The sequence below is a fragment of the Coregonus lavaretus genome, assembly GCF_964263955.1.
Source record: "Coregonus lavaretus genome assembly, chromosome: 7".
Classification (NCBI taxonomy): Eukaryota; Metazoa; Chordata; class Actinopteri; order Salmoniformes; family Salmonidae; genus Coregonus; species Coregonus lavaretus.
Genome location: NC_139994.1, coordinates 45,428,905 through 45,486,517, shown reverse-complemented (window position 1 = coordinate 45,486,517; position 57,613 = coordinate 45,428,905). Strand labels below are relative to the sequence as shown.

The window sequence follows — 57,613 nt, the reverse complement described above, 5'->3', positions numbered from 1 at the left end:
ACAAAGTCTCCATTTTGATCTGAGGCTTGCTGTTGGAAAAACACATTAGTGTCCGACTTTCGCCTCAGCCTGTCACAGATGCACCTACGCCGACTCCACTTGACTTGATTTTTGATTACAGTCGGTTGCTTTAGCCTTACCACTCAAGCGCACCCACTCTCTTTTCACACCGTTTCGGCCGGTGGGAGGTGCTAACGTCACGTTGGGCGTGGTTTTCAAAGTGCAAGGAGGACTGTATGATGCGCATCCATGTTCAACCGAGAATCCTCTTCTTCAATGACGTTAAATGGCGGTTGGCATCCAATAAATGTTGCATTACTGCCACCTACTAGACTGGAGTATAACTCCCTTATACTTTGCTTTAAAAATATGAATAATAATTAAAATATATATATAATACTAATAATACTAATGCTGAGCACTTGTTGGCTGCTTTTCCTTCACTCTGCGGTCCGACTCATCCCAAACCATCTCAATTTGGTTGAGGTCGGGGGATTGTGGAGGCCAGATCATCTGATGCAGCACTCCATCACTCTCCTTCTTGGTCAAATAGCCCGTACACAGCCTGGAGGTGTGTTCTGGGTCATTGTCCTGTTGAAAAACAAATGATAGTCCCACTAAGCGCAAACCAGATGGGATGGTGTATCGTTGCAGAATGCGGTGGTAGCCATCCTGGTTAAGTGGGCCTTGAATTCTAAATAAATCACAGACAGTGTCACCAGCAAAGCACAATCACACCTCCTCCTCCATGCTTCACGGTGGGCACCACACATGCAGAGATCATCCGTTCACCTACCCTGCGTCTCACAAAGACACGGCAGTTGGAACCAAAAATCTCAAATTTGGACTCATCATACCAAAGGACAGACTTCCACCATTGCTTGTGTTTCTTGGCCCAAGCAAGTCTCTTCTTATTATTGGTGTCCTTTAGTAGTGGTTTCTTTGCAGCAATTTGACCATGAAGACCTGATTCACGCAGTCTCCTCTGAACAGTTGATGTTGAGATGTGTCTGTTACTTGAACTCAGTGAAGCATTTCTTTGGGCTGCAATCTGAGGTGGAGTTAACTTTAATGAACTTATCCTCTGCAGCAGAGGTAACTCTGGGTCTTCCTTTCCTGTGGTGGTCCTCATGAGAGCCAGTTTCATCATAGCGCTTGATGGTTTTTGCGACTGCACTTGAAGAAACTTTCAAAGTTCTTCACATTCAGAACTTTACCAAATAGGGCTATCTTCTGTATACCACCCCTACATTGTCACAACACAACTGATTGGCTGAAACGCATTAAGAAGGAAAGACATTCCACAAATGAACTTTTAACAAGGCACACCAGTTAAGTGAAATGCATTCCAGGTGACTACATCATGAAGCTGGTTGAGAGAATGCCAAGAGTGTGCAAAGCTGTCATCAAGGCAAAGGGTGGCTACTTAGAAGAATCTCAAATATAAAATATATTTTGATTTGTTTAACAGTTTTTTGGTTACTAAATGGATTCCATATGTGTTATTTCATAGTTTTGATGTCTTCACTATTATTCTACAATGTAAAGTGAAAACTTGAGCGTACATAACTATCCCCCCGGCCCCCCGACTAGGCCATTCCAATACTTTTAAATGTTTCCCCTTAAACCACTCGAGTGTTGCTTTAGCAGTATGCTTAGGGTCATTGTCCTGCTGTTAGGTGAACCCTGCCGATGAAAAACATCTCGGGGTTTTCTCGGGGTGATGAGAGGTGTTGGGTTTGCGCCAGACATACCGTTTTCCTTGATGGCTAAAAAGCTCAATTTTAGTCTCATCTGACCAGAGTACCTTCTTCCATATGTTTGGGGAGTCTCCCACATGCCTTTCGGCGAACACCAAACATATTTGCTTATTTTTTTCTTTAAGCAATGGCTTTTTTCTGGCCACTCTTCCATAAAGCCCATCTCTGTGGAGTGTACGGTTGAAAGTGGTCCTATGGACAGATACTCCAATCTCTGCTGTGGAGCTTTGCAGCTCCTTCAGGGTTATCTTTGGTCTCTTTGTTGCCTCTCTGATTAATGCCCTCCTTGCCTGGTCTGTGAGTTTTGGTGGGCGGCACTCTCTTGGCAGGTTTGTTGTGGTGCCATATTCTTTCCATTTTTTTTTATAATGGATTTAATTATGCTCCGTTCAAAGTTTCTGATATATTTTTATAACCCAACCCTGATCTGTACTTCTCCACAACTTTGTCCCTGACCTGTTTGGAGAGCTCCTTGGTCTTCATGGTGCTGCTTGTTTGGTGGTGCCCCTTGCTTAGTGGTGTTGCAGACTCTGGGGCCTTCCAGAACAGGTGTATATACACTGAGATCATGTGACAGATCATGTGACACTTAGATTGCACACAGGTGGATTTTATTTAACTAATTATGTGACTTCTGAAGGTAATTGGTTGCACCAGATCTTATTTTTTGAAACAAGTAATTTTTTTCATTTTACTTCACCAATTTGGACTATTTTGTGTATGTCCATTACATGAAATCCAAATAAAAATCCATTTAAATTACAGGTTGTAATGCAACAAAATAGGAAAAACGCCAAAGGGGATGAATACGTTTGCAAGGCACTGTATGTGCTGTGTGTGCAATAGCCTGGGGACAATGTTACACCAAGAAACAGTTACCTTGATGAAAGCCCCCAACCTAAAGAAATTGAAAGTGTCTTTCTTCTGGAACCAAGTTACATGTTCCTCAGTACACAAACATGCACACAACAAAAACTAGCCATACCGCGCGGTGCTGGGCCCAGTCAGGTCTTTGACACATTCACCCACTCCCCTGCTGAAAGATCAGCCACAAAAGTTTGGCACCATTGTAACAGGTTGTAATCCAGCCCTGGTCTCCAGCATGGGAACAGAAGAGGAATACCTGGTGTGGTAGTCTCAGGATGGACTACTCAATATCATCTTGGTTCTGACACACACACCAAATGCAAGCTTTACAGTTCCATCAACCCACTTAAATACCTCTCACACCCTACAGTAACCTGTGGATCATGAGAGAACCTTCATAAAATCAGCAGAACGTTAATAACCTATGTATTGACACTATGTAGTGTCCTGTAATTCTTAGTTTAAAGTGAAACACCTTCGGTCATTCATAACACATCCATAAAGACTATATCGCATGACGTTGTACTTAAAGTCAGATCCCTTTGGTCATTTATAACACATACATAAATGCCTTATATCATATGACGCTGTACTTACTATAAAGTCAGACACCTTTGGTCATTCATAACACATACATAAAGGCTAGATGTAAACACAAATGTATTAACACTTAGGTCATTATCACTTACAGCTTAAACAAATAAACATTAAAAGACGTGTTTAAACCATACATTTCCTTTTATTTGTAATTTTTTACAATACAAATACATGCAGTTTCAAAAAGTACAGCAATGCAATTACATTGAACATTACACATGGCTGTGAATAGTGTAGCTTGTCCCTGAGCTGGCTGACGAATGGTTCTTGCCTCTCTTCCTGCTGGAGTTACTGCATGTTAGTTCCAACCTTAAAGTAACAACACAGAAAGTAAAATGGTCTGTTGGAAACTGCCTTTGTCATACCATCTAGATAAGGGCATTTCTGTGCTGCGTCAGAAACTCTTAATGGGAAGCTGCCAAACGCCATTCAATTTGTATTATTATATTCCTCTTCATTTACAAATCTCATGATGTCACAGTGGGTAATGTAATCACTCGTGTGTGGTAGGCCTCCAGTAGCTCAGTTGGAAGAGCATGGCGCTTGCAACGTCAGGGTTGTGGGTTCTATTCCCACGGGGGCCAGTATGAAAATGTATGCACTCACCTAACTGTAAGTCGCTCTGGATAAGAGCGTCTGCTAAATGACTAAAATGTAAATGTAATGTGACTATGAGCCATGGCTGTATCTAGGGGTATTTCTATTTAGCTGAGCCTGCTAGCTAGCTACATTTCGGCTAGCTAGCAATTGCTGTGAAGTCACCAGAATTATTTGAAATAACGATTGACGTAGCTACAGTACAGTGGGGAAAAAAAGTATTTAGTCAGGCACCAATTGTGCAAGTTCTCCCACTTAAAAAGATGAGAGAGGCCTGTAATTTTCATCATAGGTACACGTCAACTATGACAGACAAAATGAGGGAAAAAAAATCCAGAAAATTACATTGTAGGATTTGTTATGAATTTATTTGCAAATTATGGTGGAAAATAAGTATTTGGTCAATAACAAAAGTTTCTCAATACTTTGTTTTATACCCTTTGTTGGCAATGACACAGGTCAAACGTTTTCTGTAAGTCTTCACAAGGTTTTCACACACTGTTGCTGGTATTTTGGCCCATTCCTCCATGCAGATCTCCTCTAGAGCAGTGATGTTTTGGGGCTGTCTCTGGGCAACACAGACTTTCAACTCCCTCCAAAGATTTTCTATGGGGTTGAGATCTGGAGACTGGCTAGGCCACTCCAGGACCTTGAAATGCTTCTTACGAAGCCACTCCTTCGTTGCCCGGGCGGTGTGTTTGGGATCATTGTCATGCTGAAAGACCCAGCCACGTTTCATCTTCAATGCCCTTGCTGATGGAAGGAGGTTTTCACTCAAAATCTCACGATACATGGCCCCATTCATTCTTTCCTTTACACGGATCAGTCGTCCTGGTCCCTTTGCAGAAAAACAGCCCCAAAGCATGATGTTTCCACCCCCATGCTTCACAGTAGGTATGGTGTTCTTTGGATGCAACTCAGCATTCTTTGTCCTCCAAACACGACGAGTTGAGTTTTTACCAAAAAGTTCTATTTTGGTTTCATCTGACATTCTCCCAATCCTCTTCTGGATCATCCAAATGCACTCTAGCAAACTTCAGACGGGCCTGGACATGTACTGGCTTAAGCAGGGGGACACGTCTGGCACTGCAGGATTTGAGTTCTGGGATTTTTGCTCACCGTTCTTGTGATCATTTTGACCCCACGGGGTGAGATCTTGCGTGGAGCCCCAGATCGAGGGAGATTATCAGTGGTCTTGTATGTCTTCCATTTCCTAATAATTGCTCCCACAGTTGATTTCTTCAAACCAAGCTGCTTACCTATTGCAGATTCAGTCTTCCCAGCCTGGTGCAGGTCTACAATTTTGTTTCTGGTGTCCTTTGACAGCTCTTTGGTCTTGGCCATAGTGGAGTTTGGAGTGTGACTGTTTGAGGTTGTGGACAGGTGTCTTTTATACTGATAACAAGTTCAAACAGGTGCCATTAATACAGGTAACGAGTGGAAGACAGAGGAGCCTCTTAAAGAAGAAGTTACAGGTCTGTGAGAGCCAGAAATCTTGCTTGTTTGTAGGTGACCAAATACTTTGGTGGCTGACTAAATACTTTTTTCCCCCACTGTATGTAATCTAACTCAACACTTAACTACTACAGACTAATTTAAATTACAATAAATAAAAGGTTAACGTGCTTGTTTTTCGCTGTCCAGTGCCAGCACAAGTGGGGCATTTGATTTGCGAACGTCACATGATCAGGTCTTGTTAGCGACACTAAAAAAGTACTTCCGGATCAAGGAATTTCAGAAATTTTCTAAATAAAAATCCCTCACGTAATAGAAAAGTGTCAATAATCATTAATGATATGAAAAATAATTGTCTAAACATTAACAATGATTCATATTTGTTAATATTTAATGACATTTGCATACATTGGGTTTTAAAACATGTTCCAAGGTCAAATAAAATGCCCCCAATGCGGATCACTGTATATAATAATAATATAATAATAATAATAATAATAATAATAATGTCATTTAGCAGACGCTTTTATCCAAAGCGACTAACAGTCATGTGTGCATAAATTTTTACGTATGGGTGGTCCCGGGGATCGAACCCACTACCCTGACGTTACAAGCGGCATGCTCTACCATTTGAGCTACAGAGGACCCTGGAATACATATAGGCTTAGAGCAAGAACTATTCTGGGTGCAGCAGTAAAAGTATTGTAGGAAATACTCAGTAGGGTCTGTAGAATGTATATGATGCCATTTCCTGGGGCTCTGAATAATACGGAGTGTTGCTGGCATTTTAGTCCACCCATTCTATGTGCGCTTACTGCACTACAAAAAACCCGCTAACCAAACAACAGTGCAAGGCATGCTCACTGAATTAAAGGGCAACTACACTAAAAAATCAGTTTCTTCTATTTTTCCCAGACGTCAAAAGTCATCCCCTGATGTGGTTTAAGCATGGTTGTGAACACAGGAAATCACATTTTGTTGTTTTTCTATTAAAAAAGTGTGGGCAAAAAATTAAAAATAAACTATTTAAAAAAGGCCCTACCAACATTTTTTGCTGTGCATGACTGCACTTTAGAGTGTGTCATCCTGCAGCACAGAATATAATAACCTGCCCAGGGACTGCGGTTGAAAATTAGCCGGCTGGCTAAAACCGGCACTTTTACTGAAACGTTGATTAATGTGCACTGTCCCTGTAAAAATAAACTCAAACTCAAACTCAAACTCAATTATGGGGAAAGTTAAGATCAGGTCCAATTTTGACTATGCAGCCAAGAGGGAAAGAGGTTGGGCCATCCTAGAAATGTTTTAGTTAAATAATTTAGCTGACACTTTTATCCAAAGTAACTTAAAGTCATGCATGAATACATTTTTACATATTGGGTGGTCCCGGGAATCAAACCCAATATCCTGCCGTTGCAATGCTCTACCAAGATGCATGACAGGGTTATAAATGCTTTGTGAAGCCTAAATTTAATATGATTTATAAGTCCTTTATTTAAAATCGGTACTTATGCCACCCTTTATAAAGCACAGTTAGTTTTGTCATATTTGACTGAACCAGGGTTTCCTCTAGGATTTTGCCTTTGCTTAGCTCCATTCTGTTTATTTTTTATCCTGAAAAAATCCCCAGTCCTTAACGATTACAAGCATATCCATAACATGATGCAGCCACCACTATGCTTGAAAATATGGAGAGTGGTACTCCGTAATGTATTGTATTGGCCCTAAACATAACACTTTGTAATTAGGACAAAACGTGAATTGCTTTGCCACATTTTTTGCAGTATTACTTTAGTGCCTTGTTGCAAACAGGATGCATGTTTTGGAATATTTTTCTTCTGTACAGGCTTTCTTTTCACTCCGTCAATTACGTTAGTATTGTGAAGTAACTACAATGTTGTTGATCCATCCTCAGTTCTCCTATCACAGCCATGAAACTGTTTTAAAGTCACCATGGTGAAATCCCTGAGCGGTTTCCTTCATCTTTGGCAACTGAGTTAGGAAGGACGTCTGTATTTTTGTAGTGACTGGGTGTATTGATACACCATCCAAAGTGCAATTAATAACTTCACCATGCTCAAAGGATATTCAATGTCTGCTTTTTACATTTCTGCCCATCTACCAATAGGTGCCCTTATTTGCGAGGCATTGGAAAACCTCCCTAGTCTTTGTGGTTGAATCAGTGTTTGAAATTCACTGCTTGACTGAGGGACCTTAGAGATAATTGTATGTGTGGGGTACAGAGATTATTTCAGCTTTTAATTGTAAAAATCATTATAAAAACATTATTCCACTTTGACATAATGGGGTATTGTGTAAAGTCCAGTCACACAAAATCTCTATTTAATCCATTTTAAATTCAGGCTGTAACACAACTAAATGTGTAAAAAGTCAAGGGGTGTGAATAATATTTTACTTTCTGAAGGCACTGTATACAGTATGTGGCTATACATCTTCACTTCAAAATGCACATGTACAGTGTGTACTTATAGTATTTGAACCCAGGTCTGAAATACAGTATGCTATACTCACCATCATAACATAAACAAGTTTAACCGGAAAGATGTAGTGGAATACAGAAACGGTATAATTGATAAAGAATTCTAGTAGTACTATACCTTGAAGGTTGTCTCCCTTCGCTCTCTTTCCTACACTACATGACCAAAAGTATGTGGGCACCTGCTTGTCGAACATCTCATTCCAAAATCATGGGCATTAATATGGAGTTGGTCCCCCCCTTTGCTGCTATAACAGGTAGCTTAGTGGTTAAGAGCGTTGTGCCAGTAACCGAAAGGTCGCTGGTTCTAATCCCCGAGCCGACTAGGTGAAAAATCTGTCGATGTGCCCTTGAGCAAGGCACTTAACCCTAATTGCTCCTGTAAGTCGCTCTGGATAAGAGAGTTTGCTAAATGACAAAAAAAATAAAAATAAAAATAAAATTCTGGGAAGGCTTTCCACTAGATGTTGGAACACTGCTGTGGGGACTTGCTTCCATTCAGCCACAAGAGCATTAGTGAGGTCAGGCACTGATGTTGGGCGATTAGGCCTGGCTCACAGTCAGTGTTCCAATTCATCCCAAAGGTGTTCGAGGGGGTTATGGTCAGAGCAGTTCTTCCACACCGATCTCGACAAACCATTTCTGTATGGACCTCGCTTTGTGCACGGGGGCATTATCATGCTGAAACAGGAAAGGGCCTTCCCCAAACTGTTGCCACAAAGTTGGAAGCACAGAATAGTCTAGAATGCCATTGTATGCTGTAGCGTTAAGATTTCCCTTCACTGGAACTAAGGGTCCTAGGCCGAACTGTGAAAAACAGCCCCAGACCATTATTCCTCCTCCAAACTTTACAGTTGGCACTACGCATTGGGGCAGGTAGCGTTGTCCTGGTATCCGCCAAACCCAGATTCGTCCATCGGACTGCCAGATGGTGAAGCGTGATTCATCACTCCAGAGAACGCGTTTCCACTGCTCCAGAGTCCAATGGCGGCGAGCTTTACACCATGCCAGCCGACGCTTGGCATTGCGCATGGTGATCTTAGGCTTGTGTGCGTCTGCTCGGCCATGGAAACCCATTTCATGAAGCTCTCAACAAACAGTTATTTTGCCGATGTTACTTCCAGAGGTAGTTTGGAACTCGGTAGTGAGTGTTGCAACCGAGAACAGACAATTATTACGCGCTTCAGCACTCTGCAGTCCCGTTCTGTGAGCTTGTGTGGCCTACCACTTCGCGGCTGAGTCGTTGTTGCTCCTAGACGTTTCCACTTCACAATAACAGCACTAACAGTTGACTGGGGCAGCTCTAGCAGGGTAGAAATTTGGCCAACTGACTTGTTGGAAAGGTGGCATCCTATGATGGTGCCCCATTGAAAGTCACTGAGCTCTTCAGTAAGGCCATTCTACTGCCAATGTTTGTCTTTGGAGATTGCATGGCTGTCTGCTCAATTTCATTCACCTGTCAGCAACAGGTGTGGCTGAAATAGCCGAATCCCATAATTTGAAGGGGTGTCCACATACTTTCTATATATAGCGTGTGTTACAATGAGTGCTAAAAAAAAGAACCCCACCAACACTCGCACTTAACTTCTTCTACCAGCAGACTTTGCTGATAACTGCTTTGAGGAAAACTTGACTTACCAAGACTGAGAAATGTGGTCGTCTTACCTAACCATATTAAGATGAAGAAGAGCATCAGCTAAATGACGTAAATGTAAAATGTAATGCTCATCCCCACTGAGGTCAAGGACAGGTGAAAATCTGCAAATAAGTACCGCCAGTTACACCAAACCGGTTATCTACCCCTCCTCCTTGCCCATGAAGCTTATTGTGGCCTTATGTCTCAAAGGGGACGACGACTAACTAACTAACTACGGGTTAACTAAGGACAGATTAACTAAAGATTAAAGGAAGTTGCCTTTCTTTTACACACTTTAGATTATACTTTTTTGGTCACATTTTTTGTTTTCCTCATACCACCTGTCAATTGTAATCGTTGTTGTACTAACTGGTTCGGTTAGGTGGCAAAGAATATAGCCAGCCAACTTGGAAGTGAACCATGTAGCACAAAGAACGGTTTATCAATTTCATAGTAATTAATAGGTAGCATTGATAGTGACATTTTAATTAACGAAATGGACAAAAATAGTTCCTTTTAATTTTATTACCCAAACAAAGAAAATCTGGATTTTTGAATTAATAATACAACAGTCTACCTATCCAGTATGAACAAAAAGAGAAAGGAGGAGAGAGGGAGGGAAGGAGGGAGGGAGAGAGAGAAAGAGAGTGCGACAGTGTGGGATTTGTGAGTGTGTCTGTGTGTCTGTCTGTACAAACCCCCATAACAAATAGGAATTGGAAAACGGATTCAAAACTGAATATTAATATCTGCCCCCAAAAGATTAACATAAATCTTTCAACAAATAAACTACGTCCAAGAAGATAAAGAACGAGGGAATAAATGGATTGTGACAGAGCGATGGGGAAGGAGGAAAGGAAAGGGAGTAGTCTTAGTTTTCACAAAGTCTTATAAAACGCTTGGCAGACGATATTGTATCTCATCTTAAGTCATCACTGCTTACTATATCTATTAGTTTAGAAACAATTTACCAGAAAACCAATAGTTTGCAATAAAAAAACCTTTCAACACACACATACATACCTGGCCCCTGAAAACAGGGGAGTGAGAGTTGCCAAAGGAAAGGGAGGAGGAAGGAAGGAATAGAACAGAATAAAAAAGATGGATGGAGTTTGTCGGTTGCCAGGTATGATATGCCCATTTAATCAAGACACTCAATGCCTAATACAAACGCATGGGGGTGCTACCTCTATATACACATTGTATAGTGTGTGTTTCTGTGTGTGTATGTATTTCTGTGTGTGTGTGTATTTATGTTTGAGAGAAAATGAAGAAGAGTGACAGAGCGAAGATGAACGGTAGGAGAGGGTGATCGAATTGACAATGTTTTGGCAGTGTGTGTGTGTGTGTGTGAGACTGTCTGATGGTGGTGATGGTATCATTCAGTGGCGCCGTTTCTTCTTGCTGCTGGGGGGCGGGGCTGACGAGCGGCCCTTCCTCTTCCTATTGGCCGACGAGGTCTCCTCCGCGTCCTCATAGTGAGACTCTTTGTCCGCTGAGGGAGAGGAGAGGGGAAGAGGGAGATGACGTGTCAATATCAAACAATTTGCAACCGATTTCACAGCCCCTTTTTATTATGTGAAGAGAGTCAATAACAAACATATAAAAGGTCAAAAGTGTCATAGGTCGTTGAATGAAGAATTTCCAATTCACATCGGATAACAAAGTATTATTTCCCAGTGTTTCTCAGCCTTTTCTATACCAGGGACCAGCAAGAGATGGTGTCTCTTGCTTCAGGGATGGTAAGCTATGATTCTTTCTCCTTGGGGGACTGCTTACATTCAAATGGGCATGTAGTAATGTAGACTCACCTTTCCTGGCCTCCTCTTCCAACTCGTCCCAGTCTTTACCACTCTCCTCTTCACTGCCCAGCGATGCACTGTAGTCTGAAATATACACACACACACACAGTACTAAGTCTCTGTATGTGTATGTGTTCTGTGCGTGTCAGACAGTAAGTCAATGTAAGTGATGTGTGTGCGTGTGTCAGTAAACGTCTGTGTGTGCGCGCGCGTCTCAACATGATGCGTTACCATTACCAGAGTCCTCGCTCTCTGAGTCATAATCTTCATCGCTGTCTTCCTCCTCTGCCTCACTCTCGTCTGCCGAGGGGTTGAAGGTCTCATCTTCCCCCGACTCAGAGTCATCCTCCGCTCCCTCCCCCTGAAAGAGAGAGACGGATGAAGAAAGAGACGTTTGTCAAACGTCTTCATTTTAACACTGAATGTTTTCTGTCTTGCATTAATAGCTCTAATCACACACACGCCCACATGCTCCGCTCACACCAGTGTTAATTACGTCAACAATAACTATGACAAAAAATACTCGCCAACAACCTATTTTCCCTGATGAAAACTAATGACAATAACAAGATGAGATGCCCTGAAAACCCTCCGCATTATTACCAATTACTTTTCATTTTAAACATGAAAATGTAACGAGAATTCCATGGACATTTAATTTGACATGAAGCTCCTGTTTTGTCCAATCAGAAGCATGCATCATCCCTTTGTAGAATATATAATGCAATCCTCTCATTGGCCGATAACGTCTTTCTGTTGAGTGGGCTGATTGAGAGTTGACCTGGCTCTCTCACACACACTGCTCCCGGTCACTTCAATCACTCGTCTCGGGCTCTCTTTTTAACTGATGCGCAATTGTAACAAACTAACCTCAATTAGAAACAATCATGTCTATTAAAAGTATTTGCTTTCATAGAGGCCATTTTTGCTCTGATCACATCAGAAGCTCCATGTTGCTATGTGCGCTGTTATTCACGTGTGTTGCGGTTGCTTTTTTCCGATTGGAAAAACAAATGCATTTTGCTGAATAAAGTACAGTAATACTTCAGGCATTGTTGGAAAGCACATATTCTCCCCTTTCAAGGAAATCACTGTTATTTACCCCCCTCCTGCGGTTCTGATGGAGAGAAAATCAGAGCTAAATTGTTTAACCTATAGGCTTTATATCCTACATGGTTAATTCTGGCTGGCATTGGTTACAATTTTGCCAGCTAAGGTATATGAGGCGATAATGGGCCTAGTTGGACAAGGCTATTTGAATGTGCACATGATGCAAGTAAGAGGTAAATATTAATTATTGAATGGAAAAGTTGCACTGACTAAAATGTGACTAAAACTAGACCAGAATTGTCCAGAGTTTTTGTCGCCTGATCACTAAAACTAATTAAGGATGAAATTACTAAAATGTGACTATTAAGACCAAAATATATTTTAAGACTAAAATATGTGTCAAAATTAACACTGGCTCGCTCACACACACCCCTCACCTCGCTCTCCGGGTCTAAGAAGGACCAGCCCCCCTGTTCAAAGAAGCCCTCTGGATCGTCCACTATAGTCTTCATGATTTTAGTCCAGTTCAGAGACTGGACCCCCTCTGTGTACTTGATATCACAGGAACTGGAGGAGAGAGAAAGGGTGGTGGGTTGGGGGGGGGGGGGGGGGGTAAAAACAGTTGGTATGGTAAACCTCTGCTAAAACACAAACATCAATTGAAAATCGAATTCCTTTCCTGAGAAACTAAACCATTCTAATATGTCCATAAAGAGATCGATTGATTTATGACATTTAGCTGAAACTTTAATCCAGAGCGTCTTACTGATGTGCTTACATTTTCGTATTGGTGACCCAAGCGGGAATCAAACCCACGGCTCTAGCATTGCGAGTGCCACACTACCAACTAAGCCACACAGAACCACTTGACTTACTTGAGCCACTCCTTGATGGGGTCAAGTGAGTTGACGGGCACTGCGTTGATCATGGTAACCTTCTTGCTGTAGTCCTTGTAGACGATCACCACGTCAAAGTTCTTCAGGTGGAACTGAACACGCTCAAAATGAACCAGCTCGACCTCATCCAGAGTCACCACGAACGGAGGCTGGAGACGGAAAGGAGGAAAACAGGAGGAAAAGAGAGCAGAATATATACTGCTGAATGCATGTCTCTTTTAGTCTGAACTTTAACTTACTAAGGATTTTATTAAATCTGTAGTAAAATATCTGCCTTTAGGCCTAGCTTTGTTTAAAACACATGGTGGAGAATGCAAGCAGTATTGCGGACTATATCAGTAAGGGTGAAGAAGTAGTATTCATATGTACTGTAGTAGTAGTAATAATATTAATATGTGCTGTAGTAGTAGTAGTAGTATTCATATGTGCTGTAGTATTAGTAGTAGTATTCATATGTGCTGTAGTATTAGTAGTAGTAATAGTCACTCACCCACTCAGTGGTGTTACACAGGGAGCTGGAGGTGGGCTGCAGTAGGCAGGTACTCCTGTAGGGGGCGCCCTGGAACCTGAACACACACACAAGCATTCAGTAATGTCCTCAACAAGTCTGATATTCTTCAAACTTGAACATTGTTTTATACTGTTTATTACTTGAACACCCAACTCTGTGCTTCCCACCCCTAAAGCTAGAATCCTCAATTGAAACAATAACAAAGCGGTCACTCCGCCTCTGTTTTGGTAAAAAGCTGAGGGATGGGCCTGGAGAAATGTAAACACTAGTGCTGAGATATTAACAAACATTTCGGTTTATTTGGGGTTTTTAAATAACTAATTGACCGACATCGGTTCAAGTATTTGAATTCCATTTAGTTCAGTATAGTTTTCTGAGCTCAACACGCTGTTTCTCTAGAGAGATTTCTCTCTGGGACATGTCATCCAACTCATCATAGTTAAGTGCAGGAAATGTGGTAATTAACTACAATGACCAGAATCCATTGCGCCTACAGCTGCCTGTCCTCATTGGTTCTTGCCCAGGCAAGCCTGTGGGGCCAGCAGGCAGACATGTAGAGTAACCACTCTCAAATTCATAAACAGAGCTAAATGATTGTTTTTACCATGTTTTGAGGCTATACAGTGTTTGTTTACATTGTTTACAAACACTGGAGTAAAACAAGCTTATATTTTGGGTTCTGATGGGGCATATACAAGTTACATTTTTCAAGAATCAATGGGTATATATCACCAAGTCCAAAAATGGATGTAGCAACAAAGAATTCTAGCTTTAACACACACACACCTACTCAAAGTGCCCTACCCTGCCAATATCCCTCTACTCCCCCAACTCTCCCTCTCTTTCTGCAACCCTCCCATCCCACCTCCATAATGATATTAATAAACGCCATTTAGCAGACGCTTTTATCCAAAGCGACTTACAGTAATGCTTGCATACATTTTACGTACATTTTCCTCCATCCCTCTCTTACCCATAGACTTCGTTAGACTACAGATCTTTGTATCTGGCCATTTATGGCGTCTGTGAAGGCATGGGCAGCGCCATTGAGGCTATCTCCATTTTGAAATAGTCATTTTCTTCTTCTATTCCTTCTATATGCGTTGATAAACAAACTGAAAGGGTGCATACCGCCACCTGGAGTGTGTTTGAACAGGTATAAAGCAAAGGTTGCCGATTTACTGCCACCTGCAGTTCATGGAATGTTTGCTCACAAGTACAATTCATTGGCTGACTCCAATAGGAAGTCACACCCAGTTGACTACTTTAAAATGGTGGAAGTCCTCAATGGCAATTTGTCCATGCAGAAATGAGTTATTTCCAAGTAGCGATCTCATCTATCGCTCTTACCCGAGGTCTCGGAAGGGCACTTCGAACTCCAGCTCCTCCTTGGTGAGGGTCTCCACCTTCTCGATGAAGTTCTTGAAGGCAGACTTGAGCTTGTGTCTCATCTCCCTCTCCATCTGCTCGGCATACAGGTCGTCGCGGTCGTGCATGTGCTGGTGCTTGCCCAGATCTGTGGTGATCTCACCCACCTCTGTGTAGAACTGCACATCCGTGTGACGCTTCTTACCAAACATGATGGCGTTCTGAAGGAGGACGAGGGGGATAAGTCAAAATGGACGCACAAACACAGACACACACCCCAAAATCAAGACCCCTCCAAGTGCCACAGGCGAAAGCATAGACCCAAATACCCACAGCTTGATTACAAATGCATACGAGGTCAGACATGTACTAAGCCTATGTTTATCACAACACACCAACACGGGTAGGTACCTTGAGGTGGAAGTGCAGTACAATGATCATTTCTCCGTCACAGGGCTGGAATAGGGAGTGTTTAATGTTGTTGTAGAGGATGTCCACTTTGTCCCCGCGGACGGACGTGAAGCGGAAACCTGGACAGACATACACATGTTATTTAACAGGTTCGTTGATAATACATTCTTGTAGTCTTTACAGCAACAATCGGAACTGAAAAGAACCTCAACCAATTCCTCATTCTCCATCATGTTTCTTTCCCCTCTCTTCTTTCCTCCACTGCTCTCCTCTGCCCTAGGGTTCCAATTATACAGTGCGTTCGGAAAGTATTCAGACCTCTTGACTTTTTCCACATTTGAAATCCTCAATCTACACACAATACCCCATAATGACAGAGCGAAAACAGGCAAATGTGGATGTATTAAACATTTGCAAATGTATCAAAAATAAAAAACAGAAATACCTTATTTAGTAAGTACTCAGACCCTTTGCTATGAGACTTGAAATTGAGCTCAGGTGCATCCTGTTTCCATTGATCATCCTTGAGATGTTTCTATAACTTGATTGGAGTCCACCTGTGGTAAATTCAATTGATTGGACATGATTTGGAACGGCACACACCTGTCTATATAAGGTCCCTCAGTTGACAGTGCATGTCTGAGCAAAAACCAAGCCATGAGGTCGAAGGAATTGTCTGTAGAGCTCCGAGACAGGATTGTGTCGAGGGACAGATCTGGGGAAGGGTACCAAAAAATGTCTGCAGCATTGAAGGTCCGCAAGAATACATTGGAGTACATCCTAATCTCTCTCTGATTATTTGATTTCAGAACCATGGACAGCTACCGAGAGAAAACATCACTGACTGCAATGCAGCCCCACAGCAGAGGAAAGAGGCCACTCTAGGCGGGCCACGAAATGAAGAAATGCTGAAACTGATGTTCGACAATCAAATTCGATATGTAAATAAACGAAATTCGTTAAGGCTGGGTCATTGACAGAAAGCTTATTTTACACTGCTCCAGCGAAACGAGGCCCGCCATGCATTTATGAAAGCACTTGTTTCCAAAACTCAAATTCTCTCACTCTTTTTACAGTTCTACAGGAATATTAAATGATATGTTAAATAAAAGTGTTATTTTTATTGTAACAATTGTGGAGTTGTGCAATGTGTGATAACAGGTGTCATATTATTAGTAACTATTATAGGCAGCTGGCTAGAAAGTGACTGCAACATTGTAACTCTCCGATGCAGGGGTTAAAGTAAAATTTCCTTTTTGACCGGTAAGGGACCTCCTATATGTGCACGCGCGAACCAAAATGTTTTATGGGCCTAATCATAGACTTGCATACAGTGGCTTGCAAAAGTATTCACCCCCCCTTGTTGCCTTACACCCTGGAATTAAAATTGATTTTGGGGGGGGTTTGTATCATTTGATTTACAAAACATGCCTACCACTTTGAAGATGCAAAATAATTTTTGGGGTGAAACAAACAAGACAAACATTTTTTTAAATTGAGTGTGGATTACTATTCACCCCCTTTGATCTTTGCTCATTCTTCAAGGCAAAACTGCTCCAGCTCCTTCAAGTTGGATGGGTTCCGCTGGTGTACAGCAATCTTTAAGTCATACCACAGATTCTCAATTGGATTGAGGTCTGGGCTTTGACTAGGCCATTCCAAGACATTTAAAATGTTTCTCCTTAAACCACTCGAGTGTTGCTTTAGCAGTATGCTTAGGGTCATTGTCCTGCTGGAAGGTGAATCTCCGTCCCAGTCTCAAATCTCTGGAAGACAAACAGGTTTACCTCAAGAATTTCCCTGTATTTAGCGACATCCATCATTCCTTCAATTCTGACCAGTTTCCCAGTCCCTGCCGATGAAAAACATCCCCACAGCATGATGCTGCCACCACCATGCTTCACTGTGGGGATGGTTTTCCTGGGGTGATGAGAGGTGTTGGGTTTGCGCCAGACATACCGTTTTCCTTGATGGCCAAAAAGCTCAATTTTAGTCTCATCTGACCAGAGTACCTTCTTCTATATGTTTGGGGAGTCTCCCACATGCCTTTTGGCGAACACCAAACGTGTTTGCTTATTTTCTTCTTTAAGCAATGGCTTTTTTCTGGCCACTCTTCCGTAAAGCCCAGCTCTGTGGAGTGTACAGCTTAAAGTGGTCCTATGGACAGATACTCCAATCTCCGCTGTGGAGCTTTGCAGCTCCTTCAGGGTTATCTTTGGTCTCTTTGTTGCCTCTGATTAATGCCCTCCTTGCCTGGTTCGTGAGTTTTGGTGGGCGGCCCTCTCTTGGCAGGTTTGTTGTGGTGCCATATTCTTTCAACGTTTTAATAATGGATTTAAATGGTGCTCTGTGGGATGTTCAAAGTTTCAGATTTTTTTTATAACCCAACTCTGATCTGTACTTCTCCACAACTTTGTCCCTGACCTGTTTGGACAGCTCCTTGGTCTTCATGGTGCCACTTGCTTGGTGGTGCCCCTTGCTTAGTGGTGTTGCAGACTCTGGGGCCTTTCAGAACAGGTGTATATATACTGAGATCATGTGACATTGATTGCACACAGGTGGACTTTATTTAACTAATTATGTGACTTCTGAAGGTAATTGGTTGCACTAGATCTTATTTAGAGGCTTCATAGCAAAGGGGATGAATACATATGCACGCCCCACTTTTCCGTTATTTATTTTTGAATAATTTTTTGAAACTAGTTATCGTTTTCATTTCACTTCACCAATTTGGACTATTTTGTCCATTACATGAAATCCAAATAAAAACCCATTTAAATTACAGGTTGTGATGCAACAAAATAGGAAAAACGCCAAGGGGAATGAATACTTTTGTAAGGCACTGTATAGAATTGGAGCCTATTTCTTCCTATTCCAAAACGTGGTAGGCCTACCTGTTTGACAAACACAATTATGCTATCCATAGATGTCGGTATAGCCAAATCCTCCAATACTGTCGCATGCACTCCTTAAATACCTCAGTGTCTGGGAAGGGCTTGGTGTGTTTGGGCTCGGATTGAGTGAGGGTATCCCATACCCTTTGTTAAAGAAAAGGGCTTTATATTTATATTTTGAAATAAATACATAAAAAGTATCCAGATTATATAAAGCATTCTATAACAATGCTTAACTCCATGATGCCTTATGGTAGAAACAAGCTTTAAAATGCACGTGAAAGATTCCTATCTATGACATTCTGAAGCTGAGCTGCAGCCTATAATATTCAAGGAGACAAACTAATTTACTTTGCTATTCTGTCCCTATTAATTGAGCTTTTCACTTTCTGAAAAGAGAAGATGTTTGTTTAAACCCAGATATCTTTTAGGGAAGCACTTCTGTTGTTGGGTTATGCAAAATAGCCAGCAGTTGAAGCTTACATTTTTCTGCTTCGGTAGAGCGTCTGTCTGGGTGGAAAGGTAACTTTTGAAAGTGCCATGCTTTGATTCATAAGGATGGCTAAGATTTAATTATTTGCAAACAAGACACTGGTTTGACATTGGAGAAATATGGCAAGAAGGTCTATTTCTCTGTCCATTCTTCCCTGAAACTTCTATTTCATTATCCACCATTCTTTTGAGACTTTTTCAGCCCAACATTTTCTTTTGATTGCAAGATGTTTTTCCCCAATCAACGCACACAGAACTATAAAAAAACGAATTTAATAGAGACATTGGTGATTTTATCAATTAAATCAGATAGAAAATATTAGGCTATGTTATTGACATTGTCCTGATTATATAGCCTTCTAACCAGATGTGTAACTTTTTCCTTTTTTATTTGTAGCATAGGCATATGGATTGGGCTGCTATTATGTTCTGTTCCTCCGATTTTTAGCGGATAAAAAAATTGGCCCAAGGCCAAACCTATTGTGGACACCTGCTGTACATAGTTTAGCTGGGATAGGAGGGGGGCAACCGTTTTTTGTCTTGCCTAGGGCTGCAGACCGTCCAGGGCTGGCCCTGCCCGCACTCAACTATCACTCAAGGCATCATTCGTTTGTGGTACAAGAGCAAGAAGTAGAATGATAATGAGTGCAATTACGTATCACATAGTGAAAGACATGGAACCAATTCAAACTGTGGAGAAAGACTGTTTCAGAAAGTTGATTCGAACTCTAGACCCAAGATACGAGATCCCGAGCCGTAAATCCTTCAGCAAAACATGTCTGCCAGAACTCTACACAGAATGTCGGGACAGAGTTGCCAACGAAATCCGTAACGCTGCATTCTTCTCCACCACTGCCGACTTATGGTCAAGCCGGACCACAGAGCCATACATTAGCCTCCCGATTCATTACATTGACGACAACTGGAAGCTGCAAAGCAAATGCCTTCAGACCTCTTATTTCCCAGACGACCACACCAGATAAATAATTGCAGCTGGGCTGAGGGAGCCACTTTCATCCTGGGGCTTGAAAGAGTCGCGTCAAGTATGTATGACTACCGACAGCGGATCGAACATGGTCAAAGCATTGGAGCTGAACAAATGGACAAGACTAGGGTGTTTCGGACATAGGCTACACATTGCTATTGGTAAGTTCCAACGTCCAAAACAAATAGAGCTTGGTAGAAAAATAACATAACTTAAAACAACTTAAAATGCAGAATAACTATTGTATTCCTTATCTCCTGTTTAAAGTTATAGCTGACTACACTGCCTGATCATTCTTATACGTTAAGCCGAATATATACAGCTATGCAAATCTATAATATTTGTAAATTTGTGCAATATCCAAACATTATATGGATTACATTGCTTTGATTTATAATTGATACATTAGCCTATGGTTTCAATATATGAATCTATCCTCTCTCTTCCAATAATAAATAGCCTACTCAATAAATGATCCCGTTTTCTAAAGCAACACAGCTCTCTTAATCACAACAGTTGTATGTAAATCTATAGATGGATTTAATTTGTAATCATGTCCAGTGTCCATGCTGTAAATTGTTGTAATTTCAGCAGATGCAATGTTATTTCTATTGAATAATTGTGATTCATATGTTAATTATTTTTCACCTTTTTATTTTTCAGAGAAGAGAGTCCAAAACGAACCTCGGGTTTCCCGGGCCATAGGAGTGTGCAAGAAAGTGGTCAGCACACTTTCCTATAGTTGGAAGAAGCAGAAGGCCCTGACAAGTGCACAGGATAAACTGAGCCTGCCCCTCCACAAGCTCATCATGGAATCCCTGACAAGGTGGGGATCTCGACTGCAGATGATGGAAAGAGTCCTGGAGCAGGAAAAGGCCATCACACAAGTCCTGGCAGCAGACAGAAAAACATGGCACCTTGCACTCTCCTGGCAAGACGCTGATGAGCTGCTCACCATGGCTACCTTTCTGGACCCAAGGTTCAAGACCACCTACATGACCACTAAGAAGCTGGTGGAGGTGAAGGTGAGAGTTGCCTCCATGACAGAAGCCCTCCTGGTAGGGAACACAGCCATGGGAGACTTCTCTTTTGAAGAGGGCCAGAGTGAGGGAGAGCAAGAAGCTGCCACTGCTCCACAATCAGCAACGAAGTCCAAGAAGAGCCTTGGGAGCATCTTTAAGAAAACCAGTAGTGCACCTGCCTTAAGAACCCAGAGACAGGTCATCGAGCAAGAGCTGGACAGCTACACTCTGAGGATGGCAGCAGACAGTGAGGCTGATCCTTTGGAGTGGTGGCGAGTTCACGCATCCAACTTCCCACAAGTGAGTTGTCTGACAAATAAATACTTATGCATCCCTGCCACAAGTTCGCCCTCTGAGAGAGCATTTAGCACTGAGGGCAATGTGGTCACATGCCACAGGGCAACTTGGAAGCCAGAAACGGTCAATAGGCTGGTGTTCCTGGCACGGAACTTGTGAAGACGGAAGCAGTGAATTGTTACATGGTGAACTGACAAACATACAGACTGTCTGGTTAATGCTTGAAGAAGTTAGTTTGAAAAGGTTTCAACTTGAATTCATAATGACCAGTGCAGCAACACTCCCTATCCAATCTGACAGAGTTTAAGAGGATCTGCAGAGAGGAATGGGACAAACTCCCCAAATACAGGTGTGCCAAGCTTGTAGCGTCATACACAAGAAGACTCAAGGCTGTAATCGCTGCCAAAGGTGCTTCAACAAAGTACTGAGTAAAGGGCCTGAATACTTACAGTACTAGTCAAAAGTTTGGATACACTACATCACTTATTTTTACTATTTTCTACATTGTAGAATAATAGTGAAGAGATCAAAACTATGAAATAACACATATGGAATCATGTAGTAACAAAATAAAGTGTTAAGAAAATCAAAATAGATTTTATTTTAGATTCTTCAAAGTAGCCACCCTTTGCCTTGATGACAGCTTTCCACACTCTTGGCATTCTCTCAACCAGATTCATGAGGTAGTCACCTGGAATGCATTTCAATTAACAGATGTGCCTTGTTAAAAGTTAATTTGTGGAATTTATTTCCTCCTTAATGTGTTTGAGCCAATCAGTTGTGCTGTGACAAGGTAGGGGGGGTAATATGGACCAAGTCCATATTATGTAAAGAACAGCTCAAAATATTCAAAGAGAAACGACAGTCCATCATTACTTTAAGACATGAAGGTCAGCCAATCCGGAAAATGTGAAAAACGTTGAATGTTTCTTCAAGTGCATTCGCAAAAACTAATCAAGCGCTATGATGAAACTGGCTCTCATGAGGACAGCCACCGGAAAGGAAGACCCAGAGTTTCCTCTGCTGCAGAGGATAAGTTCATTAGAGTTACCAGCCTCAGAAATCGCAGGCCAAATAAGTGCTTCACAGAGTTCAAGTAACAGACACATCTCAACATCAACTGTTCAAAGGAGTCTGTGTGAATCAGGCCTTCATGGTCGAATTGCTGAAAAGAAACCACTACTAAAGGACACCAATAAGAAGAAGAGACATGCTTGGGCCAAGAAACACAAGCAATGGACATTAGACCGGTGGAAATCAGTCCTTTGGTCTGGAGTCCAAATTTGAGATTTTTGGTTCCAACCGCTGTGTCTTTGTGAGACGCAGCGTAGGTGAACGGATGATCTCCGCATGTGTAGTTCCCACCGTGAAGCATGGAGGAGGAGGTGTGATGGTGCTTTGCTGGTGACACAGTCTGTGATTTATTCAGAATTCAAGGCACACTTAACCAGCATGGCTACCACAGCATTCTGCAGCGACACGCCATCCCATCTGGTTTGGGCTTAGTGGGACAATCATTTGTTTTTCAACAGGACAATGATCCAACACACCTCCAGGCTGTTTAAGGGCTATTTGACCAAGAAGAAGAGTGATGGAGTTTTGCATCAGATGACCTGGCCTCCACAATCCCCCGACCTCAACCCAATTGAGATGGTTTGGGTTGAGTTTGACCGCAGAGTGAAGGAAAAGCAGCCAACAAGTGCTCAGCATATGTGGGAACTCCTTTAAGACTGCTGGAAAAGCATTCCAGGTGAAGCTGCTTGAGAATGCCAAGAGTATGCAAAGCTGTCATCAAGGCAAAGGGTGGCTACTTTGAAGAATCTCAAATATAAAATATATTTAGATTTGTTTAACACTTTTTTGGTTACTACAAGATTCCATATGTGGTATTTCATAGTTTTGATGTCATCACTATTATTCTACAATGTAGAAAATAATATAAATAAAGAAAAACCCTTGAATGAGTAGGTGTGTCCAAACTTTTGACTGGTACTGTATGTAAATGTGAAACCTGTTTTTGCTTTGTCATTATGGGGTATTGTGTGTAGATTAATGAGGAAAAAAATAAACATGTAATCAATTTTAGAATAAGGCTGTAACATAACAAAATGTGGAAAAGGTCAAGTGGTCTGAATACTTTCCCGAATGCACTGTAAATAGACTCTTGCCCAAAGTCTCTTGGCAGGACTCACAATTACATTGTAATTTCAACTCAGCTCCATCCCCCCCCCTCTCCTCACCATTGGTATGGGCCTCCAGCGACCCCTGCATCCTCTTCTGGGCGATGTTGGGCCTGATGTAGAGGTCTTTGAGTTTGGGGTTGGAGCGGTTCAGGTTGATGACCAGCGAGTCCTGCTTGACGATGCCCTCCTTCTCCTTCTCCTCAGCCTCCCGGGTCTTGTAGCGCTTCTGCACCTCCTTGATGATGCGGAAGGCATTCTGGAGGTTGGTGGACGGGACCGTTGGGTCGCCCGGCGCCTTGAGGTTCGACGCCCGGTACGTACTGGGGGGGGGGGGGGGGGGGGTTTGAGAGAGAAAGAGAGAGAGCAAAATGGTCAGATAAAGCAGCAGTTGGACACAAAGATGAATACATCACACACACACACCTACCCGACCACCTGCTTTATATTTGACAACAGTGAAACCTACAGGCAAATGGGCGCACACACGCACGTTTAATTTCCCCTTACATTTCTTTAACGAAGGTGGCGTCAGGGTTGGGGAAGATGTTGCCCTCGTTGCGTCCCAGAGAGCTGCCGGGAACATAGAAGTTTATCCTCAGGTAGGTCCAGTCTCCTTCCACCGACGAACTGATGTTCTACACACACACACACGGATAGACAGAAACATGGTGAGAGGGACACAGAAATGCCAAGTTTTTCCTCAGATACACTACCAGTCAAAACTTTAGACACACCTACTCATTCAAGGGTTTTTCTTTATTTTTACTATTTTTTATATTGTAGAATAATAGTGAAGACATCAAAACTATGAAATAACACATATGGAATCATGTAGTAACCAAAAAGGTGTTAAACAAATAAAAATATATTTTATATTTGAGATTCTCCAAATAGCCACCCTTTGCCTTGATGACAGCTTTGCACACCCTTGGTATTCTCTCAACCAGCTTCATGAGGTAGTCACCTGGAATACATTTCAATTAACAGTTGTGCCTTCTTAAAAGTTAATTTGTGGAATTTCTTTCCTTAATGCGTTTGAGCCAATCAGTTGTGTTGTAAGAAGGTAGGGGGGGTATACAGAAGATAGCCCTATTTGGTAAAAGACCAAGTCCATATTATGGCAAGAACAGCTCAAATAATCAAAGAGAAACGACAGTCCATCATTACTGTAAGACATGAAGATCAGTCAATCCGGAACATTTCAAGAAGTCACAGACCCATCTCAACATCAACTGTTCAGAGGGGACTGTGTGAATCAGGCCTTCATGGTCGAATTGCTGCAAAGAAACCACTACTAAAGGACACCAATAAGAAGAAGAGACCTGCTTGGGCCAAGAAACACGAGCAATGGACATTAGACCAGTGGACATTTGTCCTTTGGTCTGGAGTCCAAATTGGAGATTTTTGGTTCCAACCGCTGTGTCTTTGTGAGACGCGATCTCTGCATGTGTAGTTCCCACCGTAAAGCATGGAGGAGATGTTATGGTGTGGGGGTGCTTTGACTGTCTGTGATTTATTTAGAATTCAAGGCACACTTAACCAGCATGGCTACCGCAGCATTTTGCAGCGATACGCCATCTCATCTGGTTTGGGCTTAGTGGGACTACCATTTGTTTTTCAACAGGACAATGACCCAACACACCTCCAGGCTGTGTAAGGGCTATTTGACCAAGAAGGAGAGTGATGGAGTGCTGCATCAGATGACCTGGCCTCCACAATCCCTCAACCTCAACCCAATTGAGAAGGTTTGGGATGAGTCGGACGGCAGAGTGAAGGAAAAGCAGCCAACAAGTGCTCAGCATATGCGGGAACTCCTTCAAGACTGTTGGAAAAGCATTCCAGGTGAAGCTAGTTGAGAGAATGCCAAGCGTGTGCAAAGCTGTCATCAAGGCAAAGGGTGGCTATTTGAAGAATCTCAAATTTAAAATACATATTGATTTGTTTAACACTTTTTTGGTTACTACCTGATTCCATATGTGTTATTTCATAGTTTTAATATCTTCACTATTATTCTACAATGCAAATTCGGTCGAATTGTGCGATTGTGTGTGAAAAGAGGTCACAGAAATCCAAATATACATTTTGTGAATGGGTTAGTGTACGATACTGTGTGTGTGTGTGTGTGTGTGTGTCAGGTACCTTGATGGTAGCGATATGGAAAGGGGTGGCGATGCCGAAGACAGGCATGACGACCGTCTCGTATTTCTTATCGATGAAGATCTTCATGTCTCGAATGTCTTTCTCTCGAGGCATCTGAGAGCCGTTCTTGTAGGAGACATTGGACTTTCTGGACCTAGAGGATGAAGACACAGAGAAATACTTCAATAATCATTCAATTAATTGGTACAGGCAGACATTTTTGGAAAGTGCATTTACATAAACATAGGGAGAAAGTGATATCATTGATTATTGAATAATGTAAATCATTAATAAAAAATGCTTTTAGACAGCTGAAGCACGCACACAGATTTTCTTCAGAAAAGGTGTAGTTTCCAGTTTTCTACAATAGGCCATTTAGACATCATAATAATAATAATAATAATAATAATAATAATAATAAGCCATTTAGCAGACGCTTTTATCCAAAGCGACTTACAGTTATGCGTGCATACATTTTTACGTATGGGTGGTCCCGGGGATCAAACCCACTACCCTGGCGTTACAAGCGCCATGCTCTACCAATTGAGCTACAGAGGACCACCAGAGGACATAATACTATATATATCCTCATAACATAATTCCCATCCCCATTCTTCCATCTCTCCCCAATTATGCACATTATACAACCTCTCCTCATCCACTCCTTTATGAACTCTAACCAGCATCCTCCCATCTCCCTCCTTCCAAACATCATTCCATCACCTCCACTACTCCTCCTTCCACTCCTCTTTTTCCTCGTTCACTCACTTCTGGACCTGTTGCTCTCCTTTCTGTTCCGTCAGACGTCGCTTGGCCTCCTCGTTCACCTGATTTGCCAGCTCCTTCTGGTGAGCCCGCCTCTTCTCCTCTGCCGTCATCTCGTTCTGACCAATCAAATAACAGTGTTCCTCACAGTCTGACCAATCAAACAACAGCGTTTATCTCATACACACAGATAGTTTAAGTATAGGGAATTTCTCTCAAGAACACACAGACACAGCCTCCCGAGTGGCGCAGTGGTCTAAGGCACTGCATTGCTGTGCCACTAGAGATCCTGGTTCGAGTCCAGGCTCTGTCGTAGCTGGCCGCGACCGGGAGACCCATGGGGCAACGCACACTTGGCCCAGCGCCGTCCAGGGTAGGGGAGGGTTTGGCAGGCAGGGATGTTCTTGTCCCATCGTGCACTAGCGACTTCTGTGGCGGTCCGGGCGCAGTGCATGCTGACTCGGTCGCCAGGTGTACGGTGTTTCCTCCGACACATTGGTGCGGCTGGCTTCCGGGTTAAGCGGGCACTGTGTCAAGAAGCAGTGCGGCTTGGTTGGGTTGTGTTTCGGAGGACGCACGACTCTCGACCGTCGCCTCTCCCGTGTCCGTACGGGAGTTGCAGCGATGGGACAAGACTAACTACCAATTGGATACCACGAAATTGGGGAGAAAAAGGGGGCTAAAATAGAAATAGGATTTTTATATATATATTTTAGCACGAACACGCACTCACCCTAGTCCTGTCCTGAAGTAAAGCTTGTCCACGCGCTCCCTTCCCCAGTAACTCCTCTGCATCGTCTGCATCTTCCTCCTCATCATCTTCCTCATCGTTCTGACGAGAACAAACAAATATTATTATTTTTTTATTACAATTTCTATTTATTGAGGGACAGTGTGAAACAAGAATCCGAGAGAGACGGTGGTCACCTTTCATACCTTTAGGAAGATTCCAACGTTCTTTAACTTCTTCTTGACCGGCGTGAGAACTGTGGCTGGATCATCCTACAAGAGATGCACAGATACGCAGACATTTTAATGCACACACACTGAATGTTGAGTGTTTCTTTACTACTGTCAATGTGCTAATATCAGATATCAAAATTTATATTAACAGAACTATACGTTTGACTCGCTGTAAGACTTTGTAAAAATAAAATAAAGTGGGTGTGTACCGGTTTTACTATACTTATGAGTACCAAAAGTCCACACAAGAATAGTAAACCAAGGAAAACTATGACAAGTGAGGACATGTTGCCGGTCCTCACAAAAAAAAATGGCTATTTTAGGATTAGGGGTTAGGGATTGAGGTTTAGGGAAAATAGGATTTTGAATTGGAATCAATTGTTGGTCCACAAATAGTCCTTACAAGTATAGTAAAACAAACGTGTGTGCCCGCCCCCACTTTGTTGAGCTGTACAAAGTGTACAGGGCATAATTCTGTTCATTTTCCCTCTCATTCGTCCATCCCATCCCTCCCTTATCCCCCTCTCCTACCTCGATCTTCACCAAGTCTCCTATGACCAGGGCGTATTTAATCTGTTCCCCCCCATCCCTCCCTCCCTCCTACCTCGTTGATCTGTACAGAGTCTCCTATGAACAGGGCGTATTTCTTCTGCTCCTCCTTCTTCCCCTCCTTATTCACCAGGTCAGCGAAACCCAGGCTGATGCTCAGTACCATACCTGAAACACACACACGCAACACACACAGTTATGAAAGCGTCCGCTCTACACACTACTTAAAATTGCCTTTGTCTAAGACACACTGACAATACCATGTCTACGAAGTAACTGACAATACCATGTCTACGAAGTAACTGACAATACCATGTCTACGAAGTAACTGACAATACCATGTCTACGAAGTAACTGACAATACCATGTCTACAAAGTAACTGACAATACCATGTCTACAAAGTAACTGACAATACCATGTCTACAAAGTAACTGACAATACCATGTCTACAAAGTAACTGACAATACCATGTCTACAAAGTAACTGACAATACCATGTCTACAAAGTAACTGACAATACCATGTCTACTGACAATACCATGTCTACAAAGTAACTGACAATACCATGTCTACAAAGTAACTGACAATACCATGTCTACAAAGTAACTGACAATACCATGTCTACAAAGTAACTGACAAGACTCAGTAAGACAGTACAGGGACTTGAATTCTCACCTTTCTTCAGTTTGTACTGGTTCTTGCTGTTCAGGACCAGAGAGCCCTCTCTGAACTCTATCCCCATGGCAAACCTACAACAGGGAGAGAGAGGGGGCGCACAATAGTCAACATATGGGGAGCCTGTGTGAGAAGTTAAGAACGTGTGTTTGTGTGCATGTGTGTGAGAGAGAGAGAGAGACGGAGAGCGAGAGAGCGTGCGAGAAAGAACGTGCGTGTGTGTTGCATGTGTCTTACCCTAGGTTCTTGGTGAGTTTGGCTGCTAGCTCTGGTTTCTCCTTCTTAACGTAGTTCAGCACTGCATTGTACGCGTCACAGATCTTTACACCTATAAAGAACAAGGTAAGAATAAAGAAAAAGGTTCGGTTACGGCAACCATGTGTACTCTATCCCACAAACACACTCCCTCTCACCCCAACCCTCACTCCCTCCATCCCTCAAGGGGTTTGAGCAGCTCCAGCTGATGTCCTGCATCTCCCCCTCTCTTTCTCACTCACACACACAAACACTCTCCCGCCATCCTTCACTCACCATGTTTGAGCTCTTTAAGCAGCTCCTCCTCCACCTGTAGCAGGAAGCTGTAGTTATCCTGCATCTCCTGTGGCGGGTCCACCATCAGGGTCCGCACCAGGTTGGAGCAGTAGGACTTGTAGCGGATCCCCATGGCACATGTGATGGCCCCAAAGTGCATGTGGTTCTTGTCACTGTCACAGGGAGTTATAACAGATGGGTTTATAGAGGTTATAATGCTTTATAAAGGAGTCTGCTGTGACAGGTACTGTACAATTTGATACACAAGGAACTGTGTCTTTCTGGTCAAGAAAAGGGGATCAAATTAAAGATTGACGACTTTGCAGTCACAAGCCAGTTAAGCAGTAAACTGCCGATTGACCGTAGGAAAAAAGGCAACCCCGTGGAAACCGTCGTTCGCTATAGATATCGCCATGGAAACGGCTGTTACCTGACGACGCTGAACTTGAGGCTGTAGTTGCCCCCGCTCTGTATAATGGGGGGGTAGCACATCTCCACAGTGGAGGGGTCTGCTCCCCCAAGGTACTTCTTCTCCTCAATGGCCTTCTCCACAGACTCAGCCAGCTTACTGTGGCGCACCTTCTGTTTGGGCAGACAGATAGGGACACAATGTTAAGAAAGGAAAGGAATGGAATGGATTCAAAACTATTTGGACGTAAACCGTTAAGCTTACATCTATGTTTGCTGTATGATGTTCTTTCAGGCCAGTCTAGCCCGGTTCCAATACTTTGAAAATGCATCCTTTCTTCCTAACTTGAAAGATATCACTGATCTGACATGACTCGATTGGTGAAAGCCGGTGTTGGGTCAGTGATTTCTCCAAGGGAGAAAGGTAGGGAGAAAGGGAAGAAGAAAGGAAGGATTTTAAAAGTACTCAAACAGGACCTAGATCTTCTCTGTGTCCTTCCTTACCTCATCTGCGTCTACGATCTCCATGACCCTCTCCTTGAAGAACTTGGAGTAGACCTCGCTGGTGACGGCTGCAGCTTTCTTCATCAAAGCCAGCTCCCCATCCTCCTTCACAGCCATGGTGTAGGCCACTACCGCACTGATGTCCACCTGAAAAAGAGGGGGAGGAAGGAGTTAAACCAAATGAGGATCCACAAACCAATGAGTAGCTACTTGTACATTATACGCATACAAGCACATCACAGACATATCCCTGGGTTGGATTTTCAACCTGCTAACACACACACACACACACACACACACCCCATCTCACCTACAACATCCTCCCTTCCTCTCACCTTCTCCAGGCCCTCAGCAGTGATCATGTCATTCCAGCTCTTCATGTACTCTCCGGGGAACTTGTCCTTGCTGAACACACCTACAGTCTTGCCCTCCTTACTGGCCCTGATCGCCTCCATCATCTTCTCAAAGTTAGCCTTGTTGCTCTCATTCTGAGGGGAGGAGGGAGGGAGAGAGAGAGGTTTGAGTGTTACCAACTAGCTTAAACACATTCATGCGAGCGAGTGAGCATACGCACACACTCTCACACACACACGCTTTCCCCTCACGCAAAAACACAAACGCCCACACGCGCTCACAAACATGCGCTCACAAAGTCTCTCTCTCACACAACTTTGCAATTACAAATGGCTATGAGACTTGAACAATCACACAGACTTGATGTCACACATTACAAAGGACAGGCATGTTGGGAAAAGATGCATCAACACTGAAAGCCAATCAGTGTTAGACCATCCCGAGTCTACCAAGCAGTGCTTACCTTTTCCCTGACGAGCAGTGTGATTGGTGGAACCCCGTTGGCGTTCTCGTTGCCCTTGGTGACTACCACCTGTTTAAGAAACTCCACCTTCTTCTTGCTGGCCAGGAAGATGATCTTAGACTCACAGAACACCATGATGGTGTCGGTTAGCTCATAGCCAAACAGCCATGTCTTGAGAAAAGAGGAGGAGGAGAGGACGAGCATACATGTTATTCTCTAAAACTGTTGCTTATGCTGGAGTAGGGCTGGGCGATATGGCCTAAAAATCATATATAGATTTTTTCAAATTTATGGGTGATTCACAATATATTTTTTTATGTTTCTCTAAATGAGCTTTGTTGTACAATTAAAGGTCAAATACACTGCATTTCAAACAGTCAGCAATAATCAAATAAACTGAGGACTTGGGAATATACCTAGGCTAAATATAAGCCTTCCACACCATAAGACCCACCAATAATGTTATTATTTTATCAAAATCGTTTAACCAGCTATTTTTTTGCAATAATCAATGATTTGGCATTCAAGTCTGTCTATGAAAATGCCCTTTTTGTTCAAATTTAACCAGAACCATGCATAATGCACATTCACTAATAATGACTAACTTCTTATAGCAGGCATTTTAGAAAATTAACACAGGTCTCATAAACAGGTAGCCTAGAGGTTAAGACCGTTGGGCCAGTAACCGAAAGGTTGCTGACTCAAAACGCGGAGCCGACTAGGTGAAAAATCTGTCGATGTGCCCTTGAGCAAGGCACTTAACCCTAATTGCTCCTGTAAGTCGCTCTGGATAAGTGTGTCTGCTAAATGACTAAAATATTAAAATGTCAAATGTAAGCACAATCCCACATGCTAGTGAGTAGCCAGCTAATCTTTATATTTCAAGCTTAGCCAACTTGGATCTATTTGCTAGCTAACAAGGCAGAAGTGTTGAATTGTTATGAACACACCCTTCTGTCTGTCTCCAACTGAACAGCATGCTAGCCTGTCCACTTTGTTCAGATTAGGCTTGGGCGGTATACCGTATACCGGGGTATTTGGAAATAGCCACCGGATGGTTTTTCAATACCGTTGAAACTATTTCTTTGAGTTTATTTTATAAAATGTGAATATTTGTTGCTACTTCTTAAGTAAATACCTGCAGTCAACTTGTGCAATATGTTAGGAGATAAAGAAAATCACATTCTTCATTTCACCTGTCACATAATTTTTCATTATGAAGCTTACCGGTAATCTCCAGTCACGTGGTGTTTGTTTACAAGCACACAACAACAAGAGACCGGAGCCTTGTGAGTCACTCACTGTTGTGTAGCACGTGCCATGTGATCTAGTTACAGTATGAAATTCACAAATAACTGCTTGCCAGCTAGATAGCTTATAACTATTAAGTTAAATGTCTAAAATGTGCTAAATGCTCTGCAGTTGTGCATTTAGTTTGCTAATTTAGTAGCTAGTTAGCTATCTAGCTAAGTGGTTTGCTTCTTCCAAAATCAAGCGTCGCTTGGTAACAGCAGAGAATCCCCTACTAAATCAAGAGCCTTACTGTCTAATATTCGTTTTGTGCATGCAGCAAACTGTGAGTAGCATTACTTGTATAACTTTATGAGCCGGGATGTCTGTCCTGCAAACACTTTAGGTCAGATAATGCAGAAAATGTTCACATCGTTAGCATTTAGTTAGCATTCTCTATGGGATTTTACATGTACTTGTTAGCATTGCTAACCTTCGAATTACAAAGGCTCAGCGTGGGGTTAGAGAAGTGCTGAAGCGTGGGGTTAGAGATGCCACTTTGTAATAGAGAAGTTTAACTTCTCTATTACAGTAAAATTGTGTCTCAATGTGTTTCGGTGTCAATATGACCGATTCTGTTGGACTAAACCTCAAATGTAAATGTTGAGTTGAGAGCGCTTGTCAGAGAGGAAGAAGTCATCTCTCCATCTTTGTTGTTGTGAGTGGCAGGGGAGAGGCTTGGTGTGTGTGTGTAAACAGAGAGGAAGAGGCGAAGCGAGAGGTTTCACTCTGGCCAAAATCTGTCAAAAATAAGCCCTATGCATTAATGGGTTTATTTTGGACCTAAGCTTGTCGCCTGCCTTCCCGCCTTTGGGACAACGGCTCCCTTTGTTAGGGCGGAGACATGAGCATCTCATTATATACAGATATCTGGTGTAAATGGGAAGGTGCAAACAGCACAGAAGGAGTGAAGGAGATGAGACCAAAAAGACAACATGAGAACAAGAGTAAATAAACGCTAATTAAAACGAAAATATCGGCGCAAAAACATAAATTACAATTAATCGAATTCTATATATTGCCCAGCCCTATGCTGGAGTGTAAACCAGCTATGTTTCTTCATTACAGAAGCCATAACACACACGTAAACGTGTGCGAGCACACGCACACACAGGATTTGAAGTCAGACAGATGTTATGTGCAACAAGTTATCAAGGAGACAGATTTTCCCGACCTGACCCAAATGACTCCAGGCCCCAGCTACAGCCTACAACTGGGGGTCCAGAGTTTTCCCTGATCAGCTCACACAGTCAGGAACAACTCCTGGATAGGGGTAAGGTCCATGAGTTTTACCTGCAGGGCAGTGGATTTGGCGTACACAATCTCCTCGTCCACCCCAACAGAGACCACCATGGCATCCACTTTGCCAAACTCATCTTCTCCTTTCTGTTAGAGAAAAATAACAAAATAGATACTTGTTGATTAATAATACAGGAATGTTTTACATAGTTCTAACTAAGTCAACTAATGAGCAAAAGGGTACAGCTAGCCACAGTTGTGAGTGTTGGTTGACAAGATGCTGGTTGTTCTTTTTGAGTGCAGGTGATAAGTATGGAAAAATTGCTAACAAGCTACAACCTAGCTAGCTAACCAGTTAAGAACAAGCTGAAGTTGCTAGCTATCTATTGCTATGGATATAGTACTATCTCAATGTAACTAGAAAGAAAGTTGCTAGTTAGCTATCTAGGTTGGCATTCAAATGCATGGGATGAGCTTAATCGTTGCATGACCCTCAAAATAATAAAGTGCACTGTGCATGTAACAGTGATTACTTGGCGCGATATAAAGCTAGCTATCACGCTAGCTTGAACATGTCCAGCTTTCTGATGTTGGATAGTTGCAGGGCCGGTGCCAGAACGAATCAGTTGGATGGGCATTGACATTTTTTTAATGGGTTTTATAGTAAAGGCATGTAATTTAATTGTAAAAATGTATTACGTTATAATGTGGCAAGAAAACAACCAGTCGTGATGTTGTCATCGGATTGTCAAACAAATCACTTCAAAAAGCAGGTTACCTTTGCACATTCGTCCAAAATAATTCCAGCATCCGAAGAGTGGCTGAAACTATCTCACCGGAGAAAGCACCCGAGAGAGCGAAACAGCGCCCCTCTGTTTTACTATTTGTAGCCCATGTATCTGATGCTGTCTGGTCAAAAAAAGTACGACATGCCACACTCTTTTTGTCCAGACAGCATCAGGCTCCACATTCTGAGACAGAAGGGAGCTGTTTTGCTCGCTCAGATAGGGAAATCGAATGAATTGGCTGCTGCACAGTCACTATGGGGGCTCTTTCTAGAGCGCCCGGATAAATTGTGCATGAGAGCATTTATTTATTTTTTATCTCTAAAATGGTTAAACTGGTGAGAAATGTGTGATTATTGAACAAATCTGGGAGTTTGCTTCATTTACTATCATACTAAATTAAGATATAATTATTTGCCATATCTAATTAAATGTAGTTTATGCTACTTTCCATGATGTGGACAGTTTTGACCGAATCGGGGGAAATTACACATTTTTTACCTCAGATTGGTGATGTTAGTATACAAGTTTATAGTCAACACAAAATCAATTGCTTAAAACAGATCAATATATTTGGTTTTGTAATGTTGATTGGGGGGGGGGGGGGGGTCGCAGGAAACACAATGCTCTATAAAATACACTGATTTGACAGTCAAACTATCACTTAAATAGAAGCCAACTGTTGTCACTGTTGATATCCTATGGCGGGTCGTGATTCTTTGAAGTTAACAGAAAAAGTGGTTTGTTCCCTTTTCTGTGATGCCAGCCTCCTGAAATCAACATCCACCATTCCAAAATATAGATATACGCAGCCTTCTACAAGTTGTCATCTAACCAACCGTGTATAGGCTACTCCAAGCTTCCGTGTGGCCTTTGAATAGTGTTAGTTTAAAGAGCGCTACACCCCAAACGTTTGCACCCTGTTCTATTTCAGCGTGATATCGATTAACCAAAAAAAGTGCTGCGTTACACTTACCGCGTTGGCGACCCACTTGAATCAAAATGCAACACTTCAAAATGTAGCTACATGTTTTCTACAAATTGTACTCTAACGAGTGATGTACACGTCAGAGGTCGAGTTAACGCAGAATTCTGCGGTTTTAATCGTGCTGCGTTTTGTAGACGCAGATCGAAAATGCTTCTATTGTTATTTTTGCTCGTCTTCAGACTAATTGTATGCTTCAGTTGCACTTCTCCACTCGGGTGAGAAATATTTGTTCTTGTCTTCAGACCAATCAAATTCCACAGGCATTAGATCAGCAGACTGAATGATGGCAGAGAGGAACAGGCGATGGTTAGGCTACTTTTCTCCGGTAATTTTAGCAAGTTAAAATGCAAGATTAACTTCAAGCAAAACAATAGTAAGTGTAGCTGGATACATTCTTACTATGGTAAACATCAATCTGATGGCCATGCATCGTCTTTGCAAAAAATACCTTGCTCTTTCATTGTAAACTCGTTTACTTGTGTGGCTGCTAGCCAAATAGCATTGCACTTCTGCTGTCATCCGATGAAAACGAAGCTATTTTCTGCTGAAAGTTTTGCATTTATTTATTTTGTGTGATGAAAATCTAGTTGCACGTCCCTTATCACTCTATTGACGAAAACAGTGTGGCCTTTCAATATAAACAGCAGGTGAAATGGTTTAAAACGCAGATGTTTTTTATGGTCCGTTTTGAAAATGCAGATTTCTGAAAGCTAATGCGACCCTTGACACATTCCCAGATTATGTGTGGTTTTTGAGCAGTGTTAGTTTTAACAGGACACGCAACCTCATCTCCCCCCACACGCAATTTATTTCAACGTGATTGACAAAAGTGTTGCGTTTCTCTTTCTGTTTTGGTGACCCCTGTATCAAAATGTAGCTGACTGTGTTCTGCAGGTTGTCCTCTAACCAGTGATGTAAAAATATCTCCAGTTTCAATGTGGTTTTGGAGTTGTGGTGGTTTTGGAGTTGTGGTAGTTTCAACAGCTCATATCCCCCTAATTGATTAGTGATTTATTGCCACTTGTCAATACAGGGTTTTTGGTGCATGTGCAGTTTATAAGGTGCTTGTAAAGTAAAAATACAAGTAATATGATATTATGTATATTTCGTTTTTTAAATTGTATATACCAAACTGTTTCTGCATATTAGTTATTGATTTCAACTTAGGTATAAGGTATATAAATGGAGCTTTCAACATTAATGTTCAATGGTATTGTACTTAAATCTGGTAAAAACTGCTGATTGAGTCCAAAATGGGCTGTGATTTACTTATTCTGATGATACCAGAAATCACCAAAACGTGTTTGCCCTGCCTACTCAGATGCTTTATCTGAGATTGATGTGTCTTTCTGTCAGCGAGTGTCTCAGTCAAATAAATTATCAATATTTAAATATTTTATTTGGATGGGCAAGGAAGTACGGTAGGGCGGGCCATGACCCCTAAGGCCCGCCCTGGATAGTTGCTGGCTAGTTAGCATGCTTACTGGTGCTAATTAGCCATGTGAACAAGAAGCAACTAGTTAGTGAAGATAACAATTTGTCAAAACATTACATGGTACTTTCTGACATTGTATTTTGGTGCCAATTTTAGATGTGCAATCCAGAATATGAATTCATAATTTTCTAGTTAGCTAGCTGGCAACGAGCTAACGTGGTTGTGCCACAGCGCCAGATACTGGTAATTGACTGGCTGGCTAGCTAGCTACGCTAATGAATAGATAACTGCCTGACTTGGTGGATAATATAAAATGCAGAATAAGTGGCAATGTTGTAGATATTAGTTTTAGGATATGTAAGATCTCCTGAATGTATTAAATCCACAATAGTGTTTCATGCATGTAAGTCTACCTATATAATCAAAGTGAGGCCTTCCTCTCATTGTTGGGTGCATTTTGCGCTTCTGTGCAACAGCAACATTGCACTCACTCATACCGAAAACAAAGTCAACCACGTACTTCAAAAACGCGGCTATCCGCCAGCATCTAAACTAGAGAATGATTTTACGAGTTTTACCCTCATTTATTAAAAAGATAATCGTTTCTATCGTGCCGTTTACCTTCCAATTGCTATATAAGCGCTTGATTCGGCGGTAGTACGCTTCCTTGTCCAAATTTACCGCCATAGCGAGTCTTCTGCACCTTCAAACTCCAGCTCCTGGCTTCTCAGATGAGTACAGGCCGGATGAGTGGTTGCTGCTTCACGCACTTTCCACGCCTTGAAACCTCTATCAAAATATATTATTCCTTCCTCCTCGATGTATGGACGATGGTTACGTTCAATTCACCCCAAGATGTGCCTCTATGGCTATGTTGCTCAATTTAAAAAATCGCCAAAAAATGTTTACATTAAACACGCGTTTTGTTAAAAATCGATATTTAAAGTAAAAATGTCAAATTCATAATTTTTCTTGAGATGAATAATTGCATAACATCTAGCTGTTTGTTATCCACACTGGTGCCACGCATAAACGACTCGATTATAATTAATACCCCCCACCTTCTCCGTTTTCTCCTCCTCTCTCCCTCCCCCTTCTTGCAGTCTGTCGAGCACTTTACATGTCAGATAGGTCAATTCCCATACTCAGCCTATATCTGGCAAGCACATTATTTGGATAAAATAATGCGACATGTTTATTATATAATGGTGCACTAGTTTATATGACACACACATGCAATCTTGGTTTGCTCCTGTTTTCCTCTGGCGGGCCTGGATTTCTATCTTTATTCGATGTAAACAATAATATATCAGTGTATTAAATCGTTTGATGGGGAATTTCTATTTGGGGGATTTGATGCATATTGTTACATTGTTACAGTGTATCATTTTATTGTTTTATATTGCTCGACAGCGCCTCCAGAGGTACATCTGAAAACCCGCCTCCTGTTGGATTGTGGCAGTGACCATGCGCTTTTTCCCCGCTACTGTATATTTTCCCGCCACCTCCAGAATTCGAAATTCCTGAACACGTCACGCTGGAAATAAATGTATAATTTCAGAAACATTTAAAACCTCTTCTTCTTACCGCTGGAATGGGATGTGCAAGGAAGGCTCTTGCAAAAAGTTATATATCATGGTGATAAAATCATCATCTTTAATAGATTAGTTAATTTGATATTTTGCTACTTTTCCACCAACATTTAAAAAAAGAAAGCTTTTAGGGATATACACCAAAATTCAACACACAAACATATTATGTTGTTCTGATACTTTAAACATTTTATTTTTCCATAAAACATTTTAATGGCCATTAGGAGAACAACCTTTTCATTCATTTGCTTTTTTATTATTTATGTTTGTGCAATGTTTGTTCTACACCCATAATATACTGATGATGACAACTGGTAAGAGATTTGAATTCAGAACCCATAATTTCTCTTTCACTAATCCAATGCCAAGCAAATCTATTGATGCACGTGGTGAAACCATATAAATAGAATTACTATTGAACAGAATTACAATTTAATGAAAATTCCCTTTCTAGTAATTATATTTCTATCTCTATGGGTAAAAACACTCATATTGCTTATTTACATATCACTGCCATTTTCATAAAGCATCTCAGAGTAGAAGTGCTTATCTAGGAACAGTTTTGTAATTTAGATCAAAATGAATAAGATTACATATGACAGCAGGGGACCTGATCCTAGATCAGCACCCCTACATGGAGACGCTTTATGAATACAGGCCCAGATTTCCCCTTTCCCCTCCAGAAATGAAAGTAAAAGCTGGTTTAGTGTTATTGTGTGCGTTGTTTAAATGATTTTATGTATTTTCTTTCAAATATATTTTCCCTAGTCTTATTTCACCAACATTATGTTTTTTCTAAAACAAACTGTAAGCCTGAATGTTCCTAATATGCATACTTTAAAGGAGAGAAGCCTTCCCATTCAACGGGAATCATTTACAGTATGGAACAACCGTTCAGATAGAAATATACAGTGGGGAGAACAAGTATTTGATACACTGCCGATTTTGCAGGTTTTCCTACTTACAAAGCATGTAGAGGTCTGTCATTTTATCATAGGTACACTTCAACTGTGAGAGACGGAATCTAAAACAAAAACCCAGAAAATCACATTGTATGATTTTTAAGTAATTAATTTGCATTTTATTGCATGACATAAGTATTTGATACATCAGAAAAGCAGAACATAATATTTGGTACAGAAACCTTTGTTTGCAATTACAGAGATCATACGTTTCCTGTAGGTCATGACCAGGTTTGCACACACTGCAGCAGGGATTTTGGCCCACTCCTCCATACAGACCTTCTCCAGATCCTTCAGGTCTCGGGGCTGTCGCTGGGCAATACGGACTTTCAGCTCCCTCCAAAGATTTTCTATTGGGTTCAGGTCTGGAGACTGGCTAGGCCACTCCAGGACCTTGAGATGCTTCTTACGGAGCCACTCCTTAGTTGCCCTGGCTGTGTGTTTCGGGTCGTTGTCATGCTGGAAGACCCAGCCACGACCCATCTTCAATGCTCTTACTGAGGGAAGGAGGTTGTTGGCCAAGATCTCGCGATACATGGCCCCATCCATCCTCCCCTCAATACGGTGCAGTCGTCCTGTCCCCTTTGCCAAAAAGCATCCCCAAAGAATGATGTTTCCACCTCCATGCTTCACATTTACATTACATTTACGTCATTTAGCAGAAGCTCTTATCCAGAGCGACTTACAGTTAGTGCACACATTTTTATTTTTTATACTGGCCCCCCGTGGGAATCGAACCCACAACCCTGGCGTTGCAAACGCCATGCTCTAACAACTGAGCTACCTCCCTGCCGGCCATTCCCTCCCCTACCCTAGACGACGCTGGGCCAATTGTGCGCCGCCCCATTGGTCTCCCGGTTGCGGCCTGCTACGACAGAGCCTGGATTCGAACCAGGATCTTTAGTGGCACAGCTAGCACTGCGATGCAGTGCCTTAGACCACTGCGCCACTCGGGAGACTTCACGGAGACTTCACGGTTGGGATGGTGTTCTTGGGGTTGTACTCATCCTTCTTCTTCCTCCAAGCACGGCGAGTGGAGTTTAGACCAAAAAGCTATATTTTTGTCTCATCAGACCACATTACCTTCTCCCATTCCTCCTCTGGATCATCCAGATGGTCATTGACAAACTTCAGACGGGCCTGGACATGCGCTGGCTTGAGCAGGGTCGACCTTGCGTGCGCTGCAGGATTTTAATCCATGACGGCGTAGTGTGTTACTAATGGTTTTCTTTGAGACTGTGGTCCCAGCTCTCTTCAGGTCATTGACCAGGTCTTGCCGTGTAGTTCTGGGCTGATCCCTCACCTTCCTCATGATCATTGATGCCCCACGAGGTGAGATCTTGCATGGAGCCCCAGACCGAGGGTGATTGACCGTCATCTTGAACTTCTTCAATTTTCTAATAATTGCGCCAACAGTTGTTGCCTTCTCACCAAGCTGCTTGCCTATTGTCCTGTAGCCCATCCCAGCCTTGTGCAGGTCTACAATTTTATCCCTGATGTCCTTACACAGCTCTCTGGTCTTGGCCATTGTGGAGAGGTTGGAGTCTGTTTGATTGAGTGTGTGGACAGGTGTCTTTTATACAGGTAACGAGTTCAAACAGGTGCAGTTAATACAGGTAATGAGTGGAGAACAGGAGGGCTTCTTAAAGAAAAACGAACAGGTCTGTGAGAGCCGGAATTCTTACTGGTTGGAAGGTGATCAAATACTTATGTCATACAATAAAATGCAAATTAATTACTTAAAAATCATACAATGTGATTTTCTGGATTTTTGTTTTAGATTCCGTCTCTCACAGTTGAAGTGTACCTATGATAAAATTACAGACCTCTACATGCTTTGTAAGTAGGAAAACCTGCAAAATCAGCAGTGTATCAAATACTTGTTCTCCCCACTGTATTATGTAGTACAGACATGCTTTTCTGTCATGTACTAGAGAAAGGAAGCATGTCAGTTCTATACATGGCATTTCTATCTGCAACGTTCAGAATGTTGCACACTCCTGAACGCAGCCCAGAAGTTTATTTTATGTCAAACTCGGTCTCCTGCTCCGGAAACCAACGTCTTAACCATTAGACCGACTCCGAGAGGAAAATCCCAAAAGGGCTGAGGGTGACACTGATTTTAAGTTGCAGGCAGGGCTACCAAATCACAATGCATGATTTACAGTGCATTCGGAAAGTATTCAGACCCCTTGACTTTTTCCACATTTTGTTACGTTACAGCCTTATTCTAAAATTGATTACATTTGTTTTTTCCCTCATCAATCTACACACAATACCCGATAATGACAAAGCAAAAACAAATTAATAAAAAACAAAAAACGGAAATATAACATTTACATAAGTATTCAGACCCTTTCCTCAGTACTTTGTTGAAGCACCTTTGGCAGCGATTACAGCCTTGCGTCTTCTTGGGTATGAGGTGATGTATTGTTGCCTCTACCTTCTTGACCTTTGTGCTGTTGTCTGTGCCCAATCATGTGTGTACCATGTTGTGCTGCTACCATGTTGTGTTGCTACCATGCTGTGTTGTCATGTGTTGCTGCCATGCTATGTTGTAGTCTTAGGTCTCTGTTTATGTAGTGTTGTGGTGTCTCTCTTGTCGTGATGTGTGTTTTGTCAATTTTTTATTTAATTTTTTATCCCAACCCTGTCACCGCAGCAGGCCTTTAGCCTTTTGGTAGACCATCATTGTTAATAAGAATTTGTTCTTAATTGACTTGCCTAGTTAAATAAAGGTTACATACACATTTTTTATAAATGACACATTCAGAGACTTGTCCTGAAGCCACTCCTGCGTTGTCTTGGCTGAGTTCTTAGGGTCGTTGTCCTGTTCAATGGTGAACCTTCACCCTCAATCGCTGTACTTTGCTCCGTTCATCTTTCCCTCGATCCTGACTAGTCTCCCAGTCCCTGTCGCTGAAAAACATCCCCACAGCATGATGCTGCCACCACCATGCTTCACCGTAGGGATGGTGCCAGGTTTCCTCCAGACATGACGCTTGGCATTCAGGCCAAAGAGTTCAATCTTGGTTTCATCAGACCAGAGAATCTTGTTTCTCATGGTCTGAGAGTCCTTTAGGTGCATTTTGGCAAACTCCAAGCGGGCTGTCATGTGCCTTTTACTGAGGAGTGGCTTCTGGCTGGCCACTCTACCATAAAGGCCTGATTGATGGAGTGCTGCAGAGATGGTTGTCCTTCTGGAAGGTTCTCCTGTCTCTAGAGGAACTCTGGAGCTCTGTCAGTGACCATTTGGGTTCTTGGTCACCTCTCTGACCAAGGCCCTTCTCCCCCGATTGCTCAGTTTGACCGGGCAGACAGCTCTAGGAAGAGTCTTGGTGGTTCCAAACTTCTTCCATTTAAGAATGATGGAGGCCACTGTGTTCTTGGGACCTTCAATGCTGCAGACAGTTTTTGGTACCCTTCCCCAGATCTGTGCCTCGACACAATCCTATCTCAGAGCTCTACGGACAATTCCTTAGACCTCATGGCTTGGTTTTTGCTCTGACATGCACTGTCAACTGTATGACCTTATATTGACAGGTGTGTGCCTTTCTAAATCATGTCCAATCAGTTGAATTTACCACAGGTGGACTCCAATCAAGTTGGAGCTCAATTTCGAGTCTCATAGCAAAGGGTCTGAATACTTATGCAAACATTTCTAAAAACCTGTTTTTGCTTTGTCATTTTGGGCAGATTGATGAGGAATTTTATTTATTTAATCAATTTTAAAATAAGGCTGTAACGTAAACAAAATGTGGAAAAAGTCAAAGGGTCTGAATACTTTCTGAATGCACTGTACATACCTTCAAATCACTTGGACAAGACAACATTGATACCATGGTCAGGAGAAAAACTGTCATTAGCCGTAGAGTTGGATAGATTAACACAAAGTCTATTTTTGCATGGATAGCACCATTTGCAAATATGTGCCCTTTGTCCAACTCTATGGCTCTAGCTATGAAATGCAAGAGACATACCAGTGGTACCTGTAGCATTACATTACATTTCCCCAACATTTTAAAATGATTAAAAACATTTAATATAAAATTATCTTATTATTTAAATTATTTACATAATTTATCATCACAGGAGTTTTGGTCTTCTGCTTGATTATTCTATAAGGACAAAGTCTGGTTGTGGAAAAAAGCCAAGTCCCTTTCTTCTCTTCTCCATTCTTCACTCCACTCTAATTTCTCATTAGTCCTGCCTAATCCCTATCATGTTCATATATCACTCTTCTCTCCTCTTTGAAGTCTTTGTCCAGCTATCACTCCTCTCTTCTGTCCATTCCTTACGTGACAGTGGAGTTCTGCCCTCTGATCGCACACCAGGCCATGAATACATCCCTATAGAGACAATCAATAGAAAAAAAATCAATCAACTAATCAATAATACAAAAATAAAATCACAATTGGAGCAGAAATGTTGCTTTAGCGACATTTTCCTTTCCTGGCTACCCAAACTCCTTGCTCCGGCCAAACGCTACGCCACACCCACGAACATTAGTTTCTTCTCCACAATGAGTCTGGATCTGAGTACTTCCCCGACGATTTCTAGAATGGAAATCCATTCTAGACCGTCTGATTGGTCCCAGAAACCGATGGTTTGGGCCATAGCCAGAACGCCCTTGGGTGTAGCAGCGTTTTGAAAATTAGTAATTGGCTTTGATACTCTGATTGGTTAGAGATTATTAAAATCGCTGATTACTTTGTTTTGTAGAACACCCCTCATTTTGACGTCACCACAAACAACTTCAATGATGGCAGACTCAGACCTGAAGTATGTAGCGAACGATAGAGCAGCAGAAGAAATCCGTTTGAGTCGTCAGGCAAACATTTTCCATTGTTTGGGAAGAACATGATCTATCTTGACTCCTAAGTGTTTCATGTGGTAATGTCAGTGTGTATGTGTGTCTGTATGGCTGCATTTAGACAGGCAGCCCAATTCTGATATTTTTTCCATTAATTGGTATTTTGACCAATCATCAAATCTTTTCACATCAGATTTTTTTCAGCACTGATCTGATTGATCAAAAGACCAATTAGTGAAAAAAAGCTCAATTGGGCTGCCTAAACACAGCCTGTGTGTCCAACCATCTATCCGTCCATACCTGCAGTGTGTGGCCACACACTCGTTGCTGCAGTACTCCCTGTCCCAGTCCTTGTTCTCTACAGCTGGGTTGGTGCAGCCGACTCGGACACACAGGTTAGGACTGCAGGTCTGGGTCACATCTGGCCCTGGAGACACATTCAACTCCACCTGCATCTGGGAAGGGAGGGAGGGAGAGAGGTAGGGGAGAGAGAAAGACTGAGTGGTTGACATACAGTAGTGTGAAGGATACCAATCATTAGATGACCACGGCCCTGAGTTTCCCGAGAAACATAGGGAAAACTCCTGGCCCTCAATTATGAACACATGCTAAAGTTTTTCTATTCTATACTTCTCTTACCCCTTCCTCTCCTTCTGCCCTGTCCTCGGCCTCTGTCGAACAGGCAGTTACTATGGCAGTGGACTGTACCACCTCCCCCGAGGTCGGAGTGGCCCCACCCAACGCGGCTAACCCCCCTGCCACCGTCACGATATCGGGAGAGTCCAAATCTGAGGCGGGAGGGACGATCTTGATCTGCAGAGGGGGTGGTGCCATGGCACCCCCGCCTCTTGGTTTGGCCTGCAGTGGCGGTGGGGCCTGGGCATGTCCCATCTGCTGGAGGCGGGGCGGAGGAGGGGTGTTCTGCATCTGTTGGAGTGGCGGCGGCTGCCGAGCCGACAATACCGTACTACCTGACACCACCATTACCCCTGATGGCGACGTCTGTTGCTTGATGATGATTTTAGTGACGGTGGGGGGGCTTGGGGCCAGGGCAGGCATAGGAGCGGGGGGTTTGTGCGCCCCTGTACGGGAGCGGGTGGTGACCTGAGGGAGGTCAACACCTGCTAGGATGATGTTGGAGGTGCAGATGTTGGTGATGGTGTTCTCTTCAGGGGCCAGGTGGGGGGCGGAGGAACGGGTGGAACGGGGATCAGGGGTGGGGAGTGGGGCGACAGGAGGAGGAGAGGGAGGCGACGGGGCAGTGTCCAGAACCTCGATGGTCGGCTGGGAGAGAGAAGAGGAGGAGAAAGGTAGAGAGTTTGCAAGAGAGAGGAGAGAGAAAAGAGGAGATTTAGTTTACACATTGACAAAGGTTGGCCATCATAATAAACCTACTCACACACATAACTGAATAGTGTTCTCAAGGAATACTCGTCTTGTCTCACCTGAGAAAGCTGATTATCTCTGTAGGCTGCCAGAGCCTTGAGATACTCCTTCTTAGCTGCTTCAGTCTTCCTCTTGTACACCTGAGAGGAATACACATACAGGTATATCATGAGAGAAGGTGTGAACCCGATACCATTAAATTATTGATATCTACATGTGTGCTTGTGCAGTGAGTGTGCTTACACGTTCTTATAATATAATAATAATAATAACGTTCTTGTGTAGTGAATGTGATTGTGAACATGTGCGTTTGCACATGTGAAAGTGTGTGTGTACCTGTTTCTGCTCCTCCCCCAGGCTATCCCACATGGAGGCGACTATCTTGGACACCTCTCCGAAGGTGGCTTTGGGGTTCTGGCCCTTAATGGCTGCCTGTGTGTCCCTGAAGAACAGAGCATAGGCCGACACTGGCTTCTCCTTAGGCTCTTTCTTCTTCTTTCCTTTCTTCCCTCCTCCGGCCGCTCCCCCTCTTCGTACGAGGGTAGGAGGGGTGCTGGAGGATGGAGCGAAGGAAGGAATGGGGGAGTCGGAGACAGGGGGCTTGAGGGAGATGACGCAGAGAGAGATAGGGGACTCCACCAACACACTCTGCTGAGTTAGAATGGAAGAGACAGAGGGGTAGGATGGGAGAGAGAGGGAGGGAGGGATAGCTAAAACAAGGACATCAGTTTCATATAAAGTGAAGTTTGTATACAAATTTGTGTGTGACTGTAATCAATGAGGAGACTGAGGCAGACAGACAAACCAATAGACAGACAGACTAACCAATAGACAGACAGACTGACTAATAGACAGACCGACCAATAGGACTGACCCGTCTGAAGTCGTCCATGTCGTCGTCCTGTAGCGAGCCGGCGGGCGAAGCAGCGGCCGACAGCGGTTGGTCAGGTGACTGCGACCTCGCCAGGATGGCCCCGCCCCCTAGACTGAGCCCCAGCTGGGTGCTGAGCTCCGATTGGTCGATGGTGGTCAGCTGGTTGTGGCCCAACAGGCCATGGCCCATGTCACTCAGCGGGACGTCTATGGTCATGGGGGAGGAGCTGCTGAACTGGGAGCCAATGGGGTGGCCCAGATCCTGGAAAAAGCCAAAGATGTGTATTACAGGCAGAACCGGCCCGCCCATTAGGCAGGACTATGCAGTCGCCTACAGTGGCAGATTGACGAGGGTGGCATTTTCCCAGCTAAACTGACCAAGACGCACCTCCAACAACAGCACTTATAATGTGAAGAAATAGCCTAATAGTTTATCAACATTTTAAGCTAAACATTCTGATCTGTTGCGTCAGCCACATTGCTTAAAAAAAATGTTTTTGATGCTAGTGGTTGTATTAATTTGGGATCTATTGCACCCCACAACTGTCCCAGACTATGTTTGGAATATTTATTTATTGCACAGAATAGAATAGGTCGACCTTTGTACTATGGGGGATAGTAGACTGACATAGGCTAGTGCTTTTGCTGTTCGTTAGGCCTACTCATCTTGTTGGCTGACGGAAAGTAAATGTGGAAAGTTCTTCCATACATCTTCAATATGCACCTCAGAATTGGATAAGGACATGCGCAGTTGCGTCCCGATGTGTCTGTCTTCACTTGTAGCCTATGAGAAAGACCCAATCACGTGACGGTGAGCCATGTGAGTGAGAGGCGCTTCGGATTGCGCAGCACTCAGGGATTGTGCAGCACACTCAGGGAGAAGGGCACAACGCTGCACTCCGGGCCGCAAAAGGCATCAATTATTTTAGGGTGCATTACGGCCACAAAGGGGATGCCGCCGTGAAATTCGAGGCATTATCAAGTGCTTGTCAAATTGTGAATGAGAGACTATTGAAGCAGAGCTGAAGCCTTTCAAATCATCATTAGAGTCTCATCATGCAGCCTTACAATGTATTACAAATCTAAACATATAGTCCAACGTTTGTAGTACAACTAAAGTTACATTAATATCTCTAAATTAAGCATATAGGAATACCTATTTCTTTGTTAACCGCTCAACACAGAATAGCCGCATGTGCGCACTGCCTCAAATCGTTTGGAGAAAATATCCTTTCTATTTGATTCAGCTTTGTTCAATTGTATTCTTCATACTATAAAATAGTATAAAATAATGCCATGTAATTCTAAGCAAATCTTGTCTGCTAAATGAACTAGTGTAGCCCACAGCCATTTGGCATCGCCACAGCAGGACCTAACATAAGGACAACTCAGAGTATGCTATTATTTTCTTCTGAAATAGACTACATTTTCTTCATATCATGCTTCTTTAGACCTGTCTAAAAGAAATAATGGATTTATTGTGAAGGTGGAGGCTATATTACATTGATTTATTATACTTGTAAAATGTAGATGTTCCAAAGGTCAGCATCAGTGGCTTGTAGGCTATGTGTGGAAGCCAGGAGATGCTAAATGTGTTTATGTTAATTAACGGTCAATTACCGTGAGACCAACAGTTATTTGCTTGACAATCACTGGCTGACTAAATTTCATGACCGCCACAGCCCTACTCCCACCAACCTCCACTGCACCCCTGTAAGCATGGACCGATGCGGACGTCTTTTGGACGTATTTTTTTGGTCCTGTCCGGACGTCTTTTTGTTGTATTGATTTGGTGCAGTCTGGACTTGATTTCAACATCCATGGACCGGATCAAATCTGAACCAATCATAGAAGTCTTTGTTTAGTTCAAATTTGGTCTGGTCTGGACCGGCCTTGATTTGGCCCAAACATAGACGTCTATGTTTCACAAGTTTGGACAGTACAGCACAGTAGAGAAGAGTACATTACAGTACAGTAAAGAAAATTAAGAGTATAGTTCAGTAGATTACAACAGTACAGCACAGTAGAGTACAGTTCAGCATCGTGTACTGTACTGTACTGTACACTACTTTACTCTAATGTACTCTACTCAAGACATCTTTTCAACTTTCATCGCCTAGGGCGGCAGAGCGGCCAGGACCGGGCCTGATTACAGGCAGCAACCATCTTGTTATCAAAGAATGGACTGTGGTGTGAAAAGGGCCCAATTCATATCATTTCAAATTTCAGTCAATAACTAATTGTGTCGGAAATGGCACCCTAATAGGCTATTACCTACATAGTGCACTACTTTTGACCAGATCCATATGCGGGCCCTTGTCAAAAATAGTGCACTATCTAGAGAATAGGGTGCCATTTCAAATGCATCCTCAACCCTTGCAGTCCTCACCATGCCCAGAGCAGACCCCAGAATAGCTCCTCCTCCACCAGGCTGACTGATGACCCCCAGACTCAAGTGGTGGTCCAGCCCCTGAGACCCCGGGTGGGGATTCACAACGGTGGAGGCGAAGGACGGGTCGTCTCCCCCGACCACAACGTTCCCGGCGGTGGACAAGCCACCGCGCTCTCCATCCGACAGCTCTCTGAAGTGGGCCACCACATCGGACACGGTGAGCGCCTGGACTGGATCCAGGGAGATGGGGGGGATCTCAAACTCCTCATCTCCCAGACTGGGGGTGTGGAACGTCTATTGGGGGAGGGAGAGAAGAGCGAGAGGGAGAAGAGATGATGGGGGAGAGGAGAGGGGGTATGGAGAAAAGAGGAAGGGGAGAATGGAGGAGAGAAGAGAGACAAGAGGGGAAAGAGGGTGGGAAGAGAAAAGGTTATTATTATTATTATAGTTTGAGACTTCCTCACCTGCTATATTGGATGTGAGTGGTGTGTGAGTAACTGCAGATTGTGTGTTGTAAAGAGAGTGAGACAGGATAGGGGAGAGAAAAAGAGAGTGAATGAGAGTTTAGAAGAGAGAGAAGTGAAAGGAAGGAATGAGTAGCTACCTCAGAGGACGAGAGGAACGGATGGCCCGCCCCGCTGATGGTCAGGTAGTTGTCACTGCCTCCAGGGAACTGAAACACACACACGGGTCAAATCATCATCACATAGGAGAATAAGTCTCATCATCATCATCATCATCATAACAGTCAGCATCCCTTTAAAACATCTGTGGCATCATACATAGGGATGACAGTACCTCATCAGACCATAATAACCAACACCTAGATATAATGGTCACACAAACTTTACCATTCATCAAAACAGTGAAAAGGACAATCCCAATAACAGCTGAGCTCACATCACGTCCCCATACACATGTACCTGATATACTACATATTCAACCAAGCCCTTATATGCTGTTATAAGATAGTTATTGTACAGGATTCTGAGTGCATGTGAGAGAGTCAGTGAGTTATACATAGAGCACAACACACAGACAGACACACAGGTCTCTTGTCAAATCAATCTCACTGTCGGTCACCTTATTGTCAAATCCATTGAAAGACCCAGGGTCCAGGAATTCTCGATCTCCGTGTTGCCCAGTCCCATCCGTTAGATCGGAATAAAAATGCAGGTCCATTATCTAACGGTGCCTCATATGACATTAAATCAATGCAATTGGTTGATATGCGGAATAAATCTATAATCTACAACGTCTCTACCACTGACTTTGTTTTAGTACCACAACATTTACAACCAAAGAAGAAATCAAGACTCGGAACTACACACAACGATTTCAGATTTCAATTTGATTGTATGAAACGAAGCAGTTGTTAGCGACGCTTATATGGCCAAATAATTATTATAGTGCACGCCAGCGCTCACTCACTCGTACAAAAAAGAACCCGTCTCTTTACTAGTTAGCGTGGCAAATATTATAAATTATATGGAGTCCCTCAAATAACCATATTTTGACGCATTTCAGAATTGTGCTAGTCCAGTTCTTTCTCACAGCTGCTCTGCTCTGTGCTCGAACAAGGGTGCTCAATGGAACCAGAACTGTGGATTTGGATTGGAATCAATCACCATGGGGCGGGTTCCAGTGTGGGGAATAGGGGTGTCTGGGATTTCGGACTTTTGCTTTCAGTTGTTTTAGTTCAAAGCGAATCGTCATCATGTAACAATCAACGTTCTCCTCTAGATACTCATATGGCTGGCTCAAGTCAGTATACAACAAATATATTATTGAAATAAGCTAACAACTTGATCTGATATCGCAGACTTCTCTCCCTCCTAGGCACCCACTCTTCTCAAATTGTTCATCCCAATGGCCTAGTAAACCAAATGAAATTATTTTAACCATTTATTCTCTGGACAGACAGAATATTGTAAATGTTACACACCACTAACTCGCTTTCAAATATTTGATAAAGCCAATTGTCGCAGTTTCATTTGAACAGTCAGAATAGGGAACGAAAAGGATCATGATGACAGCCCTTTTCTTGTGTTGACATCTTACTGGTCTTGCTAGCAAGCGTTCTAAGCTTTTGAAACAAGGACACGTGAAGTTGGCTAACTAGTTCATCTAAGGCTTCAGGGACTTCTAAAGAATAAGAAGCTAGCTACAGCTCTAGTGACAAACTAGGCAACCGTTAGGTCTGAAATTATGTCGGGCTGTGCGTGAGTGTTCATTGTGTTGGAAAACCAAAGATTGTGGACACTTGTGCGATCGAACCTGTACACGGTTGGATATTACATTTACATTTTAGTCATTTAGCAGACGCTCTTATCCAGAGCGACTTACAGTTAGGTGAGTGCATACATTTTCATACTGGCCCCCGTGGGAATCGAACCCACAACCCTGACGTTGCAAGCGCCATGCTCTTCCAACTGAGCTACTGGAGGCCTACCACACACGAGTGATTACCCACTGTGAAACTTTCTACGCTTCTTACCTCCATTATTACCCCGAAAACTGCTCTGTCCCACTTTTCTGAACTTCGCCCGTGATAATTTTTCCTCAAAAAACCACATTGCACCGGCTTCCGCGATTGTCATCACAAGGAAGTTACATCATTTCCACAGAGCGACGTAAACAAGTTGACCTTGCGCGAGCTCGAGTTTCAAATATGCAAATGAGTTAGCTAAGGAAAATAGCTATCTATTTTTTGTGAACTAGTTCATTTGAATTACATTTTAGTCATTTAGCAGACGCTCTTATCCAGAGCGACTTACAGTTAGTGAGTGCATACATTTTTCATACTGGCCACCCGTGGGTAATGAACCCACAATCCTGGCGTTGCAAGCGCCATGCTCTACCAACTGAGCCACAGTTGAATGTCCTTGAATAAATATAATTCTAAATTTCTACTGTTTCCTTTGCTATACCATTATCATGTCAGATTACACAGAAAACGATAAATCATCGCAAATTAAAAAATTGGTTTTATTCACATTTTCTCAAGCATTTTTCCCCCCATCCTTTAAAAAAAATATATATACTGGTGTAATAAAAAAAATTATAACACTTTGAATGTCTTTGTTAACAAGCAAAATATTGGTGGAGGAAAAAAAATAGAACACTAGAATCCATCCCTGCACAATAAAGTCAATACATTGAGAAGATCAAACACAAGCATTTAGCAGAATTAAAATACTTCCAGGACTGTGTTCCAAATGGCACCCTATTCTTTTTATTAGCAAACTACTTTTGACCAGGGCCCACTTTCAACTCTCACCTATTTTCTTGAGTTTACAAGCATTGCAGGAGGCAGGTGACATGCACACAGACAGAGACACACACACACACAAGCAGGAGACATCAACGTGATGGATGCCTAGTAGTCTCATATCAGGAATGGTAGAAATGGCACCCCATTACTTACAGTGCATTCGGAAAGTGTTCAGACACCTTGACTTTTTCCACTGTTACATTACAGCCTTATTCTAAAATGGATTAAATATTTTTTTCCCCGCTCATCAAACTTCACACAATACCCCATAATGACAAAGCAAAAACTTTGTTGAAGCACCTTTGGCAGCGATTATAGCCTCGAGTCTTCTTGGGTATGATGCTACAAGCTTGGCACACCTGTATTTGGGGAGTTTCTCCCATTCTTCTCTGCAGATCCTCTCAAGCTCTGTCAGGTTGGATGGGGAGCGTCGCTGCACAGCTATTTTCAGGTCTCTCCAGAGATGTTACATTGTGTTCAAGTCCGGAGTTTGGCTGGGCCACTCAAGGACTTGTCCCGAAGCCACTCCTACATTGTCTTGGCTGTGCGCTTCCTGTTGGACCGTTGCCCCAGTCTGATTTCCTGAGCAGGTATTCATCAAGGATCTCTCTGTATTTGCTCTGTTCATCTTTCCCTTGATCCTGACTAGTCTCCCAGTCCCTGCCGCTGAAAAACATCCCCACAGCATTTTGCTGCCACCCCCATGCTTCACCGTAGGGATGGTGCCAGGTTCCCTCCAGACATGACGCTTGGCATTCAGGCCAAAGAGTTCAATCTTGTTTCTCATGGTCTGAGAGTCATTTAGTTGCCTTTTGGAAAACTCCAAGCGGGCTCTCATGTGCATTTTATTGAAGACTGGCTTCCGTCTGGCCACTCTACCATAAAGGTCTAAATTGGTGGAGTACTGCAGAGATGGTTGTCCTTCTCCACAGAGGAACTCTGGAGCTCTGTCAGAGTCAGAGTGACCATCGGGTTCTTGGTCACCTCCCTGACCAAGGCCCTTCTCCCCCGATTGCTCAGTTTGGCTGGCCGGCCAGCTCTAGGAAGAGTCTTGGTGGTTCCAAACTTCTTCCATTTAAGATTGATGGAGGCCACTGTGTTCTTGGGGACTTTCAATGCTGCAGAAATTGTTTGGTACCCTTCCCCAGATCTGTACCTCGACACAATCCTGTCTCAGAGCTCTGCGTACAATTCCTTCAACCTCATGGCTTGGTTTTTGCTCTGACATGCAGTAAACTGTGGAACCTTATATAGACAGGTGTGTGCCTTTCCAAATCATGTCCAATCAATTGAATTCACCACAGGTGGACTCCAATCAAGATGTAGAAACATCTCAAGGATGATCAATGGAAACAGAATGCAGTATGTCTCATAGCAAAGGGTCTGAATACTTATGTAAATACATTTATTTTTATGACATTTCAAAAAAAAATAACTGTTTTTGCTTTGTCATTATGGGGTATTGTGTGTAGGTTGACGAGGGGAAAAAACAATTTAATCAATTTTAGAATAAGGCTGTAATGTAACAAAATGTGGAAAAAGACAAGGGGTCTGAATACTTTCTGAATGCACTGTATATACTAGCCAGCAGATCCAACGCGATTGCTTACAGCTGCACTAGGGTTAGACAGGCTTTCTGTGTAAATTAAAAGCCAATTTACGCTTGATCCGAAAATGTGGTCAGTTGCGCAGTATGGAGGGTGTAACGCAATTGCTGAGCCTCCAGAGGCATGCCGAGGCCAAATTGATCTCCGTACCGCATCGCCTCCCACATTCTGTAACAATGTAGAGGTATCTGTATAGCTCCGCATTAACACGATTGGTTGGCTATAGGTGGGGGCGGGAGGTCCTGTATAAACACCAACTCAGTTACTTTACAACAGCTCTCCGAAGCGCAAGAAGTATGAATGCCCTGACTTCTGCAGAGGCCGTATTACCGTAAATGCTGCACGGCCAATGGTGACGTCAGATTGACCATGCAGCGCCTTTAAGACACCCCGGAGCCGCCGTTAAATATTTAATAATAGCAGTCATTCAATCTTCTCAGTGTAATAGTTGGGCTAATGGGACAATTCAGATTACAATGCATTTCTCATCCTAGGATTGAGGTAGGTTTTCCGAGACTCGCACCGGCTCTGAGGTGTCTTAATCTACACAGGAAGCCTGTCCGACCCTAGTGCAGCTGTAAGCAAGAGGATCGGATCTGCAGGCGATATATACACACACGCAATCAAAACTTAATTAGTTAACAATAAAAAGTTGATTGAAAAATATTGTAAAAAAAACACCCAAAACTATTAAAATATGTACATTATTTACAAAGCTCTGTCTAGGCAACCTCACAGCGCCATGACACCGCTCTGTCCTGTGTTTTTCCAACTACATTTCGGTACAAGTACAACAGTAGTTTTCACATTTAATTTATTCTCCGTCTCCAAAACAAATACTTTTAGAAAAATATTGACACTAGTACACACGTCAAATTAACAGTTGATTTTGACAGCTTTGAAACCACATTCATATGGATTAGTAGAATAACATACAGCACTTTATATCCAAAATGATAACAATGTGTTGTATACACACAGAATTATATATATGTATTTTTTAATTTTGTAAAAGACAAATAGCCTATTTAGGAGCTGGCCTGAGATTTTCATAAGCAGATTTCTGAGGCTAGCCCCAAGGCATACATCCTCTGGGCCCATACGTCTCAAACAATGGAGGAGCGAGCCTCTTAAATCAATTGATTATAAATCAAAGCCTGATTCTCACTATAGGGCCATGATGAGCTGTACTGTCACTGTAACCGTGCTGGAAAGGACAATGTACAAAGAAAATATCCAAGCCTACGGCCCTGTAGTGTGAATCAGGCACAATAGTTCTCATTCATGCTTCAATCACAGAACTGGTCTGGGCTGCTGGGTGAGGAGGAGGCCGAAGCGTTTCTTCAGGGTTACCCGGTGCCGGGAGAACTTGTCGTCAGGCGAAAAGCGGGCGGGATGGGCAGAGCTGGTGGGCTGGCCCAATAGATCCACCTTCTGTTGGGTCACGGAGTGACGAGAGGAGAGAGGTATGAGAAGAAAAGAGATCGCATGAACAAGTAGGAGTATAGCTTGTTACATTATAACGTTACAGGGTTGAACTGGCCCATTTTCTACACTCAAGCTGTAGGGTCAGAAAAATGTTATATGTAATGTTTGGAAACGTGGACCAACTCTCTGAGAAGGTTATGAATTGCATCATCAGTTGATGTTTAGAGATGCTATCTAAACAGGACCTAAGAACACAGTTACCATCAGGAACTAGCTACAATAAGAATAACACCATATACAAGTAATAATTAGATGGGTGCTTATATTTGTCCTATTTCACACATGTACAAGTGTGTATTAATGTATACGCATGTGTTTTTTGCATACCCCAACTCCGAGACACCCTCTGAGAGTGGGGCCACAGCTGAACTAGTACCTGGGCTTGAGGAGACGAGATCTCCTCTGACGCCCAGGATCCTTCAATTCAAAGTCCCATTAATCAGCTCTGCAAACGTATAACGTCAAAATACGTTCGGTACGCACCAAAATATGGAGCTTCGCACAGCAACTATCGTCATTACTGCTGTTACGCACGGTATGTACTTCCTTCGGCACCTCCAATAAATTCACTCATTACTACCACGCACAGGTCGGCTGATCCAGCAGCAGTACATACTGTGCTTAACGGCAGCAATGACGATAGTTGCTCTGCGAAACTCTATATTTTGGTGAGTACTGAACGTATATAGACATAACGTTTGCAGAGCTAGTTAATGTGACTTTCAATTTAAGGATCCTGGGTGTCAGAAATCTCATCTCCTCAAGCCCAGGTACTGGTTCAGGTCACGGCCAGGGTCTGCCATTATCAATGGTGACCCTGGAGCAATTAGGGTTAATTAAGTGCCTTGCTCAAGGGCACAGATTTTTCACCGTGTCTGCTCTGGGATTTGAACTAGCGACCTTTTGGTTACCGGCCCAACCATAGAAATATAATAATTATATTTCTATGGCCCCATTGCTCTTACGCTAGGCTGCCTGAACCAGTATCTGTGTGTTAGAGACCTCTAATGCCCAGAAAGCTCCAATTCAAACTCCCATTCACCAGCTCTGCAAGATTTATAACGTTAATGTCAAAATACGTTTGCTGATCACCAAATACTATCTTAATTTACTCCCGTCATGGACGGTATGTACCGGAAGTCTTAATAAAAATGTACAAGAAACCGAAAAAATGCCTCTTCGGCAGCTCTGTGTTGAGCTGTTTTACACTTCCGATCTGTGCGTGGCTGCAAGGAGATGCCCAATTTGGAAGTACACACTGGCCGTAACGGGAGTAAATGAGCATAGTTTCTCAGCAAAAATCCATATGACCAACGAACGTATTTTGACATTATAATGCTTGCAGACCTGGTCAATGTGAGTTTGAATCTGAACTTTCTGGGCGTTAGAGGTCTGTAACGCACAGATACCGGCTCACCTTTCGCCCTGCTAGACTGCCTACCGCTTAGCTTTGGGACACAACATCGGGAGTATGTGTATTGATTGGACTCCCCGAGATGTGCATCGTTCTGTTGGCTGGCTACAGAAAATAACCCATACCACAATATAGCCAGCTTAACCAAAACATTACGTTTCCAGTCAACAAAGGCATATGTATAATCTCTAGCAACTCTACTTACCAGATGTAAAGTGAAATGTGTCCCTTGATATCAAATAAACATCTGAATCCAACTTCTGTCTGAACCGCACCATATTCCTGTTGTGTTCAGTAGACGGTGGTAGGAAGTCTCACTTGAAGTGCGTGGTCTAATGGCAGCCCGCTGTCTAACTCGACAGGAATATGGTGCTTTTCGGAAAAAAGTTGGATTCAGACGTTTATTTGATAGCGAGGGACACATTTCACTTTAAATCTGGTAAGTAGAGTTCATAGATATTATATACATGCCTTTGTTGACTGGAAACTTTTTTTAGTTGAAGCCGGCTATAATGTGGTAGCCGGCTATAATGTGGTAGCTCCTGAGTGGCGCAGTGGTCTAAGGCACTGCATCGCAGTGCAAAACTGTTCCACTAGATCCTGGTTCGAATCCAGGCTCTGTCGCAGCCGGCCGCAACCGGGAGACTCATGGGCGGCGCACAATTGGCCCAGCGTCGTCCAGGGTAGGGGAGGGAATGGCCGGCAGGGATGTAGCTCAGTTGATAGAGCATGGCGTTTGCAACGCCAGGGTTGTGGGTTCGTTTCCCACAGGGGGCCAGTATAAAAAAAAATAATAATAATAATATGTAAGTCGCTCTGGATAAGAGCGTCTGCTAAATGACTAAAATGTAAATGTAAATGTTATTTTCAGCCGCCAGCCACGAGATGCACAACTCTGGCATAGACTCCCGATGTTGTGTCCCAAAACTAGCCCTGCTAGGTTACCTGCCGCCCTGAAAACCACAATGCATTAACGCATTCCTCTTAACATTTCTTACAATGCCGAAGATATAAGTAATAGTTATGTGCATAGTGGCCACGATTCTATTCCACATCATTTAATACTGCTAACGTTAGCTTGCTAGCTAAACATACCTTCAGAGTGTACACTCTCTCCCCATTCTCGTTCAAGTAGAACTGCAGGAACATCGTGGCAAATAACTTGTGCTTTGTAAGTTATAAACAACAATACTGCACCACCAAACTTTTATTTTACAGAAAATGCGCCTGTATTTGTTGCGTTCAGCGCTCCACGTGCAATTATTTTCTCCGTGTGTTGAAAGCGGATATCCGTGAGGAAAAAGGTGCCTCTTGCGCAAAGCAAATTGGGAAATTGAGTTTTATTTGCAGTTCTTATACTTGGAAAGAGTTTTCGTAGGATAATATTATTTCAATCAATCATCA

At 42.8% G+C, this 57,613-nt stretch overlaps 3 protein-coding genes across 5 annotated transcripts; all 3 read right to left on the bottom strand.

Moving 5' to 3' along the window:
- Positions 1–9,898: 9,898 nt before the first annotated feature.
- On the bottom strand, positions 9,899–37,449 carry LOC311132922 (FACT complex subunit SPT16-like). 2 transcript variants are annotated; one of them, XM_084166307.1, is made up of 24 exons: positions 37,030–37,449; positions 33,255–33,347; positions 30,672–30,842; positions 30,190–30,342; positions 29,855–30,001; positions 29,373–29,524; positions 28,943–29,115; positions 28,649–28,739; positions 28,412–28,485; positions 27,792–27,904; positions 27,161–27,226; positions 26,958–27,056; positions 26,228–26,343; positions 25,460–25,613; positions 23,828–23,955; positions 23,378–23,640; positions 15,448–15,566; positions 15,019–15,257; positions 13,648–13,723; positions 13,137–13,306; positions 12,699–12,828; positions 11,443–11,572; positions 11,221–11,295; positions 9,899–10,904 (listed from the first exon to the last, which is right to left on the bottom strand). In XM_084166307.1, exons 1-24 carry the CDS (start codon positions 37,093–37,095, stop codon positions 10,792–10,794), a joined length of 3,111 nt encoding a protein of 1,036 aa, XP_084022433.1. In that variant the 5' UTR covers positions 37,096–37,449; the 3' UTR covers positions 9,899–10,791. The 2 variants fall into 2 exon arrangements, with proteins under 2 accessions (XP_084022433.1, XP_084022434.1); XM_084166308.1 differs by having other exon boundaries at positions 9,918–10,904; positions 11,449–11,572.
- A 1,554-nt stretch (positions 37,450–39,003) lies between these two features.
- LOC311132923 (TOX high mobility group box family member 4-B-like) lies at positions 39,004–51,007 on the bottom strand. Of its 2 annotated transcripts, none has more exons than XM_084166310.1 (9): positions 50,924–51,007; positions 49,031–49,099; positions 48,424–48,720; positions 46,036–46,296; positions 45,498–45,809; positions 45,221–45,301; positions 44,415–45,059; positions 44,076–44,230; positions 39,004–43,311 (listed from the first exon to the last, which is right to left on the bottom strand). In XM_084166310.1, the coding sequence occupies exons 1-9, from the start codon at positions 50,927–50,929 to the stop codon at positions 43,257–43,259; spliced, it is 1,881 nt and encodes a 626-aa protein (XP_084022436.1). In that variant the 5' UTR covers positions 50,930–51,007; the 3' UTR covers positions 39,004–43,256. The 2 variants fall into 2 exon arrangements, with proteins under 2 accessions (XP_084022436.1, XP_084022435.1); XM_084166309.1 differs by lacking the exon at positions 50,924–51,007 and adding an exon at positions 49,510–50,905.
- Positions 51,008–54,104: 3,097 nt separating this feature from the next.
- Positions 54,105–57,502, bottom strand: LOC311132937 (H/ACA ribonucleoprotein complex subunit 3). Its single transcript, XM_084166327.1, has 2 exons — positions 57,305–57,502; positions 54,105–54,741 (listed from the first exon to the last, which is right to left on the bottom strand). The coding sequence occupies exons 1-2, from the start codon at positions 57,356–57,358 to the stop codon at positions 54,601–54,603; spliced, it is 195 nt and encodes a 64-aa protein (XP_084022453.1). The 5' UTR covers positions 57,359–57,502; the 3' UTR covers positions 54,105–54,600.
- Between the last annotated feature and the right edge of the window lie 111 nt (positions 57,503–57,613).

Excerpts from the sequence above, each read along its gene's own strand:
- LOC311132923 (XM_084166309.1), bottom strand. The coding sequence starts at position 49,608 with ATGGACCTGCATTTTTATTCCGATCTAACGGATGGGACTGGGCAACAC. Across the intron at positions 45,810-46,035 it reads ACATGGACGACTTCAGACGG|AGTGTGTTGGTGGAGTCCCC; the intron begins GTCAGTCCTATT and ends CTAACTCAGCAG. Across the intron at positions 45,302-45,497 it reads TGGGGGAGGAGCAGAAACAG|GTGTACAAGAGGAAGACTGA; the intron begins GTACACACACAC and ends TATTCCTCTCAG.
- LOC311132922 (XM_084166307.1), bottom strand. The coding sequence starts at position 37,095 with ATGGCGGTAAATTTGGACAAGGAAGCGTACTACCGCCGAATCAAGCGC. Across the intron at positions 29,116-29,372 it reads CTCAAGTTCAGCGTCGTCAG|TGACAAGAACCACATGCACT; the intron begins GTAACAGCCGTT and ends TCCCTGTGACAG. Across the intron at positions 15,567-23,377 it reads GCTGGAGGCCCATACCAATG|GTTTCCGCTTCACGTCCGTC; the intron begins GTGAGGAGAGGG and ends ATGTCTGTCCAG.
- LOC311132937 (XM_084166327.1), bottom strand. The coding sequence starts at position 57,358 with ATGTTCCTGCAGTTCTACTTGAACGAGAATGGGGAGAGAGTGTACACT. Across the intron at positions 54,742-57,304 it reads AGAGAGTGTACACTCTGAAG|AAGGTGGATCTATTGGGCCA; the intron begins GTATGTTTAGCT and ends GTGACCCAACAG.